General features: G+C 33.2%; 3 protein-coding genes across 3 annotated transcripts; 2 read left to right on the top strand and 1 right to left on the bottom strand.

The window, feature by feature from the left end:
- The first annotated feature begins 1,810 nt into the window (after positions 1-1,810).
- LOC145592540 (putative WRKY transcription factor 40) lies at positions 1,811-5,973 on the top strand. The gene is made up of 4 exons (XM_081649040.1): positions 1,811-2,035; positions 2,217-2,549; positions 2,872-2,988; positions 5,491-5,973. The coding sequence occupies exons 1-4, from the start codon at positions 1,931-1,933 to the stop codon at positions 5,866-5,868; spliced, it is 933 nt and encodes a 310-aa protein (XP_081505166.1). The 5' UTR covers positions 1,811-1,930; the 3' UTR covers positions 5,869-5,973.
- Positions 5,974-21,702: 15,729 nt separating this feature from the next.
- LOC145591063 (formin-like protein 18) lies at positions 21,703-41,614 on the bottom strand. The gene is made up of 17 exons (XM_081647445.1): positions 41,210-41,614; positions 37,861-38,561; positions 37,333-37,554; positions 35,175-37,168; positions 34,948-35,077; positions 33,461-33,532; positions 33,016-33,114; positions 32,784-32,825; positions 32,471-32,551; positions 32,339-32,389; positions 32,128-32,209; positions 31,880-31,974; positions 26,974-27,045; positions 24,746-24,862; positions 23,031-23,099; positions 22,507-22,573; positions 21,703-22,343 (listed from the first exon to the last, which is right to left on the bottom strand). The coding sequence occupies exons 1-17, from the start codon at positions 41,280-41,282 to the stop codon at positions 22,153-22,155; spliced, it is 4,158 nt and encodes a 1,385-aa protein (XP_081503571.1). The 5' UTR covers positions 41,283-41,614; the 3' UTR covers positions 21,703-22,152.
- Positions 41,615-50,326: 8,712 nt separating this feature from the next.
- On the top strand, positions 50,327-53,394 carry LOC145592539 (protein POLAR LOCALIZATION DURING ASYMMETRIC DIVISION AND REDISTRIBUTION-like). Its single transcript, XM_081649039.1, has 4 exons — positions 50,327-50,650; positions 51,767-52,212; positions 52,826-53,112; positions 53,206-53,394. Exons 1-4 carry the CDS (start codon positions 50,371-50,373, stop codon positions 53,207-53,209), a joined length of 1,017 nt encoding a protein of 338 aa, XP_081505165.1. The 5' UTR covers positions 50,327-50,370; the 3' UTR covers positions 53,210-53,394.
- Positions 53,395-55,684: the final 2,290 nt, after the last annotated feature.

Genomic DNA, 55,684 nt, shown 5'->3' with positions numbered 1-55,684 from the left:
AGCAGGCGAAAGCAATAATAAAATATTTATACAAGTGAGGTTTGTGGGAAAGAAAAATAATACTAGGAAGATAGTAATTGATCTTTATTTAATTAAAAAAAAATATATTATAATTAATATGAAATGAATTTAAGAAAAAAAGTGCTCCATATTTAATTTTACAAAACAAAGGAAGTCCTCCGTAAGACTCAAGAATTGGTGACAAGCCTACATGTGTTCCACACTTCCACAATACAACCATAGAAGACATCTAAAGTCCTTTTTTGAAACTTTGTTCGTCAAGTACAATGGATATATGCATATGAAATTTCTTTCACCAATCACCAAAATATGACGTTGTACGTTTGATCACAAAAATTTATTTGGCCTTTCTGTCGACATTATTTTGAATATTCAATTTTCACATTCACTTCAACTCTTTAGATCTCACTCTCTGGAAAATGAAATTAAAACAAGAAAAGATTGAGTGTACAATGTACATGAATCATGAATGAATCAACTATCAAGTAGTGTGAACACTTATAATATGCGGCTGTAAACTTTCACAAAATATGTCGAAATTTTATTTAGAGCTTTTTTTGAAAGGTGATTTGCATGCACATTATTTATCAATAATTAAATTTTTGCAATTTTTTTTATTTCATAAAATTTGGAATAGTTTGGCATTTGCATTCTTTCGTACAATTTAATTTGCATTAGCTTTTATAAATGGTAAATCATGTGATTACTTGGTTAGTGTTACATGAGTAACAATGTGAAGGTCATATGAGTTACTTAATTGGTAATATAGGAGTTATTTTATAAACATTGTAGGGGTTACTTTCTTATTTAAGGATAGTAAGCAAATAATTGCTCTTCCAGTATAATATGGGTTACTCCCTTTCTTTACAAGCTGCTACACGATGTAATAAGCCGCATGAAAAAACACGCTGAGTTTTTTAAATGACTTTTATATTTTAGAAAGTCAACTTTTTACTTAAAAAATTTGCTAATTTATTATATTAATGATTGAAATTATATACTGATATGACAAGTGTGAAATTAAAGGTTGTATATATTTAAAATAATAGAGAAAATACAACAAATGTATTATAAATGATTAAGAAGTGATCGTCGGGTAATTAATATTTTGTATTTGTTTATAGAGACTTTATATAATTGCGAGAAAAATACAATTTTATCTCCTTGATAAACAAACAAATGACAAAAATGTAAATAAATCAATAACTTATAATCATATAAGAATCCCACGGTTTTTGAACTATTTACCAAAATGTCATGTTGACTAGACAATATGGCAAAAATGTAAATAAATCAACAACATTTTGTCATATATAAGTCCCACTATGACTACGCAAACTTGTTTATTTATTTACAAATATTATTTATCAAAGAGATAAAATGGGACTTCCTCCATAATTACGTGGTACAATTATATTACTTCTAAATGTTGTACTTAATTTTGTTTAGGGTGTAATTAATGCTTAACGTTTAACACTTTTCTTTCTTTTTTTTTTTTTTTTTTTTTTTTTTTTTTTTTTTTTTTTTTTTGTAGGAAGAAAACGTAGATTGACCTAGTATTTTCATGCTTGACTTTCAAACAAATGTTGAACACGTATTGGACGCATATTTTATGTCTTCTAAACTCGTTGCCGCTCCACCCTAGAATTGTAGTACTATTAACTGCCTATTTTCTCTTTTTCTTTAATACTTACAGAAATTTATGCACTATTTCCTGGGGGTTTACAGTTTACCGGTCAAATTTTTTTATGTTCTTCTCTAGAACTCTTCTACTATATAAACACTCACAAAGTGGCTTAAAGCATTCACATTATAATTATCCAATACTTATATAATAACTCAACATTATTATATATTTCAATTTAACCACCTCTTTCAAAAATCCTTTAAGCTGGATTACTTCACCTATATGGAGTCATCATCTAATTGGGTTCTTGACACTTCCCTTGGTTTTAATCTTAACCTTAATCTTTGTAACACCCCTGAAATTGATGACAAGATACACGAGGATGAGGTTGGTCATTTATCGTATCTAACTATCGTGTTTTTGTTACTTTGAGACCATTAGTTTCAGATTTAAACTTATTTTTTCTAAACTTATAGTCGTTACAATGATAACAGACTAGTCCTAATATTTGTTTTTATTCATGCTGCTATCTAATGTTGTTATGTGTAATTTATCAATTTAAAAACAGAGAAAAAGTGGGAATTTAGAAGAGGAGCTGAACAGGATGAACAATGAGAACAAAAAGCTCACAAAACTGTTGGCATCCATGTGTGAGAATTACAGTGCGTTGCAAAACCAGCTGATGGGTTTGATTAGTCCGAGTTCGAAAGGCGAAAATGAACAAGATCAGAATCCAAGGAAGAGGAAGTTTTTTGAAGCAATGGATTGTGGAATACAGGGGAACACTGAGCAGAGTTGTATTACCTATGATGATTCATTAAAAAGAGCAAGGCTTCTTAGCAGCAAGCCTAAGATCACTAATAAAATGTTGATTCGGACCGATATATCGGATACAAGCTTGGTATGTCCATAAAATTCATCACTACGGAGTATTAATTCATAATTTCTTAGCTTGATCACAAGACATACAATATGCACCTCTGTTTCAATAAAATCCTTTTCAGTTTTTATTACAAAAGGACTAGTACGAGTAGCTAAACATCAAGACAAATCTAATAAAATTCTACGTGATAATGTTTTTTGCTACTCTAGTCGTTAAATGACAAGTTCCAACAAATAACAACTTAAGTAAACGGAGGGAATATGTAGTTTTCACTGCTATTGATGATTATGATTATGAGATTTTAATTACTAATTTTCTGTTGATTTGTGTTGTTAATTAGATAGTGAAAGATGGATATCAATGGAGGAAATACGGGCAGAAAGTAACAAGAGATAATCCATCTCCTAGAGCTTACTATAAATGTGCTCATGCTCCTGAATGTCCAGTAAAAAAGAAGGTATGTTGTCACCATTTTTGAAAGATTTATAGATTTTATGGCAATAATGGAGTAAATTACACTTGTGAAAATGAAGATTAAACTAGTGTACTGCACAACATTCAAGGTCATCTCTTCAAAATAACAAATAAGAGTATTTCTTGTCATATAATGAAAATTCTACTTTTAGTTTCTTTAGAGTTTATTTAGAATCAGTCTTATTATAAACTTACCTGTATATCGAATAAAAAAAGACTTTAATGAACGTTTTTAATCAAAATGATTGACTTTAAAAGAAGGTAAAACAATTGAAGATAGAACCCAAAACACGTTTAAAAACTCGAAACTATAAATTCATGTATACAGCCATACAGGACTCTTATGAACTTTTGAACTATACCGATCTCAAGGAGTCAAGGCTATAAAGCACAAATTCTTGACTGTCTTAGCTAGCTTCTCAAAGTCAACAATGCCTTTGAGATTTTGTTGACTATGAGAATTGACAACCATCTCCCAAAGGACATAGGTAGATAGGCCTCGATAGTTTGATTAGCCATTCCTTTTTTATTAGATGATCAAAAGCTTATTCCGCTGCTCTTTTTGGAAAATTTGTGTTAAAATCCATAATAATGTCTACATTCTTAGAATTTGTTCTTTTTACCAACCATTAGGTGTTTGGTCTGGTTTTTTTTTTTTTTTTTTTTTTTTTTTTTTTTTTTTTTTTTTAATTTAAGATTTGGTTTGATATATGATGTCATGGTCTAACTAAATTTTTATTGTAAATTTGCACTACTTGTACCTATAAGAAACAACATTTTTTTTTTGTAAAAAAAAAAAAGAAAAAAATATATATGCAGTCTTAATAAGAAGCTAAAAATAGAAAGAATTGACAATAAATAAACAATATTTACACCCATTTACTCGTGGATTGTCGATAAATTTCCAACTTAATACTAAAAATGAAGTGTATTAAATGCTTATATGCAACCCTTAGGGCTGCATATAGCATTACCCAAAAAAAACCAACATTTTAAAATGGAATCTTAATAAATATGGAGTATATTTTTTCCAAATAACTAACTTATTTATATTGTACAGAGCATTTATTAAATATACGATTAAAATTATTTAGTAACTAGGGTGGCTAACTCGTACGAAGTGCGCACCATAGCTAACCATATTCATCTTTCAGTTTGACCTTATGTCACACATTTAGTTGTTGGCATCATTAATATGCGAAAAAAATGTAAACATATATTTTTGAAGGTATAAATGTCCCCACACTATTATTAAACTTCAATAATAATAATAAAAAAAAAATTAACATTAATGAGGATAAACATTTTATATTATAGGGTATAATTGTCCAAACAAATCATGAGAGTTATCTCAAAAAGGATTAAGAGAGACGGTTTCTCCTTGCTTGCATGATTTATTAAATTATTAATCAAGCTAAGCCAAACTCTATTACAAAAAAAAAAAAAAAAAAAAAAAAAAAATACACTTGATTAGAGAAGTTTTCTCTAAGGGCCTATTATCTTCAGCTTATTTTCAGTTCAGTTCAGTTCCTAATTTCCTTCTCTCATAAAATATTCAGTTCAATTCAGCTCCAATAAGTTCAGTTAATCACAACATACCCTAAGTCTAACTCAAGCCAAACCCTTAACCTAATCTTCATATGTATCTATCTATACCTAGTCTATCTATCAATACCTATAACCTAGTATTTAAAAACACAAACCATCATGCATTCATTGCCATGTGTCATCTTCTTCTTTTTTTTTTTTTTTTTTTGGGTTGAATAAAGCCAAATGATACCTTATTTAACGTATCCTTTTAATCTTCTTTCTAACATATAATAAAAAAGAAAAATAAAAATAGCCATAATTCAAATACATTAATGTTGTTTAGTTCATTCTCCTCCAACTTAATATAATATCTCTTAAAAATTTATTTAATTTCCACCTCTTTTTCTTCTACCAATAAATAATTAAAAACATTATATAAAATAAAAAATTACATTATATACCTATGAATAAGCCGTGCATTACACGGACCACAAGACTAGTTAAAGTTAAAAAAGTAAACAAGTGTCTATCCTTATTCCTTAGTGCTACATAAATGTGCCTGCGTCCTAGGCCTTCTAGCTAGCGACGTCTCTAACCCTCTAGCTTAGTTTGAATTCAAATATGAAAGTATTTATTACTTCAATAGGACCACTAGTCCACTACAATATAGCACCATGCCACACACTCAAACATAGTGTACGTACGTCTACGTATTATATATACTTCAATTTTAATAGAAGTGGTTACAACAATACAACATGAATGAGGTTGAGGTGATGGAATAGTGACATCAATCACACCTTGTATCCCTAAGCTTTAGGGATCAAGCCTCATGGGATTCATTCGAGGGATTTTCTTAGTTTTATATTATATTATAAATAATGATATTGTTTTTGATTTTGTTTCAAAAAATATTGTTTTTGATTAAAACTTGTTTGCATGTAATTAAAAACAGGTGCAAAGAAGTGCAGATGATCCAACTATCTTAGTAGCAACTTATGAAGGCGAACACAATCATCCTCAACCAAATTCAAGGGATCATTTAGATCAACATGTTGTGTTAAGTTCAAGTCAATCTGTAAATGATAACGCCGTAATACGATGTCCTAGTAACCTCCCTACTCTAAACCTTGATTTGATCAACCATAATTATTCCAACAACACGGAGAAGACGAACGACATCGACTCGAAAGTCGACACGAAGGCGTTGCAGAGATTACTGGTAGAGCAAATGGCATCTTCATTAACTAAAGATCCTTCTTTTACTTCAGCATTAGCAGCTGCCATTTCTGGAAAAGTATCAGAAAATAACTATTGTGAACGATGGTTATAAATTATAAGCTACGTAGTATATTACTATAATTAGAATATTATAACTTTTGTGTATAATTTTAAAACAGTATGTGTAGTACTGTGTACGGTATCTCATTATTACTTTATTGCGCTTTAAGATTATTCGTTTTTAGACGGTATGCCATGAGAAGGTTAATAAAATGAAAAGGATGAGAAGGAAAAAATGTACAAAAGTTATATTTTTACACAAAAAATAATTTTTTAGACTCAATTTAAAATAAAAGTATTTAACATTATTATGTACTCCGTACATACAAAATATTAAAAGTAAAATTCATCTGCCTAAAATATAACACATGAAAATTATAATACATAAATATTTAATGTGTCGACTCGGGGCACCGCCCGGGTTAAATACTAGTAGTTAATTTTTAAATAGATGAACAAAAAGAATAACTCAGAGAGTATTTGTGTTATGTAAGAATATATATTGAATTAACTATGAAAATTGGACAGTTATTCCATCAATATAAAAAGGAATAGAAAAAATTAAAGGATATAATTGTAGTTGCTTGTCAATTTAAAGCTAGTTAGTTCGTTCTCAAAGATCACAAATTCACAATAATCAAATGATTAAGTTAATGTGTTGGTGGGGAAGAAATAAATGAGAGTAACATTCACGGAGCTCATTTGATCGACACTGCTCGTATTGTACTAGGGTTTCTAAGATCTTTGCATTTCTTATCCATCTGTCCTTATAATAATTGAGACATCGTTGAATATGGTATGTATTTCATTTAAAGTTGGTGATTGTAGCTTTCTCAAAAATTTCACGGTTTTTCTTTCTAGGAGTGGATAACCCTTGAAATGGAGTAACGAACACCGCTCTGTCCAATCCAAGTACATCTTTGACATAATTTAAAAGATCGACAAGAAGTTATGGATATTAATTAATGAAAGGAAATTTAGAAAATACTTGTACAATTTACTCCCTCCGTCCCCTTTTGATAGTCTCTTATGGACATTTTTCACGAGAATTAATAAACACAAATAAGAATAATAAAAGTATATTGAAAAAGTAAATTGACATTGGGTATGCAAAAAAGTAGAGAGAGAAAGTAATAAAAGTAAATGGGAAAACAAAATTTACATGGAAAAGTTACATTTGCACAACTATTGTTGCAAATTGGAGGAAATTTTGGTAAAAATTAATATTTATGGTTGTTGGAAAAAGCAAATGGGGTGAACATTTTGAGACTAAAATTTGCCCATAGGGGACTATTATTTGGGAATGGAGGAAGTAGCAAATTGTATTGGTTGTTCTTAATGCAGTTAACACATCATGTACATTACAATTAATTCCAAACAAATTAATGTACAATTACATTTCCAACATCATTGAAATGAACATTAGCTGATAGTTGTACTCCCTCCATCCCCAAAATTTCGACCCTTTTGAGTTGATTTCGCGGTAATTAAGAAACTTAAATACACTAGTAGAATAAACAAAATGGCAAGCGGTTCAAACCCCCTAATGGCAAGCGGTTTTGAACCGCTCCCTGTTAGGGGGCTTGCCATTGTCCATTTAAATGGCAAGCGGTTCAGAACCGCTTGCCATTTGACGAGAATGGGCAGCGGTTTTGGCGCCAAACCGCTGCCCATTAGGGGTATAAAAAATAAAATAAATTTTTTTTTTTTTTTTGTTTTTTTTCTCTGAAATTGAAACACAAATAAAATATATATAAGAACAATAATATTTTTATTAATTAATTGATGTAAGTATTACATTTTCATAAAAAAAAATTACAAAAATTTATACAAGTAAATAATTAATACAAGTTATCTACAAAAAATAAAAATATGAACAGCTCTTGTTCCACCACCGTCCACGCGCACCACCACCGTCACCCGTAGCCACCAAAACCCACCCAAACAAACACCACCAGATCCACCTTCACCCGTAGCCACCGAAACCCACCCAAACAAACCCACCCAAACAAACACCACCAGATCCACCTTCACCCGTAGCCACCAAAACCCACCCAAACAAACACCACTAGATCCACCTTCACCCGTAGCCACCAAAACCCACCCAAACAAACCCACAACGACTCCCACCAACACCAGAACATCGGCCAACACCACCACCCACCATCACCCGTCCACCCACAACGACTCCCACCAACACCAGAACACCGGCCAACACCACCACCCACCACGACCCCCACCAACAACAAATCGATCTGAAACAAACCAATTCAACCACCCATCACAATAAAATTAAAAAAAAAAACTGAAAAACAAAATAAAAGAAAAAAAAAGGAAATACCTTTAATACCACCAAAAAATCGAAATTGGCTTTAAATTTGGTTTTCATGGGTCAAATTCGACAATAAAAACTCTAGATCTAGAGTTTTTATGGTCGAATTCGACCCTAAAAACCCACACGCACCACCGGCTCGAAAACCCACCGGGCTACCACCAGAATTCGCTCGAAAACCCACCGGACTACCACCGGAATTGGCTCAAAAATCCACAAGCACCAATGAGGGTCTTGGCGTGAGAAAGGAAAGAAAGAGATGAGAGAGAAAGAGAAGGAGAAAGGAGAGATGAGAAGATGGCGTGATAATGGAGGAAGAGAGGAGAGAGAAGTGAGGGAATGAATGAGAGGAGAGAGAGCGAACTTAGAGGAGAGAGAGGCCGTGAGATGAGGATTTACTGGGGTTAGGGTTTGTAGATTGTGATCCCGCTTTTTTTTTTTTTAATGGCAAGCGGTTTAGGGTTGAACCGCTTGCCAATATATCTAATGGCAAGCGGTTCAACCCCAAACCGCTTGTCATCACATATATTGGCAAGCGGTTCGCGCCAAAACCGCTTGCCATTTAATATTATAGGTTTATTTAAAAAAAATTGGGTTAATGGCAAGCGGATTTTCAAAACCGCTTGCCATTTGGGGCTTCCCATCACTTATTTTCTACTAGTGATAAAAAAAAAATAAAAACATATTGAAAATATAAATTTATATGGGGTTTGTAAAAAAGTAGAGAGAAATAATTAAATATACATGAAAAAACAAAATTTTATTTGGAAAAGCTAATTTTACACAAATATTGTTGTAAATTAGTGGGTATTTTAATGCAAATGGGTCGATCATTTTGGGACTAAAATTAGGCTAAAAAGGTCGAAATTTTGAGGACGGAGAGAGTACTCAGTTATCATACAAACTTATGTACTTTTTTCAAGGAAACAAACTTATCTTGCGTACGAATTCATTCTCATTTCACCGTTTGCTGTCACTTACCAAACGAGTCGTGATAAAACTTTTTATGTATCTACACTCTTTAAAAAGAGAGAAGTTCACGGCACTGTTCCTTATGAACAGTAGGCCAGTGCGCGGACAATACTACCCTCCAACTGGTTTTTTTTTACGGTTCTGCCATCAATACCTTTTGTTGCTTTCCCTCACCATCACTCATTTTGCTCTCTCTCTTCCAACTCTCTTTCTGTCTCCCCCTTCACAGGACCGGATATATGGCGGCATGGCCTCCACTCCCTTTGTCAAGCTTTATCTTTCACCTTTCTTTTCTGAGAATTAAAGCAAGTTGAAGGTGAAGATCTCGACCCTCGTTTGGTTATGGTGGTTCACGCTTATCTGCGGGTATAATTGAAGTTACGGCGCGGGTTGATGTAAGGCAAAATGATGGCAGTCGAATATAATTTGTATAATATGCAGGTACTTAACCCTAATTTTTTGTTTAGTATTTGAATTGGAAGGAAGAGTTAATTTTGATGCGATTGTTTTAGGGTTTATTGCTTTTTGGGAGAAGGGTTTAATCTTTTGCTTATTTTGTTGTGAATTTCCTCTTTTTTTATTTTTTCTGTGGTATTCGATTGTAATGAGGATGGAATTTTCTTTGTTTTTGTTGTGAAATTAATCTTGGTGCTAATAGAATCTTAATTTTTTGTCTACGAGGTGAAGAAGGCAGCAGAAAATTGATCCTCCACTAGGTTGAAGCTCTCTTTCCTCTATTATATTGAAGCAGCTTCTGAGGTATGTTAATACTTTTCTCAAAACCATAGAATATCAATTTCTCTTTTGGGTTTATCGTTAAGTTAATTGTGAGGAAAGTCAACTTTTGGTTGTTCTATGCCAGATTATTGAACTATGGCTGCAATTAGTGAAGCTATTAGAAATTGTAAAGGTCAATTTTGGTGCTGTAATTTTGATATGTATAATTTACTTTGATATTCTGAGGCGACAAGAATTTAGTGTGGTTTTGAGGTCTCCTTAGATTTTGTGGTTTTTAGGTCTCCTTTAATGATTTTGTACTTTTTGTTTGAAATTTGGTGTGTTTTGATTTTAGGGTTTAATTGGGGTTCTGACTTTATTTTGGGATGTAGATGGGACTACATCAATTTAAGGTGAGTAATAATGGGGATTACATCTATGTGGAGAAGCTCAAGTATTTAAACTTTGCCATAGGTTATAGTCATCATGGGGCACTGGTATGGTGGTGTTCATATTGTGTAGTTTGAGTTATGGTTCCTGGTAACTTAAATCAATCTCATACTCAAACTGAATGACAGAGGGAGTATGAGTTAGAAACGTTTGAAGCCTAAACAATTCCGTAAAGCTAAGAAGGGTCTTGCATATGTTTATGTTCTAGGCTTTCATAAACTTTAATTTGAGCATTCTGGTTCTGGTCTGTGCTCCGCAACACAGGGAAGTAAACAGCTTAAAGCGTTTGGGGGGCAGAGAGAGAAAGTGTGTTTGTGTTTTGACTTTTTGAGGCAACAAAGTGATTAATATGGGCGATAAAGAGTGGAGAGTGGATGGACGGCAATATCTTGGTGAAATTTCTTCTTTGTGCTTTCTTCACGTCCCTTCTCATTTCTCCTCTTCTTGCTGGTACCTCCCCTATTTCCCTTCTTTGACCTTTTTTTACCTTTTTTTAAAAAAAATAAAATAAAATTTTATCAGTTGATGCTTATATTACTATGTTGTATGTACTTGCATAGGTTTTTTCAATTAGGTTTTCCCATAATGTACTTGTTCTTCTGCTCTAATTATCAATTAACTTATGATCACTGATTAACTGCAAGTATATGATATCTACGTTCAAACTTATCTTGAAGATGATCTTGATATAGGAGCTAGACTTCTTTTTTTTTTTTTTTTTTTTTTTTTTTTTTTTTTTGGAAATTAGTTTAATTTATTTGTGTGATCATCATGCAACCAAACGTGTCGTATGAAATGCAATTTTACTTCTATAATTTCCCCCTGTCTACACGTTTCACTGTCAACAAGCTTATTTACCAAGCTATTCTGAAGAAATTTACCCAATTAAACAGTTTTATATAATTGGCTCGTGTTTAACTCACTGTAAATAATTTGGATCAGTGTTACAAGGTTCGCGGTACGTAGCCACGAATCGCGAACTGAGTCGCGCGTATCGGAACGCGGAACAAACGCGACTTGGGTCGCTGGGGTTCGCGATCTGGATCGCTAAAGGAGGCCTGGGAGCAATCTTATTGAATACTAATCACTGGCAGCATGCTACGTATTAACATATGTATCATATTCTTGATAGCGAGTCATACTTGTGGCATGTATACTTACCATTAAAGGTCCACATGAGAGTGCATATCTAATATAACCTAATTATTTTGAACCTACCAATAACTTTATTTAATTACATTACCCCTTGAATATAGGATGTTTGATGGGATCTCTACTATGTTATTAACATTGTTCAATGAGTGTTATTTACCCTATTCAATGGATGGATATTGAGAATGTTCTAAACCTAAAAATTGAGATAAGATGTATAAACATGAAAAGATTTAAGGTATAGAATGTTGGCTACGTAGTATATCCTCTTTGACTAGGATGAGTGTTGGATAACTGCTTATTGGAGTAAGGATGTTGTAGCTTGTAAAAAACTGAATATCGTGTTTGCAGAGCTGGCTAATGGGGACAAGTTATCCAACTACGCAAGTCACCATTTCTTGAGTTCTACTTTTTAAAATTAAAGTAGTAATATATATATTTCATGAGGGGATTTTACTTTTCAATTTTTTTTTCTTATTTTCATAAATAAGGTTTTCCTTTTATTTGTTTATTGTTATGAGTAAGGCAGAATCCCAAAAAAATAAGGCAGAATATCAATTTTAAGTATAAAGTTATATTTAAGAGAACAATACTCCCGTCATTTCAAGTAATTGTTTGGAGTATGGGGAGAGACCATGACAAGGCCCATGTTCTAATCCCTCCCCAAGAAACCATATCAATTGAAGCACATAGTAATCTGTTCACAGCTCACCCATCTTCACAACTGCTTCTCCTGTCTTATTTTTTGCTTACTTGCTCCCTTTTGCCTCTTTTTATAACTTCTAGGATCACTCATTTAAATGTCTCAATTTATTTGTAGTTTTATATCAACTTTTGTACTAAAATTATGCTGTGAAATTTCCGTGTTGGCATGCTTTTTTGTCATGTAAGTTATTTTTATTATTTTTTTGTTGCCTCTTCCTGCCCTTATTGTTGTTTTTTTAGCTGCAAAAAAAAAAAAGTACACATGTAGGTAAGATACATTGGTGTCTCAATTGAAAGCTCTTAATTAGGTTGTTATGGGCTTATGGAGTTGTCCATGCAACAAAGGTTGGAGGAATTCCAAAGATCATGAGAATTTAGAACTGCTACAATCTATTCACATGATGTTGGTTTGAAGGTAAGCTTACCACTTTTATCTCCAGTTTTTTATAACCTTTGCCTTCTCTTTTGATTTTGATAGGGTGACTCGTTATTTGTTCACATTATCTAAGTATGCTCTTGTTATTTAATTAGTAGTTATAGTGATTTCTAATATGAGCTCGTTCTTGCTTTCTTCCAGTCCACATACATGGTAATTCAAATTAAGCGTGTTGCACATACATATGATGTTTTTGCATATTTGCCCCATTCCTATCAGTAGAAATGCATCATTATTGACCCTTGTGGCTCTTCACTGTTCTTTTCCTGCCTTGACCTGTTTTATGAAATTTGAGACTATGAGCACCAATATCTAATATCATGTTCAGCATGCCTATTCTAATTAAAAACAACCTACATGCAACAGCTATGTGCCTATGTTTGGGTACATATCTAAGTGTGATTTCGAGGCATTAATGAATCCTATTGAGTGTTCCTTCCCACGTGGACTATCCTTAATGCTTTGGTCTATTGTTAGTTATTTAGCTCTATTATGAGAGCTTTAAAACTATGACCACCCTTAACCCTCAGAAGATAAATTGCGCTTAGAACTTATCACTCATAACAGTAACTTTCATTCTTATTTTGTTCATGTAGGGAAGATGACTTTATGCTATGGAACCCTTTTGAGCTAACAAGGTAGGAGAAACCACTAATGAAGCTGAAGAAAAGAACAGCAGCAGAAAGCTCTAAAGTTGTATTCTCTCCCTTGGTTGAAAAGTATATCCTGAAAAACCATCATCGTGTAAACAGTTGAATGCAGGTGAGTATCACAATCTACTTCTCCTATATTCTGCATTATGGCACAAATATTATCATAAACAGATTTTTAGGTGATTGTTTTTTTTACCAAAAAAATTGGGTATATTCCTTCAGCCTCTATAATTTTCTGAATTTATGGACTTCATCTGCTATTTAACTGGTTTGTTTAGTTTCGACTGGTCTGTTTGGTTCGAATTTCTTTATCGTGGTTGTTTGGGTGTGATTTTATTAGAGTTGTGTTGCGATTTTCGTTAGGTATTTCCTGTGTGATTTAGGGTGTATTGAGCATTTGAGGGTATTTTAAACATATTACTGCACTCTTTATTTCTCCCATGTTTCTTGCTGCTATTGTTTTCTTGTGCATTTATTCTAACATTTGTATGTGACCACTATGCGGAGGAATACAGGGTTAAGACCCTTGCAGCAGTTCACTAATGAAGATATCAAGCAAGCGCACTTCCGTCTCTAAATGATAATTTAAGATTAGAAAGTTGTAGTCCCACTTTACATTCTGTCAAATGTCGATTAATAGTCCCAAAATCTTTTACTACTTGCCTTTGTGTACTGTGTTTGATGGGATTTTTCTCTAATATCAATATCCATTAGGTGTGATGAATTAATTTGTTCAAATCTAATGCAGGACAATGGAGGGACATGAGTGTAGCAATCCAAGACTTTAGGGACATATTAAGGTCTCCGAAGCCAAAGCCTATTCAAGATGCCCCTGCTATTTCTTTAGCCCCCCATGCAGCTGGCTCCTGTTTCTTCCCGTGCCTGTCGTACATTGATGGCTAATCAAGTGAAGGATGCCTTTTTTGTATTATTATTTTTATTATAATCTTAATATACACTTTATAATTGCAATGATAAAACATACACAAGAATATGTCAGGCATCAAAGAATAGACTTTTGAATTTGATGTTACCAAAATGGTTTTCATAGATTATAACAGGAGAATTTAGTGCTTTAGGTATTTAGTTGGCTATAAATTTGTTAGCTTCTATTTGGCTTATTTTAACAATATTGTTAGCTTTAACTAAGTGCTTCAGGTATTTTGTTACATTTTTTTTTTTGGAATTTTAATTCGGTGTTTGTGACTTTTTTCTTTGGTCGAGTATTAAATGCTAAATTGTACTTGTTATAATAAAATAATTTTATACAGGATTTGATGCAGATATTCAGGTGACTCCAAATACTTTGGTTTTTGGAAATTGAATAGTGAATTTGTGAGTTGTGCTTAGTATCTATGTCACAACATGCATATGTTCATTTATTTGTGAATTACATGGAACCATGAAAGGAGAGTGATGGAATGAGTAAGCAATGGGGAAAGGGCTAAGTGGGATAAGAAATAGAGTTGCCACTTTTCGAGTTATGATGATAGAGAGAATTCGATGGATGTGCATTCAACATATTTTTGTTAGACGAATCAATAATTTGTGAAATTGCATATTTGTTTGGTTTTGTATACAATGCCTTTGTTAAGGTGATATAGTAAATACAAGATTTGAAATGGATGGATTTGTTTGACGTGAAATTAATTATTTTAGGACTATAATTTTTATTTTAGCAATCAAAATTCAAACTACTCTATTTCATACCCATTTAGAGGGTTAAGATTTCAAAAGACGGTTTCTAATACAAAGTGTATAATATTCTTCATTTTGCATTGATCAATTTCCATAGCAAATTTTTTATTACTAAATAACAGCAATTGTCACACCATCCTATTAATGTCACCTCAAATGAATACGATGAATTTTTTTGTTGGTTATTATGAGTAGTTGTTACACTGCTATATTGGATGATACACATGTTATATATGGGTTTGCAATATTTTAGAGAGAGAGAGAGAGAATTCGGGTAATTAGCTTAGGAGAAAGAGATCACTTAAGAAACAATTAGCTTACGAAAACACAATAAGCTTAGGAAGAGACTAAATAAAATGATGGAGAGAGGGAAAGAGAGAGAACACTTTTAAAATAAGAGCAGTTAGCTTCGAATTGTGCAATTAGCTTAGGAAACGGTTTACTAAAATAATGGATCACTAAAGCTAATTAATCAATTGAGAGAGAGTATGCACTAGCTTGCCAAAGATCACTTGCAAAAGAGAGCCTACTTAAAAAAAACATTATTTGATATGGACCACTAAGAAATAATCACTTAAGAAGATAAGAGAAATTAGCTTAATATAAAGAGTTACTAAAAGCTAGAGAGAGAGAGAGAGAGAGAGAGAGAGAGAGAGAGAGACCAATAAGAAAGATTGATCACTCAAAAAGAGATAACGATCACTAGGAAAGAGAGAGATAGACCACTTAATTAAGAAAGTTCACTTAAGAAATTCAATTAGTTTAGGGGGAGAGAGAGACCACTTAAAATAGATCACTTAAGAAAATTAGGGTAATTAGCTTTGGAGAAAGAAAGACCACTTAAGAATATAGGTCGGACAATTAGCTTCGGAAAAGGTTTAATAAAATGCTTAAGAACGATAAAGAACACTTTAAAAAATTATAGCAATTATTTAAAAATACAAATGACTGCCTTATCTTACACCATCCTTAATCCTTTTGCCATCAGTTATAGCAAACTTTTCAAAATTGTCTATATATTATTCTACAGTTTACGGTCAACCTTTGTATTTGCCAAAACATAACTAAATAAAATCACATAAATTTATAATTCGTGACGAACAAATAACTAATCAAATATAGCATACTTTAGGTTACTTTTTTCTAATATGATGATTTGACTTACTTATTTCTAATACGATGATTTAAGTTACATATTTTTAATATGATAATTTAGATTTTAATGTTTTCATTTTACATTGACTTTAATAATTTAAATGCATACAAAATTTAGACAATACGCAAACATAATTAACAAGTAACAATACCACTACATACATAATTTACGGACAATTATCACCGCCATTGAGCGCGCGCGGGGCCACAACTAGTTGTTATAAATATTGAAAGCTCCTCGACACTGTTGGTATATAAAATGTCGAAAAGACTTTTAATACTTCATAAAATTGAATTCAATGATGAACTAATAAACATTTTCTATACTCGTGTATGGTTCATACACGGAGTAGCCGAATACCTTGACTAAAAAAATCAAATATTTCATAATAATAACTTAAGTTTTCTAAAATTTCAAGGTCTATTGTCTTCAAATTCAGTCTTAAGTCTTCTTCCCATTCTTCCCCACAATAAATTGGTGCATTTCATCATTCGTGACATCATAATAATTATATTTAATACTCCGTATTATTTCATCATTTGGATTAAAAATTAGTTCCATGGATTCTTCATACATTATTTGAAGTCAAGAGTGACGAATTTATTGGTTAGCAACAAGTTTGTATGAGAGAGATTCAAAGGAAATCTTAGTTGTTTGGTTTTAATACTCCGTATTACGGAGTAATAATTTTTTGGCTTTCACAAGTAATATTTAGTATTATTAATTAAGCTGGTATGGCAAATATGAATATTAATTAGTCAATAGTCCTACAACATTTAAATTAAGAATCATTCGTCCCAACCTCTAATAATTAATTCATTACTCAGTAATCGTACATTATTGTCTCAACCTTTAATAATTAAGAATTCACATACATGATAGATTTTACTAAAAATGATCATGATTGATTAATTTTATTTTTAGGAGTTGATATTGTTCATCGGGTATTCGTTGATGAATAGCTAATTAATTTGAGGAAAGAATATAAGAGCAACTCCAACGGCAAGCTAATTTGACAATTAGCTTGACATGCCACATAAGAGTTTAAGCTAATTATCATTATAGCTACTTTAAACTCCAATGACTAGCTATTAGCTTACAATTTAAATGAATTTCACCTTCTTAATTAACTTTTTATTTTTCATTTTATTAATTCTATTTTTTATTTTCTTTGGTAAGTTTTTCTCCAAGCAAATTAGCTTTGTCAAGCTAATTGCATTTTCTAGCTCCAATGGTCAAGCTAATAGCTAGGGATTATTTAATATTGCAAGCAAGTGCCTAGCTACAACCATTGGAGTTGCTCTAAGGTAACTAGCTAGTAGCTTAATTTTCTCCTTAATTTATCAATTACTATATTTTATTATATTATCTCCTGCCATCAAGATGACTTACGAGTTATATGAACAGGAAAACAATGTGATTAATTGTATAGAAAGGAGTTAAAAGGAAAGCACGCATTTGAGTTGTACCACATAATAAAAAAAAACGATGATGATCTGACTTGATGAGTAGCATTCTTTCCCCGTTTTATTATTATTATTATTATTATTATTATTATTATTATTATTATTATTATTATTACGGCTATTTCACCAAATGCCACTGAAAACTTTAAAAATTCACCAAATGCTATCGGACTTTTCAGAATTCACCAAATGCCACTCAATTTTTAAATAATTTACCGAATGCCACTAATGACTAATGGAGTTATTAAGGCTTAATCATGACACATGTGGACACGTGTCAGTCAGTTATTGGTTTAAAAAAATATAAATAAAAAAAATAAAAAATAAAAAACTATAAATCCTAAGCCAACCCAGCCCCACCACCGTAACCACCTGCCAAAGCCAACCGACAGCCCAAAGCCAACCGCCGGAACTCCTTGACCTCCTGCCGGAACCCCCTAACCTTCCGTCGCAACTCGCTGGAACCCCCTGACCTCCTGCTGGAACCCCTTGACCCCACTAAAACCGTCGACTCTACTTAATCCCCTTTTCCTCCTCCCGAAAAACCATCATAGCCACCGCAACCGTCTCACGCAATGCCCAAAACTCTGCCTGCCCGACTCCGGCACCTAGATGATGACCCACAAAACTCCGTTTACCCGACGACCTCCACCCCAGCCCCCCCGCAACCACCTCACGCACCAACACGACGCATCACCATAGCCACCGAAACCGACCATGGAAACCCAAAATAGAACCCGATTGTGGAAACCCTTCACCCTCAACGGCCGAAATCGACCATGGAAATCTAGAATGCTCGATTTCTATGGACGATTTCGTAGTTTCAAGGGTGGAGGATAGGAGGAGTGGTTTTGCGCGGTGGTTGGAAAACGCTGGGTGTTTTGATCAAAGCTCGTGTTGGTGGTATTTGGGGTCGGGGCAGGCTGTGTGGGTGGTTTTGGGGGGTCGGCGGTGGGTTAGGTGGGGTGCAAAAGGGTCGATCAACCGTTTTTTGGTGGTTAAGGGGGTGGCCGACCGTTTTCTACTGAGATAAGGAGAGGGGCTAGGGTTTGGCGGTGGTGGGAAGGTGGCTGGGAAAATTTTGGGTTTTTTTTTTTTGTTTTTTTATTTAAATTTTTGTTTTTCTTTTATTTTTATGAATTAAGATAAATAGACCAATCATATCATGATATGTGTCATGATTAAACCCTAATGACTAACGGAGTTAACGGCCGTTAGTCATTAATGGCACGCGGTGAATTATTTAAAAACCGAGTGGCATTTGGTGAATTTTGAAAACCTTGATGGCATTTGGTGAATTATTAAAGTGCTTAGTGACATTTGGTGAAATAGTCGTTATTATTATTATTATTATTATTATTATTATTATTATTATTATATCTCAAAAACAAAAGTCAAATAACCTACAAAAAATTAGTGGGAAGCCAAGATATAATCTGGCCCCCCCACTCCTCTAGCTATAGCAAAACCTACCCTAATGAAGATATGAGCTGCAGCACGAGCCCCAATGTCTTGCGTCGTCAAGAACCTCTGAACCCGTTTCAGCAACGCAACAAATTCCTTCTCTAATTCCCCAAGCGAAGAAAAGGAGAAGGGAATGAAACCATATCCAATTGTCCGACAATGAGCTTCATACTTAACCTGCTTCCGATGAGCCGCATCAACCACAACCCGTCCAGGAACAAAGTCAGATAGCCCTGTCTGTGTCAAAGGAGAAGACTCTGTGAATCGACACATACATCACGACCACGATCCCGTGAATAAAGTAACACATTGGCAGGTCAAAGGGCCCCGTCATTCCCTCCTAACAACCCTATGTCAACCTCCTTTCTTGCTGAAATCCCAGATCTGTAGCAAATATCAACAAGTGTATCCCGAACAACATTATACCGATGTTTAATACCTACAATACCAGCACACGATGCCGCGTGGTCATCGAAAATATCCCCAGTAAAAACCCGAGAACAAGCAGAGCACGACGTCGAGACAGAGAACAATGGAACACACATCCGGTAGCACAGCACACATCGGTATGTCTTTGCGTTCATCGTCTGACCTAACCCAAAAATAGGGGTTGCTCGAAGCCAAGCAGAGGTGTGATCTCCCTGCTACGACTTCCACAATGCCTACTGACGAGGAGACAAAGAAAAGACGGATCCTGCAGAAGCGGTAACCTTTGTGAAATATATATCTGACAGTTTCTTCATGAGTTTAGGGGCAGCAACCTCACAAGGATTACCTAAAATGTCAGATTCCACTGTTCCATTAAACAGACTCAACACGTTCTCAAAGGCTTGACCAAAACCAACAATACCAGTACGACGCGGAAGCTTTGTCTGCAACCCAGCAGACTGCAACCGAGAAGCAAAAAAAGCATAATGACGAACATCACCTGCGGAATAAACACCAAGCCCTCCAAATACAAATGGTAAGGTGGCAAGTCGCCACTGCCAATCACCAAACCCGAGCCCCGAAATAGTAACAATACCCTCCAAGGAAAATCGAAAAGCCTCGTCAAATATGCACTGAGCCTCGTCATTATTATTATTATTATTATTATTATTATTATTATTATTATTATTATTATTATTATGTTCAATATTTCACACTTGTTAAGTTGTTAATGCAAATTTTATATTGTTTCAAAAAAAAAAAAAAAAAAAAACGCATATTTTATATCAATATTATAGAAATTTTTATTAAAATGAATTCAACAAAATTTACATTCATTTAGGACAGTAATCAGTAAAACGAGTACAGTAAATTACAGATATCACATTTATCCGAATAATTATCTAAACACATGTTCGCCACATACTCAGATAAGGATTAGATGAGATAAACAAGTAAATTAACCGAGCGTAAATATCTAATACATCCATAATGTTCACACTTTGGGTTTCTTTTGTATGCCTAAACAAAGACTTCACCTATAGTTGACTTTTAATTTTTTGGCCCAAATAGGACAATATTTTATAAAGTTGATGGCAAACCAATTGACCCAACTACTGACTAATTAAAAGAATGACAACCTACACAAAAGATACGTATAAATATGTATTGAGGTGATGGGAGAAATTTTTCAAAAAAACAAAAAAAAAGTCCATCAATATCAACTTTTGTCTTGATCATAAAGTAGGATGGGATATGAACCAAAATATCATCTTTAGTATGAATAGAGAAAATGGTTCAATTGTGAAGACGACTGAGACTTCTAAAACTAAATGGAAAAAAAAATTATTTTTGTGAAACGTAATTGACAATTATGTAGAGTATATTGCATGCTATAAGGGCTTGTTCACTTAAGCTTAATTTCAGTTCAGTTCAATGCAACTCCTAATTTCCTTCTCTCATAAAATATTCATTTCAATTCTATTCAATTCAGCTCCAATCAGTTCAGTTCAGTAAATATGAACAGACCCTACTATATAAACTAAATTATATACTTCACCTATTTATTTGGGATGAAGTAACTATAATAGAATATCATTTAATTTGAAATGAAAAGAATATTACTTTCTATGTATTTTAAGTGTTTCATTTACTATATATGTTTATTTTTTAAGTATTAAAGACAAGCTAATAAAACAGTAAATAGGTTATAGGAAGTTAAAGTAGGACAAATCTCATTAGTTACACTGATGAAAGACTTGGTGTAATATACAGCGTGCGAGTTGCGACCATGCGTCACTTCTATAGTGTTTTATATAGATGCATTACAATGCCAAGCACGCCCCTTTCTATATTAGGTAATATCCAAGTCATGTAATTTTGTCATTATATTAATGCTCTTTTTGGTAAACATAGAAATAAATGGGAAATGAAACCTCTAAAAAGTATAAGAATGAAAAGTAATTTGATTGACAAAACTATCTACTTAATATGCATGTTGTAGTATGTTGCAATTAAAATAAAGCATAGAAATAACGAAGTGTAATTTAAAAATAAGCAGAAAATATCCTTAAATGCACCTTACACTTGAGTTCATATAAGTTTTTTCTTACCATTATCTAGTTGCACATGTAAGACTTGCTCTTCTTTATGTTCTTTTTATCAGTTTCGTTCTAAGTATCACAAAAGTCAGTTGACTCAACAGTTAGCTAAATTAGAATTCAAAGACGAAAATTAGAAATGTTTTAACACCAATAGTGTTGAAAATAGATATGCTGTAAATTAACTCACAAAAATATTCAGATGGTAAATGTTTTAACACCAATAGTGTTGTTCATCTGTTACAATCACCTCGGTCGTATAGGGGACTATGAAAAACTGACGTCCCTGATATACATATTCTTCAAAGAATGGTACCCAACAAAGAAGGGTAAATTTACAGCTAAAGCTCTAAAAGAACCCATAATAATCAAATCACTAGCCATATAATCTAACCTTTCTAACTACAATTAAATGAATTACGCTGTACATTATCAATAATCTATGCGTCACGAAGCCATCAAATACCTCACTCGCTCCCTGTTTGAGTTTCGTGTATTTCCTCACAAGTCACAACATTGAGCATACTAGCTTCTACTGCTCTCCTCTGGCAGAATCACCAAGAGATTTGTAATTGATGGCCCTTGGGTTATGCTATGAGTAGATTGCTCATTTCAGAGTGCCAAATTTCCAAGGGGACTGCTGCACATGGTGGTCAGGGTCCTTCACACGAGCATTCATCTTCGACTTTTCATTCTCAGCTTCCTTCTCTGCCTTTTTCTTCTCAAACTCAAGCTGTTTGCAGTTCTCATCATGTGCTCGATGGAACATCCTAACAAAGTTCTGTAAGGTTGACACAACTGCAGCCAAAACATCAATAACGAAATACTTGAGTGGCTCTTAGTATTGCAGATAAAGTGGCCAAAAGATCAAAAAAAAAAAAAAAAAAAAAATATAACCACATCCAAATTATTTTTTTTTGGACACTTCAAAGTCAAATTATCGGGAAGTATGGATCTGTACCTTGTTCAAATGGAACCTTTGCTGGATCTTCACCAAAATACATAGCCAAAGCATCAGCATTTCTACCCTGAAAACATATATCATAAGGGTTTAATTACAATGTCATAAATTAAACCAGAGAAATTTAGCCAAGGCCTATGTAAGCTTTTTTCGAATGAAAAAGAGTAGCCAAATGGAGTGATTGTTCCCTTAATAAGTCACCACTAGTTAAAAGAACACCAATTGGCCCTCTCGTAAATTTTATTTGTAAACTCTTTCTCTTTACTTTACACACTTTTTCCAGCTTTTAATCAATCGATTATTTGCTATACTCTTTTTCCTACTCGGACATTTCCTTATGATGATTCATGTTCGCTGACCCCAACTCATTTTTGGACTAAGGCTTTGACGTTGTTGTTGTTGTATAAGTTCACATTAGAGCTACTCAAGTTCAATTCAAAAGTAAAAATGAGATCGATCAATAAATCCATATAAGCTCCAATAAGTTCAAAAGAACAAAGCCTCAAGGAACAATATAAACATACCACGATAGAATAAAGCGACGCCAAGGACCTCACTTCACCCTCCGCGTAAGAAAGAAACCCCTTCAAGATCTGTTCAAAATGAAGTTAAAAAGAACTCGAGAAAGATAATTAAATAAAAAAAAAAAACTTCGTAAATCACTATGTTCAGCAGTTGAGAATCTTGAGATATCTTGAGATTTTGAGAACATATAATATTTTTAGCTCATTTGCACACTAATCAAATCAAGCAGGTCAACTTTGGCTGGCACTAGAGGATTTATTCACATTTTCACTAAAAACAAAGGACTATTTTGAATATCTATAGAATGCAAATAAAGTTACAAAGATAAACTATATAGAACAGACTAGAACATAATCCAGGATAGCAGGACAGCAAATTAAATTTAAATTTGTCATTAGGGTATAGTGGCAAATTAAGAGCGTGATAAGTGCGACATAACTATGTTTTTTATGTGATCTTTACAGCATTTGATGTTCATATTCTCAAGATAACACACTAAAACAGTGAAACGGGGTATATAGTTTTTGGTGAACTGTAGCTTAAGCATGATGTATCGGAAACAAAGAAACTTTCTATCTTCAAAGGAGCTTAAGCATGATGTATCGGAAACAAAGAAACTTTCTATCTTCAAAGGAGATCAGTCAATAAATTATAGTTATCGATTCTCATCACAGGCGGATACAAATTATAGCTCCTGTGGCTCTTTAAACACCAAAAAAATCACAATAGACTAATCTGCACAGGCGGATACAAATCTGCAAAGATAATGCAGGAAATCAATACAGTCTATACAGACCCCTGAACATACAAACATATTCTATAAGATAGTGAGAGAATGAGAGAGGAATAAGTTCTGAGTTAGTTACAGGGGTATTAAATGTTCAGTAAAGAAATTAGTTACGTATGAACGTATCTGAGTTTTGTGCAAGTCAGTAATGTTATAAATAAGCAAGCAGTTGACAGAGAAAGTATTCTGAAATTTGATAACAGGTTTGTGGAGTGGGAGTGTCATTCCTCTCAAATGAGTGGTTAGCCTGTATTTGGTGTAATTCAGCTTGATTATCAACACATAAATATTTAATTGCCTATTTATTCTTTCCTTATTTCAGCAATTCAATCTTCTTGTTGAGACTGAGCTAGAATCAGTCTTAGCCCTAGCAGATTATTAGTAGTATTCACAAATGAGGCAGTTTCAAGAAGCCACATGCATCACAAATTCTTTATTTCTAAGGCAAACCAAGGAGCACAAAGGTCATTCAAGCATAATAATTAACACTTATTTACTGCGACTTACGCACATTCATTATTAAGGCTGTATGAAGCAGCGACATGAAAGAGGGCATGAAGAATTATACAACGATCATAATTTTACAGAAAGGATAATTTACTTGATCCAAGAAGATACATATGTTGTAGTATGACTTTCAATTAATGAAATAGTTTTAGCCTAAAAGATGGCACATTTACGATTCAATAACAAACAAAATATTGGCACAGTAAAGTACAAGAAAAGTCTCAACACGGGTTAAACAATAATCTAACATCAAAATAAAGGACAATTTAAGAAAAGTCCATATGAAAGATCAGAGTGGAAATTCAATATTTTATGGTGCTTTGATCTAAGCTGATGAACCAAAGATCACCTAGGGAGCCATATGATCTTTAATAACAGAAATGAGCACAAAGGAATACAAAGTAAGAACTAAACACTAACCGTGCAAAAGCATTCTGAAATATTGCCATCATTTCCTGAGGCAGTCAGCTCTTGAACAACCTTTTCTAACCCTTTGCTAATAGCTTGCATTTCCTCTGCCAAGATTTTAAGTTGTATCTGCAAAGTAAATGTCGATAAATCTCATGCATACACATTAGTTGATAAAGGAGAAATAAATTATAGCTTCTATTATGAAGGACGAGAAAATATATAGCCTCTATTATATAGGATGTGAGAATATACAGCTCCTATAATACAGGATGAAAAATCATGAAAAAAAAATGGGTTGAAATAACGGTATCTGACAATATATGCATGCATACAATACAATTCTTTTACTGCTACGGCGCAAGATCAGATCTACTAACCACCTAGTTGGTTAGTAATCAAGCACCACGCTGAAAGATGACATAAATACAGTTCAAAACTTCAAATAAAACAGAGGTCATGCTCTGATTTCAGAATAAGCTTTAAAAGAACACACATAGTCATGTATAAATGCTCCAAAGCTATATATATATATTTCTCTTACACGTCAGATCCTCTCAACTTATGCTACAGAAGGGAATTCTATGGACAGGGTGCAGGTTTAACTTCATGGCCTGAAGGCCATTAGATTCTTAACAAAATATTTTGTCAGCATCTTAGTTTGATTGTCTTGCAATAAAATCCTAAATTTCAATTCGCTCAAGGGAAGTTATCCTCCGTATAATAAGGTGTCCAGGGGACCTCTTAAGTCTTCAGTGGATTCTACAGCAACAAGTTACTTTCAAATGAATCAAGTAGTTTCCTTATAAATGAGAATAGTTGTTCAAACTCCCAGTCAAGCAGCAATGATGTGGCATGCTAACAGCAGTGCAGCTAACAATTACAGCAGCGGCAGTCTCAGTGCTAGTACAATTCCAGTGCAACACATGAGTATAAGAAATAATTATGTGACTTACATTTCTACTACTTTTTATTATTTTTTCTAGCACACATACCATCCATTTTACTCTACTAAAATGTACCCATGCTGATGCTAATGCACGAAATATATTCCTAAAAAAAACTCCATCATTGTTTTTTTATAATATATATATTTTTCAAAATCATTCATAACTAAGTTAATAATCGCCAGAACAAAAAAATATAATACTATATCAAAATCAACTTTTTGTATATGAAATATATTTATATACATATATATATTTTCTAATATCTTTCTATGTACAATATATCCTGTGCATTTTGCACAGGTAGTCGGGTACACTTTAGTGCACTAAATGCTACAGTTATCATACCATCAATATATAGCTGGGGCACAATATCGGGCATATCAGGAAAATATCACAGAGTTTTTTGTTAGGAGTGATAGATGGAACAACCATAAGGTCAGCCTAGAGAAAAATTTGAGAAACTGATGATTTTAATGTAGCAAAGTCGCTGGTGAGAATCTGCTAGAGATTAGCATGGTTTCCAGCAGTATAAATGGCAGAAAAACAGAAGGAAGATGATGATTATATTGATTAGATGAGATTTACACTAAATTGGATGATAATTCCACTTTCGAGCGGTGGATCCGTGGATGCTCTCCTAACACGAGCTTTCGAGAGGCTCAATCTCTCCCAATAGCAAACTTCAGAATATTTTCAACATGTCCTTATTCCTCCTAATGAGGCCTATTTATAGAAAAACTCTCATAAAATCTAACTTATTCCCCAAGCTACTACTAATAGGCTATGACTAAAATACCCATCCCCTATTGATTCCTTGCAGAATCTAAACAAGGTCTGTAATTAAGATTGGATAGGAGGCATAGTTCCCTCTGTGAGTTCCATTAACACTTAAAACTGAACTTGAATTCCAATCCAGAAAAACACTTGACGTGTTCAGCAAAGAGAAATGTAGTCTAATGATTCTACCTCCCCTGCTTGTATCTGATTTACAACAGAGACTTACCTTGAGAAAATGGCAATTATTTAATTGTAAACAAAAAACATAGTTCATTACTTCATATAAAAACCTATCCAACCTAAAAATATTCACATAATAACAGGAGGATGGTACCACTTACCTTGAGAAAATAGGATTTGCACATAGTTAGTTATAACATAATTTTTGCTTCAAAAAAAAAGTTAAAACATAATTTCAACCATTTGGAATATTTATTATCCCTTCCTTACAAACTAGATTAAGCAATAAAAATGTATGATAACGAGAATATCAACGAAATACAGATTATATACCTTTGTTGACCCCTCCAAATTGGCCAAATCTTTTGGAAAATCCAATACCTCAGGTAGTTGATCAGCAAGAATCTGCAGATTAATAAGAAGAATTCCACAGTGCGCCAAAATTAATACAATATTATATTACAAAGCCTAATTTAGAGGCCACTCTTGAAAAGTTGTCCTAACAAATCTCACTAGAAGTCTAGATTTTGCACAATAAACAATTTTCCACTTCATAATGCATAACAAAGAAGCAAAATTTTTTTACACATATGAAAATGGACATAAATCCAGTTTAAGAACAAGTCTTGAAGACCACTAAAAGTCAAACAGGGCAAAAAACTAGGGACAGAGGGAGTATAAAATATGATTATAGTTCTTTCATTCTTTACTTGACTTTCTTAAAATGAAAATGTCACCAATACTTGACCTTTAACATAAATGGAAAAGTTTTTTCACACATTAAAGTAAAGTAATTCTGATAATTACACATACTCTCCCACCACCACCATCAATCATCATATCAAGCCACCACCCCAGTCCTTTATAGTTTATACCACCTAGTCCACCGCATCAACTATCAACCACCTCAGTCTAACAAAACACCATCCCAATCTAATGAACCACCTTCCAGCTGAAACACACAGGCAGTAAATTCACCATCCTCCTCACCGAACGGACAACCTAACTCGCTGAAAACCACCCTCACCCTGAGCTCAATCTATTTTCTCTCTCCTTGCCGAAATTACTGCCCTCCACCAAACCGCCACCTCCACTGAAATCACTCACCACCAATCGGAAATGTACATATATAACCCACCACCACTTTTTTGGTATTTTGGAGAGAAAAGAAAGAAAGAGAATCAAAGAGTTCAAATTTAGAGAAGGAAGAGAGAGAAAGAAAGATAAGAGGGGTTGAAGATGAAGAAATCAAAGTCAGCGGAAGAGCATGTGGTCTGGACTTTGGGCCGGGAGAGAGAAGAACTGGATGGCGGTGGAGAATTCGGATACGACAACGGAGAAGAAGTTGAAGATGAAGTCTCGATTGTTATGGTGACAGGTTGGTGTGGTGATTAGTGGTGAGCTGGCAGGTTTAATTAATCAATTGATTACTCTAAAACAAAGCTTAATTAAATAATCTCTATACACTCTCTCTCCTCTTTCTTAAAAAGTGTACCAAGCCCTATCAGTCATCTAAAAAAATAGGAGAATATAATTCCAAGTACCTCCAAAATTCTAATGCCACTTTTTATTTTTTACAAACTAGGAAAAAAAAACCCCTTCCATAAAACAACACCAAAGAAATGCATAGTAAACAACCCTATCTATTATCTAATCCCAGGCATTTACTCCAAAAGATTTTATCATTAGTCTCTACAAATAAAATCTAAAAAACTTGGCAAAGAGGTCTCCAAATAACCTCAATATTCCTCCCAAAGTTACAAGACACCCATGAGGTCATATGTAACCACCTCATAAATCATATTTTTGTAAAAAAAAAAAAGATAATTACTCCGCCTCATAACTCCACATATACACAAATAAACATAATTCATGAAAAGAATAAAAAGCCTTACAAGTTAAACGAAATCAGTCCCTCATCTACACTTACCTATTAAGAGAATCATAATTGTTTGAAGTAATTGCAAATTAGTCACCATGCTAGATATTACTTTTGAGTACTTGTAAAGAGGGACTTGAACTTCTTACTCTCTTAGGCATCATGTATAGTGATGAGTCTAGGGGTGAGAAAAATCCTGAAACACATGTTCCGAGTCCGAGTAATAAAATTAGGAGCTTGTTGCAACTAGTTCTCAAGTTTTTGGAACAGGTTAACACAAGTTCAAGTTCCAAGTACCCTCAACCAAAATTAGAACCTATCAATAAAGCCCGATTCATATGAGCCCAATATTAAATAAACCCTAAACAACTAGTTGTGTTTGTGATTTGTAAGAATTTTAAGTTTGTGACTTTGTGACTTGTGAGTATCCAAAATAAACTTGTTTTTCACCAATTTATTAAATATCCCTACCTTATAAAAAGTTTAAGAAATCACTTATGAATAGTGCATGGACATTTATATCCCTACAAATATTCTTTTACATATTTGTACTCATTGAATTCAAAAACCTTTAAATTGTCTTTTGAATACCCAAAGTAGAATAATTATTTGTGTTTATTTCAATATTTAAAGCATCTTTTAGTCTCACCATAAATTTTGGTTTAGAGTTTATAATTGTATGATTAAAATTGTCCCTTGAATTCCCTAAATAGATTAATACATTAATTATTTGGGTTTATTTCAATATTTAAAGCATCATTTAGTCTCTCTATTTTTTTTTTTGGGAGTATATAATTGTATAATGACTTGTTTAATAGGGATATGCAAATAGATATAATAAAATATCATGCAAATATTTATAAGACAAAAAGACCATTACTAATAATTCTCCTCAAAGGGCTAGCCACTGCGCGCATTGCGCGCTTAAGAATCCTTAGTACTAGTAAAACACAGGATACCTAAACCGGAACCAGAACCCGCCAGTTCTCATTTTTTCAGGAACCTGTTCAACAAAATCCGATTTTGGTTTCTGTTCCTTGGATTTTGACAAGGTACCCTGTTAGCTGTCACACTCACCCCTAGTGCTGACTGTTGAGTGCAAAAGTAAGGAGAAGAGACATGGGGCTTCCTCTCTAATTTTCTATTCCACGTATCCTTTCAATCCTAAATCCATAAAGAGAAAAGAAGCCCATGACATATTTCCATGAAGAGTGTAAATATGATTCCATTTAAAACATTCTACCAATTGCATAAGCATCCATCCTTCATAGCTCGCAAATGGACACTTCCCCTCATCCGTGAAAAAGAACATCTCCCATGATTGTTTCAGAAGGGAATTCGAAAGAAGATGGAAAATCGGAAACACAAGGGTATGCTAAATGGAAATATTAGAAGTAATGTTGATAGAGCATCTGAAGTAACTATGCCACTTTCCAGTATCAAATCTCATGCAGACTTACTGAATCCCAAGAAAAATAAACAACTCATCAAGGAAGTGATTTCACATAGTTCTAATGAACCTTTCACTACCAGTAAGGTACGGAGTAATATCAAATGAGAGGCTAGTGTCACGTGATTCCTTTTACCCACTACATAAAGTAAGTGCTCTCTCTCTCTCTCTCTCCCCCTCCATTTTTCTACTTTGACCAAAAGTAATGTCTATGAAAATAAAGTTGTGTTTCTTCAAAGACAAGGGAGTAATTGATACCAAACAACAAATAACCTCCTAAAACTACATATCATGAATTCATGATAAATTTCAAGAATATTTTGGGACAAAGGGAGTATACACATAAGCGAAAGCTAACTAGCCTAAAGCTTTTTTGCTTCACGAACCACTCTTTTTCTCATGTAAAAAAGAAATAATTACCTAACTCATGCGGATATAAATTCCAACAACCACATTTTCATATACCTACTAAAGCACTTTACGAAAATCCTTGTTCATCATTCCTATAGTTCTTGATAACACACAAGGGAAACCATACATTCATCCTCCAAATTTAAAACAGCATTTGGAAATCCTGTTCCTAAAAGAAACTCTCTACCTTAACACTAGTATTGGATCTCTCTGCTTCCTCAAACATAGTCCAATTCAAAAGAAAGACATGATCTTAACAACAGTTTTAAGAACAGTCACTCTCACTTTTGACTACTTAATGAAGTTCATTCTCCTTGTTCCATCAACTACCTTACAAAGAAAAACTGAAATTAGTATCCCTTAGTAATCTAGCTATGCCAACATCACTTTCTTATCAAATGCATACTCCGTCAAGGATAGTGCTCCAAAAATTACTAAGAAAGAGTATCTCACCGGCAAGACTTCTCACTAAGCCATCAATTTCAATAACAACCAATAGTCTCTTTTTTAAAAGCTTTAAAATCTCTAGAGAATAAGTAGAATTATAGATAACTTTGAACCAGCATTTAGTACCTATGTAGGACTTTGTAATACCTTTCATCCTTTTCATTGACATACGTGATAAAGTAATAAAAGTAAAATGACCTGAGAAAATGATACGCTAAAAAGGCAAATAAATGGTCAGAATAGCTCAGTTGGTAAAGTGGAGGACTGAATATACTATTTGGCACAAATAACTCCAAGAGTTAATTCACCAAACCTACCCCTTCCATTGTATTCTAATACAGCACAGAAGTAATAGTTCTAAAGGGATAATAAATGTTCCCTTGAAAAAAAGGTACTGTGACAAAGTATAATGAGATCAGCTAACTTGATAGCAGATACATCTTACTCCCTCCATCCCTCTTAATGTAGCCCCATTTACTTTTTCACGGTTTTCTATATCTTAAATGTATTAGCAGCATTTTTTTTTTAAATGATACAATGAAACTGCTTGCTACAGCCTAACAAGATAAATAAATAAATAACAAAAAAAAAATTATAGATATCTGGAAATATGTGGTTAAAGTTTTAAAACTCCTAAAAATTGCAAATAGAGCAAACATTAAGGGACGGAGGGAGTAGGTCATCAGCAAATTATAGATGAAAGGAGTTTGTGACTAATTTTACTAACAGATTATATGGGTGCAAAAGATAAACATGTAGAGTAGGCTTAGAAAGAAATTCATTTCTCATTACTAGACGAGCCAAGAAGAGAAACAAAATAAAGGGGGAAAGATTAGTGTGTTAACATGCACAAAAGCTATATTTTCCATATTACTTCTACTGCCATCTAAAGACTACAATTCATTGCAAAGATGTTCAAGATAAACAAATTGAGTAGAGCCAGTAGAATAAAAAAAAAAGGATATTCACTTGCAGGCACAAGAGTCCATTGTCCACACTATGTCTAATGCCGTATGAAGATAATGCAACATTACTTAGGAAAGTTGATTTACCTTGCACAGGTAATGCATAAGAGTCATCTTGCTATTCCGAGAACGCGTATCTGTGAGTTTAAGGAGGCTATCCAGTCGAAACCCAACAGCAGCACCTGCAGGCATGTTCATGGATATTCAAAGGCAAAAAAAAAGTGATGAAGCATCTAGAATATGCAACAGATGTGAGTGATGATTACAAGAAGAGCATGTAACCCACACAAAATATAAGAAAGAGATTCAATTGAATCAAAAAAACCTCAGCCCACCTCGAGCAGTCCCTTGGTTCAATGCATTGCCCAAAGACAAAATTGTTTGCATGACTCTTTTCAACTTTACTGATGTTCTGATCTGAAAATGGTAAGACATGTCATTGCATAATCACATATGTAATAGACACTTCGGGAAAGAAACTAAAGAAAATATCCCGACCACCAACAAGGCGATGGAAAAGGCCAAGATTCAACGGAGAACACTTGCCTCTTCTGATGCAGAACTCACTATCTGTAAATTCTTTCTAAGATCAGACGCCTGAAAGTATTATAAATACACAGATTAACAATCTAGACAAAGTTTAAAGAACTAGATCATAATGAAAATTAATCAACAAACCTGAGAGATAAATTGTATCTTAAATGAAAAAACTCTTAGTTTCGACTCCACTCGAGGCACCTTCATCAACTCTAAGAAGAACTGTTTCAGAATTAAAAAGAATATACATAAATCAAAATGCCCTATTTTAACATTATATAACAGCAAACAAATTAAATCAAGCCCCAAAATAACCATATACTAAGCATCGGATTAATTTAACTGGTACTATGTCATCTTGAGCTTCACTGATCTTGGTCTCCCAAAATGTTTAAAAACATTGATGTGCAAAGTTAAAAAGTTAAATATAGAAGAAGAAAAAGAATTGACTAACCTGTTCACATTTCCCTAAATTATCTTTATCACCCTTGTATCCCTGAACCAGACAGAATTTTTTACATAAGACTTAAAGAAAGACAAAATGTTCAAGAAATAAAAACAATGATTTCTAAATGGACAATATAATCCCACAACATAATATAGACAATAAAAGTTAAACATATATCCAAAAGATAAAAAATTAATGGATCATTCCAGATCAAACTTGCCTCTGTCTAATAACTTACCTTCAGTTGCTCCATTTCTTCCTTTGTTGGACAAAATTTTATAAGGTTTTCCACTTGATCAACATCCAAAGCTGAATCATCCAAAGCAAGTACTGAATTCTGCAAAATAAGAAAACAATAATGAAAAACCCTCTTAAACCCATTCTGTTTTTAATATTCTACTAGGAAAATAAATCTTGGCTGCAGTGCCATATGCCACCACATACTATAGGTTTTTCAGCTAACCACAACCATCATAATATGCCGTGACAGTTTCAAACCATCCGTATTGCCTGCCAAAGTGGTTCCACAACTGTTAATGTGATCATAACCACAGCCAAGACTTAATTCCCTAATTACTACAGAGTGACAATAATCAGCAAGCTCAGTTATCTGTTAATTCTCTACAATAGAAATTATCATCAAACCCTAGGTTTTATTTGCACACCGACAATTATGACCTTACCATTAAATCAGGCAGAGGAATTTTCACTTTTGTAAGCATTATTTCACAATTATAAGCCCTTCTAAGCTCAATCTGCAGAAAAGCCATGGACAAAGATTAAAAAAAAATGCAAATACATTAGTTCGCTAGGGCAGCAGAGGCACATAACATAATGGCAAGACTCAGAGTAGATAATAAATAAAGCGCAGCCAAGAAATTAATCCACTAGATAAGAGGAGACAAGGCTCAGCCCGAACAAATTTACTGACTGGGATTGTTTTGATTCAATATAGTGCACCACTTTCTTCTTCAACAAATTCATCAAGTATGACTCACACTGAGGTAGGGTCTCAAGAGGGTCAGATGTCCAAGACCTTGCCCCAAAGAAGTCAAATACTATGATGGAGGCTATTAAGTATCCTAATTGACAACTTACCAATTGCATGCTTCTAGTCTGTTTTCATTAACCTTTCAGTAGCTAATACATGCTATGTTATAATGAAGAACACTAGCCAAAGATTAATTACTATACTAATTATTTATTTGTTAACAGCTTGTTTGGATGGAGGGAAATGGAGGGAAGGGAAGGGGAGGGAAAGGAAGAGATGAGTTTTCCTCCATTTGGATAGCAAAAATAGGAGGTGAGGGAATTGGGAGGAAGAGAAATGGAAGGAAATAATTTCCTTCCACAATTAAGAAACAAATCTTTCCAAATTAGAGAAGATTTGGAAGGAAAACATGCTTTAATAATCTCCAGCACATTCTGTTCATTTGTTACCTCTAACACAAGCCGTGATCTTCCACCGCAGACATCCAAACCATTCTTCGTCTTTTGTTTTTCAAAATTGATTTTAAACTATAAAAAATCAATTTCTGGTTTGAGATACATGATTTCTGGTTTTGATTTACAAAAAATCGATTTTTCATGAAATCCGATTTTTAATTTCATGAATCAAGTTTCACAAAATTGATTTTGATCTTCAAAAATTGATTTTCTGAAAATAAAAAAAAAAGGTTTTGATACTTAGAAACCAATTTCCTGAATATACGATTTCTTTTTCTAATACCAACATTCAGAAAATTTTGTTTTGATTTTCGAAAATCAAATTTCAGAAATTTTGGTTTTAATTTGGCAAAAATCAATTATCAGAAATTTGGTTCTGGAAAATCGACAATGAAGAAAATTTGCTTTCCAGAATTTCTTATTTTGGAAAATTTGGTTTTAATTTAGCAAATTCCCTCACTCTCTCTTCCTTCATTTTCTTTGTTATCCAAATGAGGGATTTCCCTTCCTTCACCCCTCCCCTTCCTTCACCTCCCCTTCCTTCATCTTCCTTCCCCTCCCTTTCCTTCCAAAAGTTCTATCCAAACACAGCCTAAATCTCCCAGCAAATACTGCCAGATGTTGGATTTGACAATAGGTGATTCTAAGAAAACTAATGAATAGCAAGCAAAAAAAATGATTTTTTTTTATTACTAACCAACATTGAAAGTCAAACACAAATTACCAGCTGAATTTTTTCAGGTTTAGACCCTGAAGTACGACGACCCGATTGCCCTCCAGTGACACCCTTGTCTGCATTTGGAACAGATGCTGCAAAGAGGGTCTCAAGTTCTGACATATCAAACTCTGGAGCTCTGTCAAATATTGAAATTATTACAAGGGTTCAGCAGTAAGCTTTGGACTAAACTGTGCAGTTAAAAAAAAATTATCAAGCAGGGATCAAACACTTACTTGGAAGCCTCATCAGGTTTTTGAGCGTCGGCCCATAAGCTTCCTTGCATTACCCTTGTCAATTTCAACCAATGAAATGGCTTTACATTCTTTTTTGGTTGACCCTGATTCCTCGGAGTAACACGAGGAGGGACCCTACCCTTTAAACCAGTGGGTCCAGGGGGTGGAGGAACTGGTCCTTTGCTACCAGCCACTTGAGAATCTTGAGCAGAACTATTAGCTCTTGCCAATCCTTTTCCAAGAGGACCTGGTGGAGGTGGCACTGGTGGAGTTTTAATTGAAGTTGTGGACCCAACATTAGAACAGGCACCTTTAGGAGGTGGGGGTGGTGGAGGCACAAGAGAAGACATTTTAGGACTAGCAACAGAAACAGGCAATTTTGGGGGAGGAGGAGGAGCTTTGACTGGTCCACGTGCGTTGGTATTAGACAAATTTGAACCTATAGCTGAAGAAACATTCTCAGGGAGACGTGGAGGAGGCAGAGGTGGAGGAGGAGCTTTGACTGGTCCACATGCGTTGGTATTAGACAAATCTGAACCTATAGCTGAAGAAACATTCCCAGGGAAACATGGAGGAGGCGGAGGTGGAGGTGGAGGAGCTTTGACTGGTCCACGTGTGCTGCTAATAGATGAATCTGAATCTGTAGCTGAAGAAACATTCTCAGGAAGACGTGGAGGAGGCAGAGGAGGAGGAGGAGGAGGAGGAGGAGGAGGAGGAGGAGGAGGGATTGACAATGTACTCCTAGCACTAGAACATGGGGACTGCAATACAGGTGGAGGAGGAGGTGGAGGTGGTGGTGTTGACAAGGGAACCCTTGTATTTGAAGAAAGAGATTGTCCAAAAGATGTTGGCAGAGGCGGGGGAGGAGGTGGTGCTGATAATGCGCCTCCTGCATTCACAAAAGGAAGAGGAGGAGGAGGAGGAGGAGGAAATGACGTGTTCTGGACAGTTGAAGATCTAAAAGGAGGCAAGGGTGGGGGCGGAGGGATTGACGATGGATTTGTACGACAAACAATATCATTTTCTGATTCTACTGGTGGAAGGGGTTGTAATGCTGGTGGAGAATCTTTATGTTGTGATACTGAATGAATATGAGGTAAAGGAGGAGAAGATGGCGGAGGGGCTGGTGGTTGAGATAATGCAGATGATGAGAGAACGTTTTGTCCAGGTTTAGATACTTCGGGTACAAAAGCGACCAAATTAGCCGTTGATTGTGGAGATATTGCCCCCTGATGAGCAACCGCATCACTCTTGTATGTATCATTATCATGCAAAAGCGCCGTAATCCCAAGTGAAGACGGTGAACTATGAAATCTTTGCATAGGTTTTGGAGAACCTTGCATGGAATTGCTATATATGGCAGAACTTGAACGGGAAGATTGAAGTATACGTGGGGATATTATCTTTGTTTGAGTAGTTTTTTGAAGAACAGGAAGCAAGTCCTCTGGTAGACCCTTCTTTGGAACAACAATATCATCTGGAGAAGGACCAGAGGACTGTTTTGAGAGCTTCTCATCAATTTGTTGAGGATGTGATACTGCAATAATGCTAGATTTCTCAGGCAGACTAGCTTTTTCCAAATTTTCTAGGGCAATATTTGAAACACCTTCTTTATGAGCATCAGACTTCTGTCCAACTATATGGCCTATATGGGTGTCTACTGTTGTTTCAGAAGAGCAATGGGATTGCCTCTCAAGAGTCCCTTTTGAGGATCCCATGATGCTGTCTTCCTGGACAAGTGATTTCAAATTACCCACAAGACTTTCTTTACTCTCATGAGAAGCTATCTCCAATTTCTCTTTGAGTTCTTTTGATGAAGTAATTTTCTGAAGAACATTTAGTGCGACATCAGACTTTGAATCTATCCAATCCACGTTGCTGAAAATCTCTTGCACCTTTGCAAATGCTTCAATAGGAAGGCCTTCTTTCTCCTCAGTAACAGGCATATCAATAGAAGTGCCAGAGGTTGCAGAGTCCATCTCTGAGAAAAGAACCTTCAGGAAAAGGAAAAAACCAAAACAAAATTCAAGTTTTATCTTATATACTCATATTAATCATTGAATCTCACAACAACCAAAAAAAAAAAAAAAAAAAAAAAAACACACACACACACACACAGTGGAGTAAGCAAAAACAAAAGGAGTGGGAGCGTGGGTACCTCAGCTCTGAAGTCCTTAGGAAATCTATCCTTGTCATCCCACAAGATATCAATTTCATCACGATTAAGCATCAAAATATTGGATCTGATAAATGCTGTGCTAAACATAACCCTGAAAATCATCTGCTCACGTTCCAAATCATCATCCAAGCTTATGCACTCAAGCACAACATCCCCTTGAACATGACAATTAACGTCAAAATTCACTAATTCACTTTCTGCCTGGAATATACTCAGAAGAAGAAGCCATTTAGTGAAGGGAGTCAAGCATAACATTTTAAAAATAAAAATTAAAATAAAAAAAAGTAGTATTTGACAACAGAGAAAGAAGGACTAGCAATCTCATGAGACATAATATCAAAGATGGAAATATCTCATGTCGCATATACAGAAAACATCACCAACCAGAAGAAGATAAGACACTAAAGTACACCTTACAACCCAGTCGAAGCACAGGCCAGTGAAAGATTGACAATAAGGGAAAACATATCACAAGGACAAACAGATAAATCGTTAACCATTTTTTACCTGCTTGTATTGCCGAACAATTTTACTTTTTTTTGGAGTTGAAAATAGCATTATAGGAGTTCGGTCAGCAGCAGGTGAAGGGTCTCGTCCATAGATTCTAAGAATAGGTCGGCAACCACCCACCCCATCAATATTAGGGATGAGCCTAAGCATTATGCAGTCCACAGTCAGGCACCTGTCCTGGGGAGGCCACTCTGAGTCCAAGTGTCTCCTTGATACATACTGAAGATATCTCAACTGAGAGGGAATTGGATTTAACGGGCACATCAACTGCAAAAGCTCGCAAGGGGCTTGTCTGTAGATCATATCCAGTGTCTTCTGTTCCCCATTATATAGCTTTCTGTAGATTAAGAGTGCGGCTAGCATGAATGCCAAAATAGGCCAACCACCTCGTTCGCAATGCATTAAAAGAACATTGCGTTGACCAAGCAAGAGCCAGCTATCACCAGATCTCAGACAGTGATGAATCATCTCCAATGTGAGCAAAGGACAACCTTCATGCTGCCGAGGATAATCTATTACAGTCATGTCATACTCCGACAGCATATTCGCAATCTGGCTCTGCTTCTCTCCCTCACGAAAGTTGAAAACCATGAACGAAGCATCAGGTAGATGACCATGGAGTTGACTAACTATTCCATCAATGTAGCCTTGATAATTATCATCCTCCACCACATCCGTTGTAAAGCAGCAATCAAAGACTAAGCCACAAAAGTATTATCTCAAACAGGTGAATAAGAGAATTCTAACAATTACAGATAAAACTATTCAGAGAGAACAGGCAAGGATGCGTAATGAGAAGACAAAAAGCTCGGTTGGAAATCAATCCTCATCCAAACCGAAATTACTTAAGCAAACACAAAAATTCACAAATTCAAAACAAATTCACAAGGAAACTTGATCAATACAACCAAGTCTAGTAACATGTTCAAGTCCAATAATGAAAAAGAAAGACACAATGCCTAAAACTGTGTGGCACAGATTGACAAATCAGATCTCAAGATCAAAGAAAAAACCCACATGTAGCAAAAACTATTCATAAGTCTTACATAAGTTTCCATCTTCTTCTTTCCTTACAATAATAAAAAGTAATTTAAAACCAGTCCACAAACCATATTTCCCCACCCAAATTAATCATGAACAACTTTTCAAATAAACAAACAGCAAATGCTACTCCCTCCACAGCTATATACTCCGTATAATTTCTTTTGACAGTTTATATTTCTTCCATAAAACAATTTCACCCGATTTTCCAGGATACCAACAAGAATATTATTTTTAAATATCAAGCCTAATAGTAAAATAAATGTGACTATTGATAAAAATTGTACCATACTACCAAAAAGAGGAAAAGATAGAATGGAACCACAGATAAGAGAAAAACCATGAGGGGTACAGTGATACAAAAAGACAAACAAAGCATACAAGAGGGGAGAAAATCAGTAAAATATACATGGCCATATATTAAGGTCCTCAAGTACAGATTAGTTTGTTCAGTGAATAACAAGAAAGCCTAATAGATGTCCATGCTCAGCAATTAGGCACAATCTGCCTCTCTAATTATACTTCTTTTAGTAACAAAAGAAAATCTTCTTTGTTTCTGACTAGTTTCCAATACATTGACATCATGAAGAGTAAAATTACTCGTAACCAATATTGAACATCAGTTTTAACCATTCCACAATTTCCAAGATGACAACTAACTACACTAGTTTAAGACTATGTTCTCTTCACCTGAAATGCTTTCTTAAAGTCTCAACAGACCTGATAACTTGATTTGACTAAAATTTGACCAAATTTGCAATTGCACACTAATATAAGAAGAAAGAAACAGATATGATATCTTGATTTTACTAGTTTTGACCATATTTGCACACTAATATAAGAAGAAAATACAGACCCAATATCTTGACTTGACTAAATTTAGACCACACCGGTGAGGTCTAAACTTTTCTAGCCTTGGCCAATTTAGTCTAATTCTCATAAGAATAAGTAATAAGTTCCTGAATAAGGTGAAGAGGACGAGTAGCATAAGTTGTCTTAACTTCACAACTTACAAGTGAGCCAAAAGGGGCAAAATACAAGGTTCTCAAAGCTCATAGCCTCTTATCAAGAATGTAACAATCATGATTTCATTACACTCTATTCCACATTATACAAGTAGACAGCTATCATGCAGGTTAGTAAGTATCTGATGTTTAGGCTCTAGCACCTAGAAATCTAGAATCAATAGCTCGTACCCTTACTCTATTTAATGCAATGAAACTTCTTTATACACATGACCCCATAGGGAAGATACAAAATATCACAAAACATACATTAAAGCACAGACATAGAGATTAAGTACAATCCAAAACCAACCCACATTGATTAATTAATCTAAGAAAACCAGACTACGCAACATTGATTAATTATTCTAAGAAAACCAGACTACGCAACAGACAAATAGACAATCACCAGCCATTTGAAAATAACTAGCAAGGAAAAGACTCAGCCAAAACTGAGCAGCATCAGTTGAGAATTATATAAGACTAAAACCAGACAATACTTACAAATACCCCAGTAATAATGACAGAAAAAGCATTGAAGATCCAATTAGCTAAGATAATACCCAGCAAGTAAGCTACTGAAACCTGATATATACCCACCTTTTTTTTTGAGGGAATGATATATACCCACCTAATGTAAGGAAATGTTGAATTCCAAATAATTTATAGCCTTGCTACGATAAACCAAAGACTAGAGATAGTTTCCCACAATTCCAACCATTACCTAAATCGATTCCACATTCATGAGCAACAATCCAACAATTATAATCCAATTATACCACAACACAAACTCCTTTCTAGCATCATACTTGTGTAATATACGAGTCAGAAGAAGATCCATATCTGAGTTATTCCAAATCACCCTCACTAATATCAACTAAACCATAGCTCAACTGAAACAAATGCAGGTCCCAAAGGTGATTAGTCAGACCATACAACAAGGCCAAAACCGTAATCGAAAAGGCCAAAAGTATGGGGCCGGTTGCACGAACCAAGTCTTTTATCTTCTTGGGTTGTCTAAAAATATCCTTTTCCTCCATTCGCATTTATCTTATAATTGCAACCCTTAATCACACTCATAAAAACCATAATCACCAATCAAAAAGTTGATGCAATTTCCAACAAACCCCAATCAATTTCTAGGCCTGAATTCTAAGTTCAAATCATCAAATCCATAAAAGTATACTACAATCGCATCAAATTCAACACAAAATATCAAACCCCGTATCAAATCATTCTAAAAATTGCTGGAAAAAAAAAACATCAAAAATTGCAAATTTAAACAAATAATAAAGACGTACCATAAACCCTTTCAGCAATCTCCAACAACCCATCAGGTGGTTTCTTGTAGAAGAACTTCCTAAAAAGCGCCATTTTTCGCAATTGAACTAAAAAATCCAACAACTAATTTCAAGAAATAATGTCAACCCATTTCATCTGATGTTACCCAGCTCGTTATATATACGCACAATTTAACAGATCATTAAAAAAATTGCTGCAGAACTAAGAAAGCTTCAATTTACTACGGTATTCTTTAAAAAAAATTATAATTTTCTTCTCCTTCACACTTGCAACAACTGCAGATGACTTCGCTTTCAAAGAGAGGAATACAACGTGGTGGGCTATGAGAGAGAGAATTTTAGAATTTTGGATTATAGATAAAATGTCGAAAATTGGGGAGATCTGAGCTTTGTCCTGGAGTTTTCTATTACTACCTCGGTTTCGTATTATTTGTAATAATTTAACATTTTTTTATTCAAACTCATGTTAAGGTACACTATTTATGTTGTTTATTTGTTTGGATTTATGAGTGTTAAAAGGTATTTTAGTAGTAATAATGTTAAATTTTCTAATATTTCATTTCCTCGAAAAAAAACAAATTAAATGCAATAATGAAGGTTAACAGTTTGATACATTGGTAGCCCTAATTTAGAAAGTAATATGATTAGGTTATTAGCTTTGACCAATAAAATTTTGCTTTAAGCACTTAGATATCAAATCAAAGGGTCAATTATGTTGTAAAGCTCCATTTTTTTTTATTTTTTTTATTTTTTTGGGCATTGCTTTTGGGAGAATTTTAAGTTGATGTAATGCTTTTGTAGGCATTATACCTTTTTTATTCACTTTGAATGAAAAGACTAGTATATTAGGTGTTCAACCTAATTCATGATTTTCTAGATTAAGCTACTCCGTATGATTAAAAGTCGACACTAATCATACTATATCCAAATAGGCAAATAGTCTTCTTCTTATCCTAGGAGATGTCACTTGGGTCTAAAGTTAGAGGAAAAAAATAATTAATGAAGCTTTGTAGTTTCTACAAAAAATTAAAAGTAGAGCAAAGGACTCTTTTTTTTTTTCTTTTTTTTTTTTTTTTTTTTTTTTTGAGGGGAAGTAGAGCAAAGGACTTAATAATATGGGTTGATTGTGAAATGTGCCCATGATCATGAAAAAGCCAAACATAAATTTATGTTATTTTGATGTTAACTTGTTATTATTTTTATTTATATACTCCCTTTGTCTCATAATATAGTTCTTGTTTGTGTTTTTTCAAGATATTTAAGAAATAGGTGGAGAGAGTGGATGGAATGAAAAATACAATAATAGACAAAAGTTAGAGAGAAAAGTGGAAAAAAGTAAGGTATGTGTAAAATTCAAGGGTAATTTCAAAAGTACAATAAACAAAGTTAAAAAAAGTAAGGGTATAATAGTCTTTACATACTATCCAAAAAATAGAAACAGGAAAACATTTTGGATCTCCAAAATAGGAAAATGAGAATTATATTATGGGACACATGGAATATATGTTATTTTGAAATAAGTACATGTTATTTTATACTTGCATGCTTTTTTTTTTTATTTATTCAACATCAATCATTTCATTGTACTCCAAGTTTATAAAATTCATGTTATTTTAATATGAATTTCTTATTATTTCAAATTTTATATATATATAGGAAGAGGATTATGTGAAAAAACAATACTAAATCTGAAAACTAAAAATGTTTCATCTGAAATGTTAATTGACTCATCAAATCTAACGATTGGGGATTTTTTCTATCAATTACACACAAAACCCTTACTTTCTCTCTCCTCCTTCATTTTCATGCGTCATTTTATCTCTCCTCTCTTTTCTCTCTCCTAATTTCTCAATTTTTCTTCAAAGTGTTCATGCTACTACTTCCATTAATAGTTGTGATTGCTTCGATTCATTAACAAATTCGTTGCCATTATCGTCTACAATCTATCAAGTGAGTAAATCATTTTTAATTTCTGAGTTAATTTTTGTTTAATTTTGTAATTTTCCCTTTTTTCAGGAATTCTTCGATTGTTAGTTTTTGAGCTAGCATGTTATTTTTAGCAAATCAAATTGATTTTTTCGATTGGAATTTTTTGAGTTTCGACTTCAGTTTCAATTTTGTAGGAGTTTTTTTGAGTTGTATTTTGTTTGATTCTGCTTGATTTTTAGTAAATTAGGTTTTTATGTGTATTGGTGATGATTTTGCTGCTAAATTTTGACTATGATATTGATAAATGGTCTGGAAATTTTGTGTTGTTGTTTTTCTGCTTTGATTATGGTGTTGTTTGGGTTGAATTTTTGTTATTCAACTAGTAAACAATATTGATGTGTGATTCGTGAATAATATATGGATTATTTTCATTAAAATTCTTCGTATATTTTTTTGTTTATATTATATGATTTGCATTTAGTTACTTAGATATCCTCTGTTTCTCAAACTCTTAATTTGTGTTTTATGCATAATTCTTGATACTAATGGCCTATTCACATTTACTTAATTTTAGTTCAGCTCAGCTCAGCTCCAATCAGTTCAGTTCAGTTTAGCTCCTAATTTCCCTCTTTCATAAAATATTCATTTCAGCTGTTGAGTTCAGCTCCAATCAGTTCAGCTCAGCTCCAATCAGTTCAATTCAGTTCAGCTCGGTTCAATAAATGTGAACAGGCCCTAAGTGTACACATGTACGCATACCCTAAGCTCATTGGCTTAAATTAGCTTTAATTGTATGGGTTGTATGTGGCTAGACTCTCCTTAATGATGTCTAGAAGATTTAAGCAGGATGTTATTGTTGGCTGTCATTGGTATTAGTTGTCCAGAGATAATTCTAATTTGAGTAAAAAATTTAATGCTTGTATGACTTGTTTGTTGAGTAGTAGTGTCACTTTTCCTAGCAGCACTGTGTTTTGTGAGAGCGAATCTTCATGTTAATTCTTAAGTCAATAATTCTTCAAAATTTGGCGTTTGAGGTTAGCAAATTTTGGGAGTCTTACTATAAGAAATTATCATGTGTTGTGCAATTATCAAAGTGCTCTTATCTAAAATGTTATTTGCAAACTTATTTTTGTTATTTTTCTTTGGGGTTCTTTGGTTATATTTAATCCCCTGCCAAAACTTATTTTATGTGAAGTGCAAACTTAATGATGTCTAGAAGATTTAAGCAGGATGTTATTGTTGGCTGTCATTGGTATCAGTTGTACTGTCCAGAGATACTTCTCACTGTAACATAGTTTAAGGGTTTTTGGAAGGGTTTTTTTTTTTTTTTTTAGTCAGTTATGTCTTTATTATTTGATTGAAAATACGGTTTTTTTTTTTTTTTAAACATCTTTGATTGTTTCTCAGTTTGTAATCAAATTGATTGATTTGTGATATTTGTGGCATTTGTGTTTGTTTGGATAAATCTGGTATGCAATTGCATGTGAAAAAACATGTGTAAAAATGAGTGCCAAATGATTTTGCTATATTCTAGTAGATATTTGTTGATTTTGATGATTGTGGAATGAAAATTCAAAGATAGTTGTTGTTGAAACTAGAGAAATTGCTTTATTGCTTTTGATTTCGTGCAATAATATGAGTAAATAGTTTAATTTTTTTTGTGTGCTAGAAGCCTACTAGTTCAATTGGTTGAGCATTGTGTTAAAATGTGGTCAAAATTAATATAATTACCTTATTTTTATTTTTATATGCTCCGTAGTAATTACCTTATATTAATATATATAGTAACTACTGATATAGTGACCCCATTTCTATATACAATGATTTTTAATTTTATATATAATGACCTCAGTGTAAATGTCGTAAATATTGTTATTTGTATATTTTGATTTAAGTACTTGTATTACTGAAGAATTTTACATTTGCTCTAATTTGAATGCTTTTAAGCATACTCCTTATACTTCAGACGACGTATTTATTTTTATCTTCGTCACTGAAATATATTCAATTCTTGATTCAAAATTGAATGCAAGCAAAAAGTCACAAGTCACATCATACAAATTTAAAAGTTGTTTTGCAGTTTGATACAATAAGCTTTTGGTTAACAATTTTCGATTATTTTGTTGCCTCTGTATTCGATTTCTTTTATTGAATACTCTGTAAATGTCGTCAAAATTGATAAAGTTACTTTATTTTTATATATAGTAACCTATGTGTAAGCGTCGTCAAAATTGATATTGTTACCTTATTTTTATATATAGTGACCTGTATGTAAATGTCGTCAAAATAAATATAACTTGATATAATTACCTTAATTTTATATATAGTGACTTCTATATAAATGAGGTCAAATTGATATACTTACCATAAGTTTATATATAGTGACCTCTATGTAATTATTTTCAAATTGATGTAGTTAAGTTACTTTTATATATAGTTACTCTATGTAAATTTCGTCAATTTAGATAAAATTACCTTATTTTAGTATGTAGTGACCTATAAACGATTGAATTGATTATATGTAAGGTTGGAAAGATATTAGGGCTTTTAAACCGTCTAATTTTTTGTGATGATAATGAATGGTTGAGATTTGTTGTTTTCAGCATAAGCCTTATTTTCAGCGGAACCACCCCGTATATATATATATATATATATATATATATATATATATATATATATATATATATATATATATATATATATATATATATGTATTATTTTTAAATAAGTACATGTTATTTCATAATGTTTTAGCAAAATAACACAAGATTTAAATGAAATAACATAAAGTTTAGGCAAAATAACTTAATCGTAATTGGTATGAAGTATATGATCTAGGAGTATATAATACTAACTTGTTGCCCCAAGCTACTACTGTTGTAGACGTGTAATTGATAAATTTTTTTATGCCTCTTCACAACTGTAATTGTCATTGTCAAAACAAAATTGAGTTTTCTCTAAGTATCTTTTTTTTTTTTTTTTAAATGAACCTTGTGGTTTGCAATTATATAATTTTTTTTAACATAATAATAACATAGTTGATAAAATGATAAGTGGCTTAGATGGTTAAATTGGCATCTTTGTTAGAAGAGGTTGAGGGTTCAGACCTCAAATTGAAGTGAACGTAATCGGTGTCCCCAAAGTCATAAAAGTTGTTTGGAACCAAATGAGCTGACCCTACATATTAGTAATGGTATATAAACTCCTGAGAATGAATTTGGCTCAATTATTATATGGCTATTTTATAATGGCAAAAGCTAACGAACGTCTCGGGGGCGTTGGATAAACTAGGTAAAAGTAGAAAGATTAAATTAAAATGAACATTAATTACACCGTTCGACGCGTGATTTGTCCTGGTTTCCCAAATTTATACCACTTTTCGTAGTATTTTAAATGTTTATCCAACGTCCCGATCACAATTTAGCATTTTGAGAATCATGTATATTAAGGTGTTGGGATTGGGAATCTTTCACTGGGTTATCAAATCCAAATTCACCCATTACCATAATACACACATTCGGGTCAGATTTTGTTAAATTCGTCTCCTTATAAACTTTTAAAATATTAATGTTTTATAGTTGTTACTACAAGATATAAATTAATGGTATAAAATGAGTATTGACAAGTGTAATACTCCAAACGATGCAATAAAAAAAAAAGGAGGTAACATAGTATATAAACTGTACAATAGGTATTTGCTTTTAGATAGCTATAAAAAGTCAAAATAAATTCAAAATTGGACTTATAAGTTCGATTTTGGACTAAGCGTCTATATGTTTTTAGATAAACTTCACGAGTTGCTCATATATAATAAAGAGATTAACTAATGTGAAGAAAGGGTAGCAAGTAACCAATTTATTTTCTTCTTCTATACAATATGTACTACTTATTAATATCTCAATTCAAACCAAGAATGTTTCGACCTCCATCTAGCTGAATGATCGGTCTCAATTTGAGAGGCCTCTACAATCCGTTGGTAGAATCAATAGGTCTTCAAACCATTCAATTTGAATGGATTCAAAATGATGTTATTGCATGGATCGGGATTATAAATTCTTCGACTAATAGTAGTATTTTTACCTTAATTAGTAATGAGGAATGAAGAGTTCAATACCACTAAGCTAGGTAAGTCATGTGGTTCTTCACCAATCACCAATCACCAATTTACTACACTGTAAGTCTTTGCTATATATGTTATGGTAAACAAAACCTACACACTTTTAAAGGCAATACTTTGATGAATAGTTTGGATCAAAATTTATCAATGTAAAGGAACGAAAATTTGCTCATCAAAAACATGCATGAACGAGGTAAAAATCTTGCCAACAATCTTCACTTCTTCGATAATGGTTCTATTAGTCCATTTGACCAATTAAGAGCTTGTTCTCTTCGGTTCAGTTCAGTTCAGCTCTAATCAGTTCAGTTCCTAATTTCCTTCTGTCATAAAATATTCATTTCAACAGATATGAATTGGGTCAACTCGATTAAAATCCAGCCAAACACAGAAAGGAATTAAATTGAAATTAACCAATTAATGAATCAACGGATCAACCTTATCTTAATCAAACCAAAATCAACCCGACCCAAATTCATTTGACTCGAAATTAACCCGGTTAAACCTGTTTTTGAACCCGATCCGAATTTATCCGAACCGAACATGAACCGATCTAGAGTTGACCCGACCCATATCCAACCCGGAATCGATAGATGACCATGACCCGAATTTGATCCGACCCGAATTTGACCCGACTCGACCCGATCCGAATTAAAAGAATAATTTTGACCCTAACAGACCCGACCCGAATAGACCCGACCCAAACTCCATCCGGTTATCCGAATTGACACCTCTACCCTAAAATATGATAAAGTAACTACTCCAGCATATCTGTTTTCTCTGGCAAAACATAATAAATACAGCAGAACATCCCTCATAATTTATTAGAATCACGAAGAAGCAATGAACCTTATAATATGTAAGCTTCATTCATATTCATAAGTACAAATTGGTTAGAATTGCATGCAGCCATATTTTCTTGCTTTGGCAGGAGGGAATGTATGGAAAAATGGCCCCATTACAAAATGATGTAAGTCTGTTAGAAATCATATACTAGTAGATTTTGCTGAGCTGTGGCAACACCGGCAAGTCTTGCAAAATTAAGTTGGTATGAGCCAAATCTATATCACCTCCACAACTCTCTTTCTCCCGCAAAAACTTAAACATAAGCATTTTTTTTTTTTTTGGACAGAAATCATAACCAAATTTATGCTAACAAAAGTTTATATTCCTCTGTTCTGTTTTTATTGCACCATAAGGGGTTTATGCTTGTCAATGCATTACTTTGGCTATTAATATTTTTAATTATACTTTTGTAAAAATTATAAAAAATTGATATTTGAAAAGTAGATTTCAAGACGAATCTAACTAGATTCCACGTGATTATGTTTTTCCTAATAAATAAATCACAAAAGGTAATTAAAGAAGATTAAGTGAATAGTGTAAAAGTCCTTATGGTGCAATAAAAGAAAAACAGTAGAAATATATTTTTATTTATTTTAAGAGTTTGGTCAATATGCATATTCATAAGTCTTTAGATTAACAATCAAATATATTGAATTATCAAATATATAATAGAAATATACACTTATTTTATTATATTTTATTTTAAATGTAACACTTCTATATATATTTGATAATTTAATACTACCTTCGTGTTTTTTTAGTGTTACACTTTGACTTTTTTCAATATTCACATGATGGTTTTGACTTGATACTAATTTTTTTTTAAAAAAATGTTATTGTATAATACATTGTCGGATTTGTCATAATGGGTATACGTAGAATAATTTTACTAACATATAATTAAATAAATTAAGGATCAAAGTCATGTATCGACATGTATGTTTGGTCAAACGGTAATACTTTAAAAAACACTAAGGGAGTATCGTATTTTATTATTTCTCACTCCCCTAAAACCCCTAGAATTGGTTTTACACACTCCGGTGTACCGTACACCCAACTAACCTAACCTAAGCAATTCTCAATGGATGATTAAAAAAATCATATATTAGATAAAACTTTGCGTAAATACAAATGATGTATTTAAAAAAAAAACAGAAGGAATACAATACAATAATTGCATTGGCTAAAACACTGGGGGATTATATGAGCTAGTTGTAAAATATCTAATTATCTTACAACAAATTAAAATAACCAAACCCACTTGATTTACAGATCCAATAAACATTCTAATAGCAAATTAAATTTCGAACTCCATCATATTTTTAATTCATAATTCAAATAAAACTCCAATTGGTTTCGAAATCATAATATTTAATTAATGATTATTAGAACTTTCAAATTCCATCTCGACTTCAAAATTCAATGCTTTGAAAATCCCCATCGGGTTCGGATCTTCACCCTCCCCATTTCCCAAGACCCCAAACCCCAAACCACTTCCCACAATTAGAAAACAACAATAAATTATCTTAAGAAAATAAAATAAAAATAATACAAGTAATAATGATAATGAATGTGTTGTACCTGTAAAATAAAATAAAATAAAATAATGAATGTGTTGTACAAAGTTCAAAGAGCTACATATAAGAACTTAAAAATGAAAAATACAAATAAAAATATAACACTAATTACACTTTACGCGTATATCAGGTAAATTACAGAGTAATACATTGTATCAAATTAGGAAAGATCTTAAAATGCTCCGTATAACAATAATGTGCGAACATTTACACCCAATAATTTATTTTTTTTATTTTTATTTTTTAAGAACATACCCTATAAATATTTGTTTACATATTTTTCTTTCATTAATGATATTAATAACTCAAATTGTAATAAAAGGCTAAACCACAAAAGCTCGCTGCTCGCCTGACTACCCACTTACCTCTTATTAATCCGAATATTGTAACACCAATAAAAAAAAAAGGCAAAGGCTAACGAACGCCCCGAGGCGTTGGATAAACTAGCTAAAAGTAGAAAGATGAATTAAAATGAATATTAATTACACCGATCCATACGTGATTTTGTCATGCTTTCCCGAATTAATGTCATTTTAAGCAATATTTTAAAAAAGCATATGTATTTTTTATTTATTTTTTCTAGTAAATTTATTCAAAATTCTTTTGTTACAAAATCTCCCCGTATCTCTTCCATATAAATATCGGAGTAGCTGCTACTGCAACAATAAATTTGATCTAGTAAACTTTCTCCAAAAATGCGGCTGGTAAACACCACAAACAGCGGCGGAGAAGGAAATCGTACGAAGACGGCGAAATCCCGGCGAGAAGAAGGTATAATTACGGCCGCCGGAGAAGACGAAGAAGATTGTAGAACAGTGTGTTACTCTCCCGCACGTGTGGTGGTTTATCGGTTGCTTGCCATCGCCAGAAAATGTCGTAACGGTGGAAGGAGAGAGAAAGTTCAGATCAGTGACGAATTTTCGCCGGAGATTTCACGGCGGAAGCCCGATGACCGCCGGAGAATCAATGTTTCAGGTGACTTTTAAATTTAAATTAGTTAGTAGCTAATAATTCAATCGTGATACGAGTATTATGAATAAATAATGGAATTATTATGATTTAAAATGTTTACGATTTCTCGATTAGTAGAATTATAGCTCACTTAATTACGTTTATCATGTTAAATTGAAAGAGTGGCGAATTGATTTTTTACCTGAGGATATATTTAAAATAATTCATTCTTTACTTGTGAAAAATTAAATTAATACTTGTATGAAGATTGAAGAAGAAGAACGTATTGTTTTAGGAAATGTATTCAATTGCTCATAGTTAGCCTTCATAATGCATATGCCATTTTACAAAGAAAAAAAATCCAGAACTTAAAAAATATGTACTTCGTAGCATATAATATTATTACCATTATTTGACGTAGTCACCATTTTAGGAAATGTATATAATCTTTATTGTTACGGAGTAGTTCTTAAGGTGTAGTATATATCCTTCTAAAATTTTGAAATTTCTGCTATGCAAAAACTATAATTATAGTTGTACTATGAAGATGTACGGACCAACTGTATTCTAATCTAGTGCACTTTTTGTATTCTATTGTTTCAATCAAATTACATTTTAAAGTCGCAAACAACACTTGCAATTTATATTTGATGTGGTAGTTTAGGCAGAATTTTGTAAGGTTTTGGCCCTTTTAGGTGAACAAAAGCCTAGGCATAACTCGCAAAAGGGAAGAAGCAAAAGCACATACTTGTATATAGTTGAACCTACGTGCGACCATGCAGGCTTACAGTTGCAATGATCTTTGACTTATTGAATAAGTTGTCTAATTGAGTCCAAGGGGTGCCTTAATCATACAAAACAGAGGAAACAGAGACCCATAAAAGCACAATTTATGCTGCTGCCATGATCTTTGAATTTGCATCTTATACTGTCAAGATAGGTGATATATTTACTCCTAAAATGTATGTTCAATCTGTTTCCAAGCTAGTAAAGGGGTTATAGACTTGGGTGCTTTTGTTTAGAAAAAAGTTATACATCATATTATCGTAATTAGATAAATTAGTATGTATTGAACAATAGCTGCATGTTATATAGAGTGATAGTGTGATGTTCTGAAAGTAAATTTCAATTTTCTGTTAGGACTTCAAAGTCAGGAGATGAGCTTCAATTTGACCGCAGGACTTGGGTTGCTATCCCTTATTGCTGCTAGCAAAACTGAGCTCGATAAAACAGTGGAATTGCGTAAGCAAATGGAATTCTTTTTAGAAAGTTTCAAAGTGGGAAACCAAAGCAAAGGCACGACCCCAAAACCATCTTATTCTGATAATGCATATGCTGTGAGCACTACCATGGACAACCTTAGTAATTACTCCGTGGAGGATCATGCACTTAGCCAACAAGGACCTGGAAACACTTATGCATGTGCTCCACACTGTTACATCCATCAGAAAGAGGAGTTTGTGGAAGGTATAAATCACCTTGAGGCAGAATTAGCTGCTGAATTAGATCGAATGCAGCTTGATGTAGATTCAGGAGGGTATATGGAGACAGGAGAGTCATCAGAATTACAAGAGGAAGTTACTGAGGTATACAACTTTGACTCTCTGTGTGCCTTGGGGTTTCGGAATATTTACTTTATTATGCTCTTGAATACATTCTGTGTTCTGTAATTTCTTCTGATGCGTATATATCATTATTACTGGCAGCCTACATATGTATAGAGTATTCTATAGTATAGGCTGGTGTGCTAGGTTGTGCCGTTGTGGAATTAATTTGTCTACGGTTGTTTTAGCACTGAATATCTGGATTTACATCTCATTTATCAAGAGCATCGTAATTTTGTATGATAATAGTGCTAGTTGTGGCCCTGTGATTTGTGTTATATTGATATGCTGTCTCTAAACATATATGTCAAAGATTCCATGGCCTGCAAACTTAAACCAAAACACTTTTGAGACGATTCAATTGTTTGCACTAGTCTTTCTTGTCAATTATAGTGTATAAATTTGCAATATATGTGCCTTGTGAAGTTCTATACTTGGGAGATAAATCATACTCTGTACCTTGAAACATTTTCTAGTGTTATGTCATGTCTTCTGCTGCCTGCACTTCTGAACACCTGAAAAAATACTACATAAAATCGTTTATTCATTAGCTTCAGTAACTTTGTAATTGACTGCTGGAACATCAATTTGACAGATACCCTCTGAAAACACTGCTATTGGAAGTGTTAACATGAGCACCGGAGAAGTTATTGACCCCCAGTATGTTGACAACACAGAGTTTTGTGGTGTTCCTCCTCTTGAACTTGAGAGACGATTACATGAGGTACTTGAAACAAGACAAGAAGAACGGATAAAAGAACTTGAAGCTCATCTAGAACGCATGTCGAAAAAGCTTCAGGAAAAGGAGGTAGAAGTCACTTGGTGGAAAGATACTGCCAAGCTTATTTCCAAGCAAGTCCCTGAATCATCCCGTGCCTTGAGGTAAAAGTTGCACATTAAACTACATTCTATCATCTGACATTCACAATTGATATGTATATTCTTGCAAACTTATGGAAAATTGATGTTTTGCAGGTAGGTTTCCGATTATAGCTTGTTAATTATGATGGATATATTGCAAAATAATTGGACCTATGGCTAAAATGCTGCTCATCAAAAGGATTTTAGCTGTTTGAAATCCCTGCAGTTTTTGTAAATATTATCCTACTGTCAATATTTGCCTTTTTGCTAGATTTTCCAGTTTCCTATTATGCTGTTTGAGCAGACCTGAACTTTTGTTTTTAATGACATAAATGATTCTAGTAATGCTTGATTGATCTCTTAATTCGGATTCATCAAGCAATCACAGACATGATTATTATTCTCTACTCTAGTACCGTGTCTTATATTTTAGTTTTAGTTTTTTATTTTATTTTATTTTGTTATGTGGATTTGGGCTGCTTTAAATGTTTATATATTGGTCAACTTAAGATAAAAAGCCCAAACAGGAAGAGAGTAAAAAGTTGGTGTCCAACCACTCCCCCAAATTGTCCGTATAAGCTTTAAAATTAAAAAAAAATAAGTAAATATATTTGCCAAATTACGTCAATTTTAAACTTTTATCGGCTTGTAGAATTTGTCAAAAATAATATCTGTACTTAGTCTATACTTATTTTATTAATAGTTTGAATAGTATTGAAATCCATTCATTTCCTTTGCATTGACTTGATCTATGATATTATCGGAGTGAAACCAGGGATCTAAAGAACAATAGAGACTAGGCTATATTAGTAACAAGTAAATCCTTTATTTGTAATATAAATATATAATTTTCTATTTTATAGAAAGTCAAAATCTCCAAAATACTTGGAGATAAACACCAATTACAAGGTATGAGACAACCCAAAAAGCATTTAAGCATTGAGCATTTATTTGTAAAAGCGGAATTTCTTTCCATCCATGTATAATTACAACTTCGGAAAGTAGGATTTAAGAAATAGGTTCTTACAGGAAACCTTTTAGATGAATAAGATCCATATTCTGGATCCATTTGGTTCTTTTGATTCTTGCTCGAGCCGGATGATGAAAAATTCTCATGTCCGGTTCTTTCGGGGGATGAATCGAATCTCTAAGAAAAGAATTCACCTATCCTAATAACAAAAAAAACCCGAATGATCCTGTATTAAGGGCTAAAGGCATGGGGCATCATTATTACGGGGAGCCCGCATGGCCTAATGATCTTTTATATATTTTTCCTGTAGTAATTTTAGGTACTATTGCATGTAACGTAGGCTTGGCAGTTTTAGAACCATCAATGATTGGTGAGCCGGTGGATCCATTTGCAACCCCTTTGGAAATATTATCTGAATGGTATTTTTTTCCTGTATTTCAAATACTTCGTACAGTACCAAATAAGTATTTGAAAACAAACACCCCATTTGTCACGTGTCCTCCTTTCATTATGCATTTCTTCATAATCGTTTTCTTTTATTGGCTTTCATTTTTGATTTTACTAAATGAAACCCGTGCGATGCACGATTTGTTTGAATTTTGTAAAATAATTTATTTATGTATTTATGTGTTAAAATTTGTTATATATTTACATAAAATCTATTAACTATTACTAAAATAAAACATGTTGATGTCATCAACTCCTAAAATGTTTTATGTGTCAAGCTTTATTAAAAATTTTCCCTCCAAATTTACATATGATGTCAAATTTTTTTTTTTTTTTTTTTTTTTTTTTTTTGCCTTTTCATTTTATTTGCTATAAACTGGAACCAAGTAGGTATGAAACTAAAAATCCGAACCTAACTTTGACATCAATATTGTTGTGCTTCCACTCTAAATGTATAAGTGAATTAAATAATGCTATATTTTAAACAAAGTATAATTTTTTAGCCATCATTTTATTATATTTTCAACAACATAGTAAATATTATTATATAACATTAAATTATAATCATTTAAAAAAAAAAAAGAATGATGTACATGTTTTTTTTTTTTTTTAAATATTTATAGAGTAACAAACTTTATTTTTACAAAATAAAAAGCGAGCTAAGTCATGTTAAAAAGTTATCAACAACAAAAGATATAAAAGAAATATAAAAAAATTGTTTATCACCACCGTGCAATGGGCGGGTTCTAATCTAGTTGCTAATATCAAAAGATAATATTTTATATTTAATTAATTTAAATTTAAAAATCTCATTTGCCAATTTTGTTTATGTGACATTTGAATTATTTAATTCTAAAAGAAATTAATGATCACTTATTTCGTTGGCTACCAATAAAATTTAAAATCCTACATGGTGCTCTAAGAAAATTAAATCTTATGTAGCTCTCTAAAAACTCGGGAAAAAAATCCCCTTTATGTATATACTAGACTAACTTTTTTTTTTTTTTTTTTAGATTAAAACCTATGTTTATTGATTCTCTACTTTATTTTTTAAATAAACTAAATATATTATAAATGAATCTTATTTTAAATAACACTTTAAAACGGATTTTATAGTGAAAATAGAATAGAGTTAGAGGATATTTATTAAAAGAGTTAGAGGATATTTATTAAAAG

This window comes from Chenopodium album, chromosome 18 (genome assembly GCF_948465745.1).
Source record: "Chenopodium album chromosome 18, dcCheAlbu1.1, whole genome shotgun sequence".
Classification (NCBI taxonomy): Eukaryota; Viridiplantae; Streptophyta; class Magnoliopsida; order Caryophyllales; family Amaranthaceae; genus Chenopodium; species Chenopodium album.
Note: the sequence above shows the minus strand (reverse complement) of the source record. Positions and strands in the feature narration are given on the sequence as shown.

Coding starts and splice junctions, on each gene's coding strand:
- LOC145592540 (XM_081649040.1), top strand. CDS start 1,931: ATGGAGTCATCATCTAATTGGGTTCTTGACACTTCCCTTGGTTTTAAT. Junction 2,550..2,871: donor ATATATCGGATACAAGCTTG/GTATGTCCATAA, acceptor GTTGTTAATTAG/ATAGTGAAAGATGGATATCA. Junction 2,989..5,490: donor AATGTCCAGTAAAAAAGAAG/GTATGTTGTCAC, acceptor AATTAAAAACAG/GTGCAAAGAAGTGCAGATGA.
- LOC145591063 (XM_081647445.1), bottom strand. CDS start 41,282: ATGGCGCTTTTTAGGAAGTTCTTCTACAAGAAACCACCTGATGGGTTG. Junction 38,562..41,209: donor GATTGCTGAAAGGGTTTATG/GTACGTCTTTAT, acceptor TTTGTGGCTTAG/TCTTTGATTGCTGCTTTACA. Junction 37,169..37,332: donor CTAAGGACTTCAGAGCTGAG/GTACCCACGCTC, acceptor CTTTTCCTGAAG/GTTCTTTTCTCAGAGATGGA.
- LOC145592539 (XM_081649039.1), top strand. CDS start 50,371: ATGCGGCTGGTAAACACCACAAACAGCGGCGGAGAAGGAAATCGTACG. Junction 50,651..51,766: donor CCGGAGAATCAATGTTTCAG/GTGACTTTTAAA, acceptor ATTTTCTGTTAG/GACTTCAAAGTCAGGAGATG. Junction 52,213..52,825: donor TACAAGAGGAAGTTACTGAG/GTATACAACTTT, acceptor TCAATTTGACAG/ATACCCTCTGAAAACACTGC.